Source organism: Sturnus vulgaris, chromosome 6 (assembly GCF_052056855.1).
Source record: "Sturnus vulgaris isolate bStuVul1 chromosome 6, bStuVul1.hap1, whole genome shotgun sequence".
NCBI lineage: Eukaryota > Metazoa > Chordata > Aves > Passeriformes > Sturnidae > Sturnus > Sturnus vulgaris.
Genome location: NC_142248.1, coordinates 23,889,360 through 23,960,367, shown reverse-complemented (window position 1 = coordinate 23,960,367; position 71,008 = coordinate 23,889,360). Strand labels below are relative to the sequence as shown.

Here is a 71,008-nt window from a genome sequence, read left to right as displayed (position 1 = left end):
TCCCTGCAAAGCATCGCTGCTGATGGGCTTGGAGGCGCTGGCCCGTGGGAAGCCTTGAGCAATCCTTGCTCTGATACCACACGGGGACTCACCTGTGGCATCACCTGAAGTTCTGCCTAAAGCACAGCCACAGGCTGTGGAACTGGGCAGAGCCGGACAGGGGCACAGGGAGCCGTCCACATGCCCTGCCCACTTATAAATACTCCTGGGCTGTCTTCAGAGCCCTCCTCCACTGCGGCCTGAAGACATCTAGTGCTCGCCTGTCACACCCTGGAGGACAAGGCAAAAAAAAAAAAAAAAAAAAAAAGGTTAAGACCTAATTAGATTTAAGACCTAATTAATTTAAGACTTAAGAGTGTCTGCTTGCCTCATGGGCACTCTGGGAATGAAGTTTTGAGATAGAAATTTGGTAAGCAGAGGACATGTTGCTCCTGTGGAAAAATATCTGTCTTGTAGTTCCACAAAAGTCCTGAGCATCAGTAATGCAAAATGTTGTAAACATGAAGAATATAAACGAAATAATGAATATAAATAATTCATCTTGACCTCCTCATTCTTGCCAGTCATTCAAGAGATAGATGAACAGAATAACAGCTATATTGTATACAAATGACCTCCAGATAGAAAAGGATTGTCGCCACTTACTTGGAGTTTCCAGAAGTTTGGAAGACCCAGACACCTCCCAAGTGCACATTAAGAGCACAGCCCATGTATGAGGTGTCTGGAGATGCTGAGCAGCTCTGCTGTGCCCTTGCCTTGTGCACATGCACTGGATGTACCTGCAGTGTGCTGAGTGCACGGTGCCCAGGCTGCCCATGGATGCCCCAGCTGCTCTGCTTGGAGCTGCTCCACCCTGCAAGTGCAGGAGCCAGGAGCCCCCAGTGCACAGCACAAGCATCCACAGGGATGCTTTTGAACAGGGATTTCCCCAGAAGGAGAAGATGTCTTCCCTGTGCAGGCATTGGAACTAGCAGATCTTTTTGGGGCCTGCTTTGGTTTAGGGGAACATTTCCAGCTTGTATTTTCTTGAGATCCAAGTTGAACCACGGGTAATTGGTGATACTAGACAATATCCAAAACTAGAGATCTTCAGAAGATAGGATACTGACAAAAATTTTCACCTTTTCCCTGTCCTGGAAAAAAATTAGAAATATTGAGGGTTTTTTTCAATAAAGTTGGGTTTTTTTCCTCTTCAATACTGAAAGTAGATTAGGTATAATTTAGTTAGAATTTAGAAACTCCTGCAAAATAAAATTTTCAAATAAATAAATATTACAAAATGTAAAACATCATGGTACCATGGAAAGACTGCATGTGAAGGCACAACAATTATTTTTATATTGACTTATATCTACATTAAGGAAAATCTTACACTGCAAAATAGAAAATTTAGACTCAGTCTCTAAACCTTGTGAGCTTACAAATATAATATTGCAAAATAGATGCAATATTATTAAATTCTGTAATACTGTTTTGTAGAACAGAATTACAGCAAAATACCATCAATTTAACTTTAAATTTGAAAGATCAAGATCTGTGTGAGAAAAAGTCCTTTCCTTTTTTTTTCTTTTTAATTTTCAATGTTCATTGTATATTGGGTAATTTTAATATTCAGCGTGAAAATGTTGCTGGGCCATATTGTTTGGACTGTGCCTTTGACAAAAAAATGTTGGACTAGATGATGCTTGAGTTCTCCTTCCAACTTGCTATTCTGTGATAATATGAAACTATTCCCTTTCCATGATCAGAGCAAGGTCCTCTTGCTGGCAATCAGGGATTTCTGCCCTTGTGAGAATGTGAAGCTAACATAATATATATGTCATTTAGAATTAATATTTCAAAATTCCTTCTTCAGGGTATTTTTATGTTTTTACTGATCCTCTTCCCGCTCCATTTTTTCTGCTGGATCTTTCGGAATCAATGAGAGAGTTTTACAGCTTTACATTGATTTCATTAAGACATGAGCAGAACCAAGGAACTCAATTATCTTTCTAGTGAGAGTTTAATATTTAGTAGTTCTCTGACCTGTGTGGTACTTTGGCTGCTTTTGGACATAGTAACATTTCAAAGCAATGATTTTTATCCACAACACAAAGATTTCCCTCCTTAATCTCTGTACCTGACTCTTCAGCTGATTCCTCTTTCAAAGATCATCAATTATCTTGCAGAAAACAGAGCAGACCTTTGGCTACATTCACTCCCTTGATCCTGATCTGCTAGGCTGAAAATCTCAGTTACAGAGAATGAGAGGGCTGTTGAGTTGCAGAAACTTACAATATCCCTCTTATATTTGCTTTTGTGATCTTGAAAGGCCAAGAAGACACATTGTAGTCAACAAGAGCAAAAATTCCTAGCCTTACTAAAATTCTTCCTAGGAAGCAAAATAATCACAGCATTTCTGAGTACTCCCTGGTTTACTTTAGAATTGATGCCTTTTGACCATATGCAGTTGTTGGGATGTGAAAAGTGACTTGAGGTAAACAGAAATCAAATAAAGGTGGTCCAATTTATTATAATTACTGCTGGTTCCATAGAACCTATAATTGTAGTTAAGGTTTTAAAGTATTTTACTTTATATAGCTTGTTGGATTGAATCATAATGAAGTTAGAAGAGGGTAGAACAGCTGAGGAAAACCATACACGTTTTTTCACTCCCATGCACTTCTCTGAATGAGCTGCAGTCAACCTCTCAGCTTCACATAATAGATTCTCTTCAGTTACTAGCTGCTTGTTGGAACAATTTAATTTTTCCAGAGAGAAAAGTCTAGAAAAATGCTGGCATATTCATGAGCTGTAAGACAAAGCTGGTGGTCTGCATGATTCGTCTATGTAGCTTAGCTCATTTGAGGACAAAAACCAAATTAAATATCTGCTTTGGTTCTGAAGTAGTTTATGGAATACAGGGATGCCATGAGTTCCTTGCCAACAGCTAATTTCACATGAGTCTATTCCAATGTCTTAGACCCTTCTGGGATAGAAGTCACATCCCTGAATGTGGTTGGGTCTGACTCCTGTGCATACTCTCGAGCTCTGTGCTTATCCTGCTGATTACCAAAACCCTTTGGGTGCCAGGCACGGATGCCACAGCTCAGCCAGTCCCCCAGCCTGGCTCTGTATGCCCCACCTGGGGCTTGGGAGGAGAGGTGACCTGGCAGGCTCACACACTGGCCTCATGGCATGGACAGCAGCAAGGGCAGTGTGACGGGGACACGGCTAAAACAGAGGGGAAAAACATTCCCTTGGTTCTGGGAGGTTCCCTGTGGTTTGGGGATCCTGTGGCCAGCTGGGAAGGGAGAGGAGCAACAAGATCCTCATGTTTAAAACCCAAGAGAAGTGTGGGCAGGCAAGGGAAAATTCAAATTTCCATGTTGTTTAAAATCAAAGGTATATTGACTATGGAGAACAGCTCTTCTACAGAACCCTGTCAATCTACATATCATGCTATAGTCAGTGATAATCAAAAGACTAAATTCTGGGGGAAGTAATCATATTTTTGGTATGAGTAACCAGTGCTTGGACAATAACTATTTTTATTAGGACAGAACAAAATTTGTAATTTCTGTTTCAAATTTTTGTGGAACTTATTTTCCCTTAAAAAGAAATAAATTATTGCTTAAAATCAGAATAAAAATGTCAAAATTGCTCACAACACGAAATACTTTAAAAAGACACCCACAACAAACTTCAATCTTTTTGCATTGATTTCAGTGCTTATGGTTTAGGCTATTTTGTTATTTTGCTAAAGTCAAAATATTACTGCTGTATTGAAGTGCTTTGACCATAGAAAAACAGAGTACTTCAAGCTGATGAAATGAAATATTCTGATATTTTTCCACTGAGCAACTTAGGTAAACTGTTTATCTTAGTGAGTCTTCAGAACCCATAGAACTAGCAGCAGGCTGCAGAAGGATGCAAGAAGGAAGATCACATTGTGGAGCCAGAGAAATAAATGGAGTGGAAGGTTGACAAGAGCTTTTTACTCACCAGTTTTAAAGGACTTTGCGTGGGAAGGAAAGACACTTTGAAAATAAGAATTGCTAGGTTTCCCTTTCTGTGCTGTCTTTATGCTGCCATGAAATATTTCAGGTTATAACAAAGAAGGGAATGCAGGAAGGGGGGAAACAGACTGTTTTCTTCTCATGTTCAGGTCCCAGCAGTTTCCTTGTCCTACTTTCAAGCCTCTATGTGATTTTTACTGTTTATGCTGGTTGGCTACCCTAGAGACAGCAGTGTAACACCTACACACATAAAAACCTGGTACGTTTCCACAAGTTTCAGTTCTCCAAGCCCTTTGCTGACTTCCAGTGTATTAGTCAGTGGCATACAAGCCACTGGCTCCAGCATGCACTGGGCCATTAATACTCCACTTGCTGGGGAAAGAACTGTTTCCATCCACTCATTTTCCTGCAGAACTAAGAGGTGCAATGTTCAGTTTGGGATCACTGTTAGAGCACACACTGATCTCCTTCATCCCACTTGCAATGGGACTGAGTATCAGAAGACTGCCAGTGAGCTTCATTCCCTGCAGGATTTAATGCTGCTGCTGTACAATTAAGCCTGGAGACTTAGCAATAGTTGATATTTTTCTCAACGCATGGTTTAAAGGCCTTAAAAACACCAGCTCAGTTTGTCTTTCTATCCTCCTGAACAGGACCAAATAGCCATGTTGCAGGAAAACCTCTGACAATTTTTTCCTCCCTAAGGTCATATATATCTATTAAAAATCACTGTCTCTCATGGCATTTAGGGCTTAATAAATATTTTTCATTCTCCACTACCTTTTAACTTGATGCCCGAACAATGTTAATTCTTCAAGATTACAGTGTGATACATCATTACTGTAAAAAATAGAAGTGAAGCTTGTTATTTAAACTAAGAGCCTCACTCTGCCAATAAATATCAAAGTATGTTAAAGCAGATACAAACACAATGCAGATGCCCTGGAAAGGCATTTTGTATTGTCAGAGGAATGGGATGGTCTTTGTAGGGCCAATGAGTCTTAGAGATTTATAGTAATTTGATTTTTTCCTTCAAAGCCCCAAGTCCTTACATCATATGAACGTAAAAGAAACAGCCTTCAAAGAAGGTTAATTTCTAGCTTTTGTCTATACCGGATATCATTTTTCAAAAGGATCTTAGAACCAGGTTGCCTATTACAATATGATTATAATTAGCTCATTTTAGGGGCAACATTGCAGCATGTTTTTTTCATATTATATCTGAAAAAACCTCTGTTGAAAATACTTGAAAATATTTACTTGTATAGTGAACTTAAGAAAGATTACAATGGGGGTAATACACTGTTTTTTATGTAAATATAACATTTTGAACTGTATAACTCCTCTAAAATATTGATGCTGAATGTTAATTATAGTGATTCTTTTTTTGGTAGCCTAATGTATGTCTCACATTATATCCCAGGAAAAAAGCTGGAGAGGAAGACAAGTTTAAACCCAGAGATGGAGAAACCATACTGCTTACTTGCTATTTACAGCTTTCCAGCAGAAAAAAAAATGGCAAGCAATTCTGAAAGGTCAAAAAGTAGTTAGGAAAAAAGCAGAAGCCGTGGCATTGTCCTTTCCACTGGCTGAAGGGACACAGGCTGATGCCAATACTCCCTGGAAGTAAAATCCTACCAGAGGTGGCCAGACTGTAGCCTCTAGTATGTTGTTACAAACTATGCCTTTTCCATCTCAAGTATATTCATAGCTGCCTAATAAAAAGTGTGTCTTTAAACAGCTCTGTAGAAATGGACAAAGGAGGTAGATTTTCAATAAAAGTTTATGGACCTGTATTATAGCAGAATACAGAGGCTGTGCCAGCTGTCATTCCATGATATAATTATATATGACACTGTATGGAGGAAGAAAACAAAAAGGAAAAAGAAGAAAAAAGGAAAAAAAATAAAGAAAAAAGAAATAAAGAAAAAGGAAGCGAGGGAGTTTTCTGGACTCTGGATAAAATCTCTATTTAGTGCAATCCTTTCTCGAAAATGCTGTGAAGTCTGGAAGCTGTGCTGCCTGATTCTCTTCTCTTCTCTGTTATTCCTATTTGTATGATGCAATTTTCTGGCCAGACAAGCCTGACTTGGGCATCCAGCTGGGCTGGGAGTGGACAGTCCGTGCTGGAGTGCTGCTGGACGCAAAGGAATAAGCATTAGCTCTTACCTACCCTGCTGTTTCTTGGCATGCAGCCTGTTCCCAAGACATTATCTGAAGCTGGTTGTGGAGATTTATGGTTTATTTTTATAGCAATATTTTCAGGCCATTATCTTCCAACGTGTAGCTGTAGGCCTCTATACTCTCAGTCAAGCAAAGACTCAGTTCTGTAAATCCACTTGTTTAAGATTTCCCTCATGTGTGCACACTAAACACATTGTTAACCTTGACAAGCAGTTAAACACTTAACCAGTGCTGCAAAATTTCAGTTCATTTTCAAGTGTTGTAAGCCTTCATTTCTCCTGTCTGTTCTGAAAGCCTGGAATGGTAAGGCAATAAAGGAAGGAATAAAATAGGCAGAGCTAGCAACTCAACTGGTTTATACCAAGGTAGCTCCACCAAGTCAGTGGGGCAATAGAGATATACAATGAAAATCTGGCTTTATGTAAAAAAACCTCAGTATTCACTGGTGTTCATAAGTCTACCTGCATTTTGTTTCTCTTTTATTGTTTTTCTGAGTGTGTTTATTTAAGGGTATTGAGAGCTTATTAGTCAATATTGATTTGAATGTGCTTGAGCTGGCATAGCTGCCTTGAATAAATGAGAGTATCTTAGACTAAGACTCATGTCAGTGAGTGTTACATCTTCACAATGGACTGAAAATCCAGGCTCTGATTCTGTATTGCACTATTATGTTTTATAGTTAGGGTAATTCAAATTATAGGGTTAGAGATGCAGAAGAATAATCTGATGTTCTGAGCCAGGCCTCCCTTCACTGGGTGTGGTACATAAAATGTAACATGCATTTCACATGCTAGTCATAGGCAGATTCTGTAGCCTAAGTTTTTGGATCTGGAAGAGGAAAAGGGAAAATGTTGCTGTAGTGGTTACTGCACAAGTGAAACACCAAACAGAGCATATGAGGATCAAAAATGAGCAGGAAGAACACAAACACTCTGCGTACAAAGATTAATTACATAAAATAAAAGCTGGAAAAAATAAAAGAACCAAACGAGGCAGTGCAGGAAATTTCTAAAAATGTTGCTGTTGACACTAAAGAAAGACAGAATATTTTGCCTGCAGCTGCAACACAGCTGTCACATCCAAACAAATTAAAACCCTCTGAGGACCAAAAACCACAATAAACTGTAACATTATTTAAGTGAAACAGCATCTTTTATCTGCATCCCAAGCCAAATGCTTATTTAAGGTGCAAAAAGGCATCCTGGAAGCACTCAGTGGCACAAAATACCATTCTAGGTGCAGGAAAGCTTAAGTACTGATTTTGTGGATGTTAAAATACATCTCCTTGCTGTCTTGCTGCCACTGTAAGAATGCCGTGGTTTTCCATCTCCATTCCAAAAGTCCTGATGGCATATTCTGAGGCTGCTGATTTTGGTGGCCTAAGCCATCAGAGGATGCAGATGTACACTTTTAAACGGAGAGCTGCAATACTGCCTAGCAGCCTGGCTTGTTTGCTGCACGGCACTTCAGACAGTACAGTACAAAAAGAGCAGCTGTGCTCTGCATGCTGCGAGAGGTCTGCTCCTAGGAATGCCCCAGCCTCCCAATCCCATCTCAGTTGCACTTGGTTACCGAGAAAGTTTTTGCATTCATTATAAGGTGCTTATCCTGATTTACAAAGCCATTGAAGAACAGAGCCCAAGTTACCTTTCTGAGTTAGTGACTCTTTACTCTGCTGGTCACAGGCTGAGGTCAACTGATACAGGTCTCTGTGCATCCTCAATATGAGCTGCTCCACTTTGGGTGGTCGCCCTTTGAGCCATTGTGCACGTGGCCCCTGCAGCTCCTGGCAGCACCAGCGCTGTCACCTTCCCTGCAGTCAGGCTCTGCACGCAAGGCACCGTTGGCTGGGTGCTAATCGTTGTGATTTCTGAAGAATCATTGCTAACACTGTTTTTTCAATCATTTTCCTTTAGTGTTTTGAGATGTGTCTGCGAGACAGGCACTAAAAAGAATGTTTGCTTTTTTTCCCCTCTGCCATTCCATTTTTATTTTCTGTTTGCAAATGTAATTCCCCCCTGTGGTACAGCAGGAAAGCATGCATAATGTAACTATGTGAGCACAGCTGAACTTCTCCCTACTCTAAAGAAAACATTTATTATGGATCGAAGCACAGAATAGCTTTACAGAGTACTTCTTTGATTAAATACATAAAATAAACCGGCTGCCGCTGTAAAGAAACATAAAATATTTATCAGATTAAATGTGGATGGTGCAATCTTATGTTGACTGTTTAACCTTAAATGCTTACTAAATCAATGCAACAGATCAGAATTCACAGAAGAAGTCATCCTTCTGAGGCCATTATTATTAATCATTACTTTAAGTTCTGTAAATCTGTTTGATGTCAGCCATAATACACATGATTGTGTGAGGTGGAATTTCAGCTGTATTGTTAATCAATAGATGTTTTTGCTGACTGGATAAAAAAAAACAGGGAAAGGAAACACATTAGGGAAGAAAAAGAAAAAAGAAAAAAAAAATTAATATGTCTGCTCCAAAACCAGTAAAAGTAGTTTTTTTTCTCTGATATAAGAAATTCTATAAAGTGTAAACCATTATACAAAGGTTACTCATTATTAAAGGTATGTTACAAAATGTCATGGCAATAGAGTGTTGTCATGGGATAAATATATCTCACTTTGAAATACTCTCCATAAATTCCACAGTCACCACAACTTCCATTTAGCTGCAGAAGGCTGGCAGGAATGTTTTGTTTTAAAATTAATCATCCACTGTTCTTCCTTCCTGTCACTAGGCTTAAGCACTGCAATATGAGGGAGAAAATCTTGGAAATGTTTTTTATATTCACTCAGTGCCCAAGCCTGGAGGCAGAAATGGATAGTCACAAACCTGATTTGGGGAATATCATAATTTTGAGAATTTCTGTGAAAGCTCTCACTTAGCTGCAGTATCCAAAAAGTAAGCTGCTCTAACTCATGCAGGACTGACAATTTGGCTTTTCAAGTGGTTAGTAAGTGACCTGAAAAAAATTGCAAAAATATTATCACGAACAAGGGCCCAAGCATAATTAATTCCACATATTTTAATTTAAGAAGGTTGTCAGCACACAATCAGAGAAGTTATCAGATGATTCAGTTGAGTTTAAAATTGTAGTGTGGAGCTGACTGCACACTCCTAAAGAAAACAGCTGATGTACAACCTTACCCTGGGATCAGCTTGAAAAAGAGGGCAGAGATGGGGAGGGTCAGCAGTCATTTATTCACTATTAGTTATTGTGTGTTCTTTCAGCCCCTTGGCTTTTTGTACCCCTTGTTTCCTGAACCTGTGTGTTCAGGATTTGTCTGATGCCTCAGATGCTTTCTTTCTGACAAACCTGCCAGAGGATTTTGCCGGCTGTTTTTGTAGGGCATGAAGCAGAGTCAGATTCTGCCCTGTTTCTACACCCACAAGGATTAAATTGCTCTGCAGCTCACACTGCCCCTGCCCACAGTAACCTCAAGGGGTGTACATAACTCTGCAACATCATCCAAGTCCACTCAAGGTCAAAAAAACCCAAAAAGCACGTCTGTGAGTATTCATAGAGATTAATTTCTCACAAGGCAGCAGGTTGTGTGCTCAGCAGTTGAGCAGTGCCATGAAGTTGTGCTGGGAGAAGAACATGATGACAAGTGGGGGGTGAAGTGGTGTGAAAGCAAACTGGATTTACCTACATTGTTAATTGCTGCCCATAAGTAAAAATTAGTTTTTCCTTTTTTAACAGTGCTAGTGCCTGGTTGGAAGCTTTATGAGCAATTGCTCCTGGTTTTTTAATGGGAGCTCCAGCAGTCACATTTTGGAAGCTGTTACTTAATATGATGTCACTGGGTTTGCAGGTGAGTAAAACACCCAAATAACTTTTCTTTTGAAATGTTCTTGCAGCAGCTGTTTCAACACATGAATCATAACTTCTCTGCCTTGATAACTGCAACCATTTGAATAGCTTCACTGAACAAAAGCATGACACACAAATCCAGAATGGAACACAAATGCTTCCACGAAATACCTGTTTCCACAAACTCATACGAGTGCTTGTTTAGAATTTTTTAAGGTATTTTATGTAGTTAATGCACTATGTAGATACCCAACAATCACAACACATACAACTACATCAGCTCTTAGAGAAAGCTGATTTAGTAGAATCTGACCCTATTTTAAAGTCAAGGAAATAGATCAGGAAGCACAAAGCCATATGGAATAAAAGTGGCACAACCAAATTACATTTCAGATCTTCCTCCATCCTCATCTAGCACACCTCCTTTAGATCATGTTACTTTATTACTCAAGCTGGACTTTGACAATTGCTATGCAAATAAAGCTTTGAGAAAATAACATGAGGGGATACTATGTGCAAAGTCTCACTACCTGTAAAGTAGCCACATGAACTGATTTTCTTTTTTCAATTAAATGACTACATTTCTGCTTCTGACCCAAACTAGACCTGCCTCATTGAAGCCCTAAATTGCCCTTTGGGGCTACGTTTATATAATATGACAGCAAAATGAGGACCAGATATTTTAAAGCTTGGCTGCTCAGTTTTGATTATTTAGGTTGGAAAAGACCTCTGATGTCATCGAATCCAACAATTACTCCAGCACTGCCAAGTCCACAATTAAACTGTGTCTCTAAGTGCTGTATCTTCATGTCTTTTAAATACCTCCAAGGATGGTGACTCCAATACTTCCCTGGGCATACTGTTCCACTGCTTGACAATCCCTTCATTGAAGTAATTTTTCCTGATATCCAGTCTAAAACTCCTCTAGTGTAACTTGAGGCCATTTCCTCTTGTCCTGTTGCCTGTTACTTGTGAGAAGAGACAGATCTGCAGCTCACTATGACCTCCTTTCTCAGCTAGTTGTAGAGAGTGATAAGATGATGCATTCCCCCAGCTGCTCCACATCAGACTTGTGCTCCGGACCTTTCACCAGCTTTGTTGCTCTTCACTGCCCTCATTCCAGCACCTCAGTGCCCTTCTTGGTTAGTGAAGGATCCAAAACTGAACACACAATTTGAGGTGTGGCCTCAGCAGTGTCAAGTATAGGGAAGCTTCCCTAGTCCTGCTGACCACACTGTTTCTGGTACTAGCCAGGAAAACCGTTAATTGCATTTAAGAAAGTGCAACAGGATAGAGAAACCAGGTTGTCCTGGTTTCTTAATGCAACTTCTGATGGTAGATGATATTCAGAACTTAATCTGAGTGTCAGAAAATGGCTGCAAATAAGCTTTAAAATGTAAACTGAGGACAGGGGGAAAAAAGGAGAAAAAAGAACTAAATTATGGATTGAGAGAAGAAAACCAAGATATCTGTAGAGACAGACACTGAGGAAGAAAAGAAGAATCATCAACTGTGAGATATAAAGACCAATATTACATTAAAGAATGATTTTCCAAAGTGTGTATACATGTACATGCATAAAATATAGAGAATTACATGTGTGGAGTTGTTGCAAGTGAAAATAAACTGTAGCTTCTTGCTGTGCAAACCTGGAACCATCTTTTTTACAAGGTATATTTGCAGGAGAAAAAAAACAACTGAATATCAAGTCATAAAAAAACCTGGAAAAATCATAACCTGGTTTTTAATTACATGGAAATTGAGACATATGCATCTGGGCTTTGACCCATGTACAGTCAAATATAAAAGCTGATTATATTGCTATGCACTGGATGTGACTCCTCTGTAAACTCCTTCATGGTAATTTGTCAGCTAAAACATCTCTGTCACTCACTGTGTGGCATGCCCGAGCCACCCTAACTTCACTCAGCTAACTGCACATGAAGCCAGCAGAGATATTTTACTCTGTATTTTTAAAGGCTGCTGTAGTCAACAGTATGTAAACAACAGGGAAAATTCAGCCTAAGAGGCTGCAATTTTAAACTTTAATTTCTGTACTCATATCTTTTTACCTACAGTACCAGGAATAAATCTTTCTGTTCTGGAAACAGATATGAGATACCTTTTCTTAAACATTTTCTGTTGGGATCTACAAGTGCCTTTTAGCACAATTTCACAGAGTACAAGGCTGTCTTATTTTCCACCTCAAAATCTGAAAAAAAGAAAAAAGATTTTTAAAAAGAAAAAAAAACCACCTCAGCCAAATTTGATAGATGGCCAAAAGTCTCAAACCCCATTATGGTCACAGAAGGTTTATGTGTGTGGCTTGATGAAAATCCCATCTTATTGGCTCACTAATAGGAAACAGGTTCTTGACTTTGCAGCAGCCTGCTCATGTGATGGTCAGTCCATCAGTGTGTACCCAACCTTCTGGTGACTTGGCATGTCCCAGAGGAAGAAAATAAAGCCTTAGGAAAATAATAAAGGGACGTTTCTAGAATTCTTCAATTTTGGGTGCCAATTTTATTCTAATAATTCAGTCGAATTTAAGTAATAGAGGATATTTATCAGAACTTAATGTCTACGCTAAAACGTGATAAAACATAGTGCAGAACAAGGAATTATTACATTGAAATCACGTATCTAATCCTTCTAAACTATCCAAAGCACAAAATGCCTTTTGTCATTATGAAGGTCTGTTGAATGTGATGGTGTTGATCAACAGGACAGCTTTCCCTAAGGAAACTTTTGTCCTCTATTGCAGTTTCTCAACAGCTGCTTAAGGACTTTCCTTCTGTCTTACCACTCAGCCCATTTTCCTAGCACCACCCGCTTCAGTTTTGGAGCCAGATTTTCAAGGGGCTCTAGGCACCTAATTCCCTCTGAAGTAAAGTGGTTAGATGCTAAATGCCAGGTGTATGTGGGTCAGGGTCTCTGCCTCTGCCTGAGAGCAGCCCCTTTCAAGGTCATTGAAGCTGCTGGCTGCCCCTGAGCTCCAGATGAACCATCTCCACCCGGGAGCCTGAGCGTCTGGCACGGGTATGTTACACAGGGAGGAGAGGCCAAATGCTCCAGATATGAACTGAATCAGGGCCCGAGATTATGCCCTGTCTTGGGCATGCTTTACCCTTCAGCTGGAACCTGCTCCTGCCTCTCTGTACATCCCATAAAGGCTGAGAATGCAGGATGAAAACTGAGAAAAGAGACAAATAGTGTTGCAGAGGTGGTAGGTACAGAGTTTGTACTCCAGCCAGCTCTTAACAGAGCAACTGCTGCAGTTTCACAAGCCAAATAACCCCAGCGGGAAGCAAAAGCCTCATCCCCTCAGTCTTTTCTGAGAGCTCAGCTTCTCAGAGCCCAAAGGAAGGAAAGCACAAGCAGCTGGCTAGCCCTGCTCATGTCTACACCAGTTTGGCTAGCCCCAAACCAACTTACAGAGCAAGGGGGATTTGTCCCTTGCTGCATTGCTTCCTATCAACTTGCAAAATAACTTCTCTGGGATGATCACACGGAGCAAATGAAAAACTCAATCTTGAATCCTCCACTGCTGTGGGGCATCCTTGTTTCAAGGAGCTAAGTCTCTTGTTTAAATGCAGAATGGAAAATGGAGGGCTTCCTAGAAAGTGTAAGTCTTCGATTGCATGCTTTGTACAGATCAGATTTAATAATTATTATTTATTTCAAATTAGTGAGCTCTGGGGAAAAAGAAAAAACAAACAAAAACGAAACCAAAGGAAAAAAAAAAACCCAGCAAAATAAAACTGATAGCAAAGGGGTTCGTGATTCCGAGGGATGGGGGTTAGTGCACCAGAGAATAAGCATCTTCAAAATTGGCTACAAAAGAAAGACGTTTATTTTGTTTGTTGAGGTTTTTAATAGGTTAAAGTCAATCTATTTAGGGACTTAAAATAAAGAATAGTCATTAAAAAAAAAAAAAAAAAAAAGAAAAAGAAAAAAAGAAAGAAAGGAGCTCCAGGAGAAGCAGGTTGTTTGGATGTATCAAGAAAAGTGCACAGCGCATTTCATTATTTTGCAAGGCAAGAGAGACAAATACAACATACAGAAATACATAGAATCCAGTTTTCCTGTAGGGTATATTCCCTGTCTTCCACAGTCTTGCTCTAATTAGAAAGTGTAATGAGTATCAGTTGCAAAGCAAAAAGACAAGTAAGTAGTTATATTAATTTTCAAATTCTAAATCTGGTTTGTAGTTGAGAGGGAAAGATAAACGACAGTATTTTCAGATGATGAAGGGAAAGGGTCTGAACTTATGGGAAGGTTCGTTATTGGGAAAAATTAAGTAAAAGATTCTTTGGTTTTTACAGAAAGGTGGACTTTGGCCTGTTTTAAAATAAATTCTAAAATTCACATTAAATTCTGTGAGTCAGGTTTTCATTTCAGTCAATTCCGTGTATTGCATTTAACGCCCCTGCAGATATACTATGGAGATTCCTCCTTAAAACTGAGACTACAGCAATCGGAGCCAGACGGACTCTGTATCGATATTATTTTTTCTTTTTTTTTTTTTCTCTCCTCCTTTATGGAAGTGTAGAGACCATCAACTGGTTTAGGAAAAAACTTGATTTCTGCATCTCACATACATCGTTTTGGTCAATCTGCTTTGCAATCCTCCACTGAACACAGTAAATGAACCCATTCAAGTAGGGGGGAAAAAAAAGAAAGAAAGAAAAAAAAGAATTATAGAAAAAGCCGCCGCTATTTTCTCAGGTGGTCTGAGGTGTTTTTACAGCGGGCTGGTAAGGAGGGTTGCCAGGCAAGGGCGCGGCAAGAGCCCCGACGGGACGGTCCGACCAGGATGTTCTCAGCGGGCCGGGCCGCCTCTCGGGCAGGAAAACCCGCGGTCCCTCCGAGGCTCCGGTTCTCCGGGAGCAGCCCGGTCCACGCTGCAGGGTTATCTCCACCGGGGTGCCTTAAGGGGTGCCACGGCCACCGCGCCCCCGCCTCGTCCGCTCCAGCAGCTGCGGGGACACGGCCGGGATCCCGAGCTCCGCACTCTCCCAGCCCGCTTCACACGAGCTGCAGGCGGCGGGGGTCGTCGGAGAATGAACTGGAAAGCGCGCTGCGTGCAGTGTGAAAACAACCAAAGATTTTTAATTTTTTTTAACCCCCTTGGAAAAGTGAAATTTCATTTAAAGAGGCGAGGGCCTGAGGGGAGCGAAGTGTTTCTGCGGATTTATCTGGAGGGACGAGGTGGTCGGGGACACTCAGCCATCCCCTCCTGGCCCACGGAGGCCACCAAGGTCTCACCCCGTGGGCCCACAGAGACGGGCTCATGCGGGGCGGATCCTGCCATAGGACCCCACCACGCGGAGAACACGCGTGGGCCCTGCCGAATACTTTTAGCATCCCCAGAGAAATGATTGCCCCTTCTCTTCCCCGTGGACACCGTCGAGGAAGACGCGGCTCTCGGTGGGACGCGGAGAACAGCCGCCTAAGCGGCCTGTACAGAGCAGTGAGCGGCAATCCCACCTCTCGGTGCGAGGATGCTCCCCAGGGGAGCGGCGGGTCCAGGGTCCCGTGGGCAGACACGCAGGAGTCTGGCGGGAGAGAGTGAAATCCGAACCGGCAAACCCCGAAATGGGGCCGGGCAGCCAGAGCTGAAAAGCGTCCAAGTCTGTCTCAAGCAAACCAAGAGATGAAACATTTCAGGTTATTACGTTCTGCCTTTGAAGCAAACCGTTTCCCTCAGATAACAATGCGTAGGTATATTTAGACAGCTCGGCTCGTCCAAGGGGAATGTGTCTTGCGCTATTTGAGAAAAAACTCTAAGAGTAAGTGCAAATATTTGACGCTGAAGAGCTCTTAAGGCCTGAAGAGTACCATTTACTTATTTCTACACATCAGTGTGGGCTTAGGATGTTAAATAGATTAAAAGGCTAAGAGAGGTCACTGAAGTAGACTCTCTTTCTCTCATCCTGACTTTTTTCCTTGCAAAGTTTTTGCACTTTCTTTAGAGTGTCCTTGGCAAACTCCTCTTAAGAGCCACCTCGGATACTGTATAAGTTTGTGGCGCTCTGAATCCCGGCCCTCCCCTCCTCTGCTCGACCCCCCCGAAACTCCTCTCCTGCGCAGGCATTCAGCAAATATTTGCCTGTGGGGTCAAGATATTAATAAGCACTTTTCGGTCGCCTTTTATACCCGGGGCGCCCGGGAGCGCGGGGCAGCGGCGCTGGCCGGGCCCGGGCAGGTGAGCGTGGCTGTACCTGGCAGCGGGGGGGCAGTGGCCCCTGTCCCCCCGCCCGGCGTGGGCTGCCCCGGCGGTGACACGGGCAGTCGGGGCGAAGGGGACACAGGGGCGACCGCGGGAGTGGCCGCTCCGCCGAGGACGGACACGTCGTTTCAATTTAATCTCATTTAAAAAGACGTAACTAATAAATTTGTATGGACGGGGCTGCCGGAGACGTAAAGCAGAGTCGATAGTGGTTCAATCCCATTGAACCCTATTGAAAACCATGACAACAAGGAACAAGCTCCGATTTATCCCGGCGAGTTAAAGCACATTGTGGGAAGGCGTCAATCACCTATTATTCCAGATCTGAACAAATGCAAAATCTTGACTGGAACAAATGCTTCCAACAGGTCCGGGACATAGGGCTACATTTCCCTTTTGTTCACGGCCTAGCAGTTGGCATGTATTTGTGCTCCCCTCGCTCCGACCACCCAGGACGACTGGGAGGCTGTGCTCGGAGCTGGGAGATAACTACTGTCACCAGGCACGCTTGATAGGTGGCTGCAGTAATCACGGCCTGGGAATCGTTTATATGGAGCCTGTCCAGTCCCGAAGAAATATGCGGGAAGGTGGCCAAATGAAGCCTTGTGCCCCGTTCATCTCGCCCACAAATCTCGCCGATATAAATCTCACCTCTCCCTTGTCGTTATTGCTCTATTGACATTTTCCCCAAGAATTGAAACTGCTCCCAGAAGCGACATCCAGACCAGGGCGGGGAGGGGCGGTGGCGGCCGGGGGCACGCGGGCAGCAGGTCTAAGGGACGAGAGAGGGACTGGATAGATATAATCTACACACAATAGCTCATAGATGCCTGTTTGGACAGGGAAATTAGAACCAACAAAGCGGCCGGAGAGAAGAGTATCTCCGCGTGTATCTGAGTTTCTCTTTGCAGGCCCGCAGTGCATCGCGACGCTCCCCCGTCGGGGATGAGTTGTGAGAGCCTCGGCCCGCCTTAAAGGAAAGCTGATCTGCTGGGGAGAGGCTGGGTGTCTCCTTCCTTCCTTACAGGCTTTGCTCCATCCAGCCGGACTCGCCTCCCACTTCTTTCCGAGGCGTGTGCCCGTCCCTGCCGCGAAGCCCCCTTGTCGGGGAGCTGTGGGGAAGGCACACAGGGAGCTGCTGCGGGCGGCTGGGAGCGTGTCCCGCCTCCGCCCTCTGCGCTCCCACGGCTTGACCCACGCTCCGCGACCCGCGTGAAACATCGCCCCCATCGGCCACTTGTACCGCTGCCCTGCAGCTGGGGACCGAGCCCTGCCGGCCACCGCGGGCTTGCATTTGAACGGCACGCCGGACTGCTTGTTTCTGTATCGTATTTTCTTATAAGTCCTCGGCGGCCACCGAGGCTGGGCAAAACCCGACCACAGCTTGGCGGGGGGACGGGGCTGCCCACTGAAAGGATGAGGGGAGGTGGAACTGAGAGAAGGTGCTTGTCCCGCGGAGCTGCCGCCGGGCGTCCCCAAACCGTGCCCAGAAAGTGTCAGCACCCTCTCCCGCGGGGCGCCGGTCCTCGGCTTCGTTTGCTGCCTCTTTCGGCAGATGAAGCGGAGGTCTGCAAGGACGGCGTGGATAAATAGACGCGCCGTGTTTGATCTTTTCTCCCTCTCCCCAGCTGGAGTCGTTTCAGTCACTCACACACCCCGCCCAAGGGGATATTCCCTGGGTTAGTACAACGCAAACTGGTGATTAAAAAAAAAAAAAAAAAAACAACAAAAAACACCCCTACCCCTCTTCCGACTCTTCCTTATGGACCGAGTATGCCAAGCTCCCGCCATTATCTTTCTCGAGAAAAAGATGCACCTTCCATCTACCATGCCCAGGAGACGCAAAAAACCCCATTCCAGAGATCCCATTCCTTAATGCACACACCCGCCAGCCTTTCTCGCCGACAGCTCAGCCGAGGTGTGAAAAGTGCCCTGTTGAGGGTAGGAAACCTGCCAACAACAAAAAGAGAATTTGAGGTAGCACTGCAAACAGCCCGGCAAATAAAAAAAATAATGACTTAAATTCCTTCCAGATTTAAAGAAAGAGGCAAGAGAGGGGGGAAATAAAGAAGGAGAAGTAGGGAGGGGGCTCTCGGCATGCTCTGCGGATGTCCTGGGAGGATTCACTTTGTCTGCGGATAGAAGGGACGCTGGTGGCTTCGGTGGCGGATGGAGGGGGGTGGTTGTTGGTCATCCACATGCCACCCAAGATGTTATTCACTGCTAACAATTACCATTATCTGTCCCCACTTTTGGCTAATCAGACAGAATATGTAATGATGACGCCTGTTTCCTGCTGTCTTTGGGAGGTAACGGGTTATTCTCTCATGGGGGTGGCGGGAGGGGGGGTTACACCTACTCCCATTAGGGCTTTAGCACTTGACTAATTCAGGTACTTAGCATCCTATAGACAGGGACGGTTTGAAAGCAGGCAGTGTTTGCAGTGGGGAGGACTGTTTATATAAACAGGACACCTCTGTAAACGACACTAATATTTGGGGTTAGGTGGCGATGGAAAGGAAGGTCCTCTTGAACCGAGAGATTCCCCAGTAACTGGACACAATCCTTTCCTCGCAGCTTTTAAGGAAGGGGGTTCGGTTTGGGGTGAGATTTTTTGGGGGGTGTACACAACCTACCATGGCCACATCTGGCAGGATCAGTTTTACAGTGAGGAGCATTTTGGATTTACCAGAGCAGGATGCTAATAGCGTAAAGCAAGCCTCTGAACATCACCACTCTGCGGAGAACTACACCGGCTCGCCGTATCGAGGGTGGATAGAAACAGACAGAAATCACTATCCCTGTGAGTATAAAACAGACAGGAATTCTCCATCATGGCAAAATTATCTTTTATTTATTTCCCCCTTCCTTTGAGGAAGATGCGAAGCAGCGAATTGACAGTGTACATAGCCTACAGGATCGGGGGAATACGGGCTGGGAATTTAAAAAAATATTACTGAATCGCAACAACGGAACAGCAGAAATGCCCCTGCCACTATCTTAAGATAGAAAAGAGGGTTTGGTTTTGTTGTAGGTTATTTTGGGAGGTTTTGGGAGGGTTTTTTTGGTAAGTCTGTGCATGTTCCCAGCTACGTCAGAAACCAAAGCCTCAGGCTGTGTCCACCTCTCTCTGGGCGTTTATCGTTTAAGCCCAGTTTCTGGATTATTTTTTTACCCCCGTTTCACTGTTGCAAGAAATCCTGTCTTTTTGTGCTGAAGGGTTTGAGGCCGCTCCACGCTCCGCAGAGGAAAGCTGAGCACTCCCGTGCCTCGCCTCCCCGATCTGCCGCGGAGCGCCCTGCGCGCCACCGCCCAGATCCACGCACCTGCCGCTGCCGGGCAGGCTGCAGTTCGCAAGCCCAGCTGTGCAGCACATTGGTCGCACCTCGCACACATAAATTGTGCCGCAGATAACGCGGCGTTTATCGTATACCTGTGTGTGCGCAGGGAGAGATCGTCCTTTGAATGGGTGCGGGAACACCACCGGGATAAGTTAAATAGTAAGGTAATAGAGCTGCTAGTGAAGAGCAGTTATGAGAGGACCAGGCAGTCCTATATTCTCTTTCAGTAGCCGGGGAACACGAGGGCTGGCAGCCCGCAATCCCCGGGCTATGCGCGGTGGAGCGGCCGTGCCTCTGAGGGGATTGCCGGCAAAAGCGGGTCACCCACGGGAGGACAGTCCTTTCCATCCCGTGGGCTAGGTTTAATGTATTCCTGGGGTTAGCTCACATCTCTCGTTGACTGTTGGGATTAATCCGGCACGGTAGACAGCCGGGGATCTCCCTGCGAGAGGTGTTTCAGCTCTCAGCGGCCTCCTCGATGCCTGCCTCGCTCCCCGGCCCCGGCTGCTCCCTCTCTCTAACCCACTCGCTGTCCCCAGCTTCCGACGAGAGCGGCCCGGAGATGAGCTTGCCCGACTCCACCCAAAGGTCGCTCCCCGCCCGCGGCTCGGAGGCCGAGGAGAAGAAGAAGAAGCGGCGGGTGCTCTTCTCCAAGGCGCAGACGCTGGAGCTGGAGCGGCGGTTCCGGCAGCAGCGATACCTTTCGGCGCCGGAGCGGGAGCAGCTAGCCCGGCTGCTCAGCCTCACCCCCACACAGGTGAAGATCTGGTTCCAGAACCACCGCTACAAGATGAAGAGGGCGCGAAGCGAGGGCCCCGGCAGCCCCCAGCCGCGCCCGCCCGCCCTGCTGCGCCGGGTGGTGGTGCCGGTCCTGGTGCGGGACGGGGAGCCCTGCCGCGGCTGCCCCGCCAGTCCACCGGCGCCCACGGCACGCCCCAAGCTGGGCTGCGCCCTGGCGGGATGCAGCGCCCAGGCCGCCCTCGCCCTACAGGGCTACCGAGCCTGCCCGCCCTCCGCCGCCCTCGGCGTCTTCCCCGCGTACCAGCACTTAGCGCATCCCGCCGTCGTCTCCTGGGGATGGTGACAGCGGCACTTAGCCCTCTGGGGCCGGACTCATCCCACGGGCGCGGGGCGGCCCGCCCCAGCCCCGGGCTGTAGCGCGGGGAAGCTGCGGGGCACCGCGCGGTCGGGCCCGGGCGGGCCGGGCGGCGGAGCGCGGCTCCGGGGCGGCGGCAGCCCGGGACGAAGCTGGCCGGGGCCACGCTCCCCTACGCCGGCCTCACCCGAGGGCGAGGATGCCGCGTGAGGAGCGAATTTTGTAAAACTCTGCTCCTCCTCCTCCCGTTCGAAAGATTCCTTGTTAAAAATTAATGATCAGCTTAGCGACCTAGTGTACTTTAAAATAGCTGACTCTCCCAGTGACTAATAAAATGATTTTCGGCAAATAAGTTTTTCCCGGCGGAGAAGTGTAGTTGTGACGATTCGAAACGATTATTGTTTCGTAGGATTGCCTCCTGTGCTATAAAATCTTAAATACTTGTCTCGATAGCTCCAGTCGAATTTGACTTTCAAGTTCGTTTATTTTATTCATATGAGCCGGTAAACGGCAAATAAATTTTGCTGCAAGCATCTCACTGTAAACGCGGTGATAATTCCTGCGGGAAGCGTGAGCCGGGAGTCTCCCGCTCTGGAGACCTCTGCTCCCCACGGCTTTGCGTTTCAAGCGGCGATGTCTTCCACAGAGACATTAAGGCAGGATCCAGAATTAAGGCAATCTTTCCGATAGCCCGAAACCGTTCCAAATTTCGACTGGGAAAGGATAGCCAAGAAAATTATGTTTTAAAATTATTTGATATACTGCCGATTTTATTACTTCGGGGTTAAAATAATAACATATATTTTTTGCCAACCACCAATGGGGGAAAAGCCCTAAAATCCCCTCCAGAGCTAAACCTAGGTCCCTGAAATATGGACTAGACTGGCTGCTTCCAACCCTCCGACAGTACCTGCGGACCACGAACGGAGGGAATATTTGGGGCAAAGACCCCACGGGGACTGATGCAGACAACGCCGAGGAAAAGGTCGACGGAAAGGGACCTGCAAAAGATATTTCAGTGGGGATTTTATTATACTATTTTTTTATTTATTCCCTGGAAGGGGATAATTTTGGATGAAGTGTGCTCCTGGGATGTGGTACGCTGCCTTCACATGCTGGGGAGCCCAGGAGAGCGAAGCTGGGAGGTGCTGCTGATGCCGTGGCGGATGAGGAGGCAACCAAAAGCACACACCGGTTTCCGTGGGTGATTTTGGCCGCCTCCCCTGCCAGAATGGCCCCACTCTCCTCCCAGCCCTACCATATACAGGGATTCGCACCCTCCACCTGGGCGGCTCGGTGTCGCCTCTGTCCTCGGTGTGGGAGGATCAGACCCAGCTACAGCGCAGGACAGGCTGGGGAGAAGGAAGGGACGCCAGTTCTCCCACCTACATTCCCTTCCCTGCTTGGACAGGGAGCCGTGTGCCAAGACGGGGGCGCAGAGCGGATCAGGCCTCTGGGCTGTGCAGGAAGGACCTGGGGAAACATAGCTTCTGTGTCACCTGGGTTTGGTTTTATTGTTTGGTTGGTTGTTGGGTTTTGATTTTTTGTTGTTGTTGTCTTTCCCCCGCCCCTTTCCCTTTATTTTTCCTCCTGCCATCCGAAATCTCTTTTTTTTTCGTCTCAGCTGCTGGCCACCTTGTCTCCCATATGGATGGGGTTATCTTAGAAGAATCTCCCAGAGAATCGCTCCTTAAACCTCCTTTTGTCTTGGAGGTTGAAAAGAGCATTGTTGTGCATGAAAAGGACCTAGACAAAATCCGCACTGTTTCAATTCAGGACTGTTTAATCAGTCCCTAGTGACAATTTTATGGGTTTTAGGCGGTACAATAGCATCTTTTAAAACCTTGTGGCCTTCATGAAAACAAAGGGCTTGAATTTTATGGGCTTACAACTCCAATTAGAACAGTGCCAATGTGTATGGGAGATTATCAAATTTGTATCATAAAACCCCTCTATAATAAATGATTACTGGAAGCTGGGGAGGGGCGGAGGGGAGAAAGGACCCAGACTTCAAGCAATGGACTTTGTCGTACATAGTTTTAAAAGTACAGATGCTGCCCTCTATTTTAACCCTTTGCGACCCAGCTACGCAGCAGGATAATCTGTGGAACTAGTGTGATAACGTCATTAGAAAAGGAAACAAAGACAACGGGACCAGACTGCTCCTCCTCAGCACAAATCTACCCTCTGTCAGCTTGCCGAGTGTTTGCAGCATCTCACCTGGAAGGGTCCTTCTCCAGCTCCTCGCTCATCTGAACTGCTGTCCTGTCCAGGAACCCACACACAGCTATTAGGAAGGTTCTGTAAAATAGGAGGGCCTCCTTAAATTCCTGCTTTTGTGAGCTACTGTACATCCAGGCAAAGACAGGGGATGTCCCTTCCCAATCTCAGGTTGCTGGGATTTTCTCTGATCACCGGCTGCAATGTTACTTGATGTGGGTTTCTTCACAAAAATGTGCGATTTGTGTGTTGTCTTTTACCAAATCTAGGGAATGGGAAAGGTGCAATTCCCAGGCACTGGCAAAGTGCTCTTGCAGGATGAGTGAAGTCATCTCAGCGTGGGTGCAGGGAAGATGGCAGAGTCATCAAGCATGGAGAAAAGCACCCCCTTATTTTAATGCATCCAAGTAGAAAGAAGAATGTATTAAATAATGAGACAATTCAATAGTCTATGGAGATTTACAGTAAAGAAAAAGTCTTGTGAAGAGGATAGGGTGGGACTGAAAATATTTTTTTCTGACAGAAACAAATTAATCTGTTTAAATTTTAAGTGCATTTATCAAGGAAAATAGTTAACTTTACCAATGGTTAAGCTGTGTCTAGGAGATATTTAACAAATGCCATATCAGCTTTAGGGCAAGAGAAACGTAGAACCTTTCAGTGTATTTTCTGTTACTTTGACTTGTTTTTTGATAAAGCACGAAATCTTCTCAGTTGCTGGTTTGGATTTTTTTGCCTCCTCTTCAAAGGGGTGAATGCACAGTTTCTGCCTTTTCTATTTCTTTTTCCCCACCAGGTCTCATTGTTACTTTCACCGTGCAAACAGGCCTGTGAATTTCACTGAGACTAATGAATAAGCTTACCATGATCAAGACCTAATGCCATCTTCAGCTAATGAAAAACATTGCTAACATCTACAAACATATTCCAGGGCTCTTTATTCTTAGTCAGTAAATAAACTATTGACTTTGCAAAGGCCCAGCCCTGTTTCAGTGGGAGCCCCTGTTAGCTTAGTTCTAAGACATTAAAACAAGTCACCAGATTGCTTCTATTTTTTGGACAATTGTTCTGAAAGAGCATATGATCAAGCCTCTTTGTGATACTTCATGAACAAGTTGAGTGTGCCCCTGCCGATGTACATCCATCATTAGTCTTTGTATATATACACACCATGCATTTTAAAAATTACTACAGATTAAAAACATCACCTCTGAAGCAGAACTCTGCCATGCTCCAAATGTTCTTTTCACTGACTTAGGAAAGGCTCCTTGCAGTATGTATGTCTTGGTTAATGACCCATCTGGACTGTGTTGTTAACTACGTGCAGGTCAGGTCTGTCGAAACTTTTGGAATTTCGTCCCCTTGTACCTCATAGCATTTGATAGGAATAGGCCTTCCACCCTTGCTGAGAGCCCAGCTGATTCTCTAGGATCACAGTGAGCTCACTTTGCTTTCAGAAGCAGGTAGTGTCCAACTATATTTGGACAAGAGAAGACTAATTCTGGCTCCCCCAGTACTCAGTGACCTTCACAAGTTGCAGTTCATTGTTTAAGATGCTGTCTTACTGGACTTGAGTCCCTGATAGCTGCTGCTTCTTGAGAAATGGGAACAGCTAAGATACAAGGAATAGCAGTTTCTGAGCCTTAGTAGCGTTACTCAGCCTTTTCTTCAAAAACCTAGATAGTGCCACTTCCTTTTCTTCAGACGGTGCTTCCAACCCCTTAGCATTGGACCTGTCGCACACATATTGGCCATCAGGTAGTGAACTCTTTCCAGAATTCCTGCCATGAACAAAGAATTGCAAAACAAAGACTACACTCCACTTACTACTACACTCCACTTACTAGACATAAAAAAAAAAAAAAGACAAAAATTCAAGTGCTACCAGTAACAGCAATGGCAGAAGGACCCCAGTCACCTCATGTAACTTTCAGGAGGCTTCTGACTCACTGTGCTGGTTTTGTCTGGAATAAAGTTAATTTCCTTACAGTAGCTAGTACGCGATTGCTTTGAATTTGTTCTGAAAATGGTGTTGATAATACCGATTTCTTTTTGTTATTGCAGAGCAGTGCTTGTACTGCATCATGGCCTTTTCTGGTTTTCATACTTCCTCACTAGCTGTGGGTGTACAAGAATGTGGGAGGAGACACAGCTGGGCCAGGTGAACCCCACCGATCAAAGGGACATGCCATGTCATATGGCATCATGCTCAGCGTATAAAGCTGGAGGAAGAAGGAGGAAGAGGGGTTGTTCAGAGCTCTGGAATTTGTCTCCCCTAGTATGTAATGTGTGTGCTGTATGTGATGGAGCTCTGATGAACACTTGCCTGCCCATGAGAAGAAGTGAATTGTTTTGCTTTGTTTGTGTGAGTGACTTTTGTTTTTCCTCTTAAACTGCTTTATCTCAACCCATTAATTTCCCCACGTTTTCCTTTCAATTCTCTCCCCCATCCCCTCAGTGGCAGAAGGAGCTGCTGGCTGTGTGGTGCTTAATTTCTGGCTGGAGTTAAACCATAGCACTCAGTTTAAAGTGAACCTCCTGTGGGAAAGGAGGCAATGGATGGAATTACCCATAGTAGAAAAGTTGCTTTATGCTCCTCAATCATAGAGCTCAAGTAACACTCAGGAGCAGAGGAGCTCGGATCAACAGTAACACTATTAAAATGATTTTTAAAATCCCACATCTACTGGACATAACAAGTCTAAAGAGATCTCTGTCTGCCACTAAGCACAGATTACTGAGCTATGAGATCAGGTTGCACTTTATCATATTCAGGCTCACAATTGTCTTCTAAATGATGAAGGAAATCAACTGTCTAGACCAAGGATGTTGACAGTTGTGCCAGTTTTCATCCTATTTTCTCCAGTGCTTTTCTATTTAAAAGATGTCATAGAGTGTTCTGGAAACAGCAAAAATGTCTCCAGAGCACAGCTATAACTTTTTTAACATTCAGGACCAACATGGAAAAAAGTCCATTACTGACATCCACTGGTTTCAGGCTGCCTTCCTGAATAAAAGGAGAACTAATAATTTACTTCTTCACAGGCCTTTGCTCAATCTAATTTTTAAACTTCAGAGCTAGAGATCCTCTTCAAAATCTGACAGAATTTGATTCTAGATGAGTAATACTTTAAAAGAGAAAAGAAACAGAGAGATGCAGCAGAAAGACATAGGAAAACCAGTAGCAACAGCAAAAAAAAATCTCCTCGCCACTTTTGGTGCACAGGATGTATTTTCATGGGACTGTCCATGCTGCTTTTGAACAGTCAGGGGCATCTCCCATGTAGGACAGCCCTGCTCATTAGTTCATAGTGGGGACAAAAATGATTTCTTGACATTCCCACAGTGTTTGATTTTGCAATATTTGTTGACAGGAAACATCTGACTTTTTACACTGGGAATGCAGTTTTCCTCTTAAGTCCTTATTTTCTACCTGAGTTGGTGGGGGGATTGGGAGGTAATGGTTTTATGATATTCAACACTAATCACGATTTTATTAAATCGTAAATATAACCACTTAAAAGTATAATAGAATATTGATCTGGAGAGAAAAGGAAACTTCTGTTGTTTGTGTGCCTTCATGTAGAGCTCCTAATTGGACACATCTGTTTTCTGCAAAATGCAGTATCATCCATGATGATTGCTTTGCCATCACACTTCAGAAAACTCCTCTGCTGCTACTTGCTGGGCACCATTTGGGAGGTCCTCATGATCTCTTCCATTTCTCTGTTGCTTTCAGGGAGTTTCATGTTATCAGACATCCTTCTGTGCTATTTTTATGCACAGTTAAAAGGTGGATGTGACTGTTTTTACTCAAGTTTTCCCTTTACTTCTCCTACACTGGCCTCAGGATGCTACTGTTGAGATCTTCAATGTTGAAGTTCTGTCTTCATCACAAGTATTTCCTTTGTGCATGGTTTACCTGCCTTCTACTGGCGGCTGAGATGGTGTTAATATTCTTCCTTCCCTCATATTTTCTTTTTAAACCAGTAATTTAGCACTTTATTTTCTTCAATCATGTCTAATATGGTGATCTTGGGGAAATAATGTTACTATTGTGTAACCTTCAGACTCAATGTGTATGTGTATGAATACTGCCACATTTTTGTATTAAGATTTGAAAAATAACTTTGTCTATGCTTCAAAGAAACCTAGACTTTATTATTGTTTTTGGCTTTGAGTACTATAGTTCAAATATTGCTTGGGCAACAGAGTTGAGTTTTGAGTGCACTGAAATTTCAAGACACTACAGAAGTATTGTTCTGGTGTTTACATTTTAAAAATATGTTGAAGCACTCAAGAGTCATTGAGGAAGAGCTGCAGGAAAGATGAAGGCTTGGCCATCATCCTGTGGAGTGAAGGCTGTGGTAGGTGTCCTGTCTATTCTAGCTTACCAAAGAGTCTGGTGAAGCAACTGAAGTAAAAGCTCTCAGCAAACATAATCTTGGGATAAAATGTTCAGCTGGCAAAGTTTAATGAAGTCCAATAGTTTGACAAAACCTACTCTGAAATTTGTCACCACTCTTAACTAGTAGAATAATAAGGCTTTTTTTACCAGGGTTTGGTGACAAAATCCCTGACTCTGAAAAAAATTCATGGAATATTTGAGCAAAATTGTTCTCATTTAGTCATGGATGTTGGCTTTGTGCTGAGAACGAATTCCAGGGATCCCCATGGCTCACAGTGTATTAGAGATGACAGTGCTTGGTCAGAACTGACGCTTCTTTAAGTATGAACATCTATATTTGCTACCTGGTGTGCTTCAGGTACCAAAATGCAAATTATCACCATTCTTGGGCTACTTTCCTTTCAGATAATCATGAAAGAACCCAATCGATCAGTATCAAAATAGGGTTTTGAACCAGGCATAGCTAGAAAGCTCTTCAATGCTACAGCTGCGTATGCCAGCCACCAGGTAAATGGCTTGCCTAGAAGAGCTGCTGAATTTGGGGTAGATGCAGCTGCAAGGGTAGTGGTGAGGCTGTGCAGCAGTACAGGCTCTAGTTTGCTGTATGGCGTGGCCCCACCGCCCACACTGCTGGTGGCAGGTGCTGGCTCTCCTGGGCTGCTTGAAAAATCTGCACCCAGCTGCACAGAACACTCCATGTGTCTATTTCTAGCAGCACCCACCTACCAGGGTGCAGATATCCTAAGGCAGTGATGGTGGAAGAAGGGCAGATCCTCACCCTTCTCCCCAGCACCTTTTCCCCTGTGCTGCATGAAAATCACCCACACTGTCTTAGGTCTCCTTTTCGTCACTGTCCTTTCTCCCTCTAGCACTGACTTCACAGAAAATGAGGGCTTCTTCAGACATCTTTGGACTAGGTTTCCAAGGGCACCTTGTAACAGCTGGGAAAAGAGTTGAAAATCAGGAGGCTGAGGAAATGTATGTGTGACTGTCTTGCTTTTTCTTTCCTCTTTTCTTGCTCTCTCTCTCCACCATCAGGCTATGCCTACTACGGAATCAGGCCAGTAGCTGCTCCTAACAGCCTCACTTTGCATTTTTCACTATTGTCACTCTATCAGCCAATCATGTAAAAAAAATGACATATTGACTTGGCAGGTGCTTCTGTTTTGAACATGATTAAATAACTTTTTATTGTCATCTTCAAAGCATTTTTACGGTCATTTACTGAGTGAAAGGGGCTCTGATTTTGTGAGTATCTGCCAGAATATGTTTGATCCTGTCATCATTTCTTCAGAAAATCACGCGCCTGTAGCTAAAGTGCAAGATATGGTAAGTGCATGAATTGTCCATTGCACTCTGCACTTACAACACTGCCTTCATTGTCAATGATAACAACAGCAGGGGAGAGATCTTGGGAGTTAAACTCCCTGCTGTTTTCTCCTTGATGTTTGAGCTCTTGGATGCTGCATCAATCTCAGAGATGCAAGGAGTCACTTCCTTGTTGATGCCCTATTTTATGGGTTGTTTAAACATGGTATGCTGTTGTAATTAGAGCTGACGTGAAAGGAGAATTTCTATTTCACAGGAGATGCTGGGTGTTTTATTCTGCATCAGCACGGCAGAATTACAACACTGATGGAGACCTGGGCCATGCTTTGCTGCTGCTCTTGGAGCTGCTCAGTGGATTTCCCTTGGACACCCAATTTTGAGCTCCCATCAAGCTCCCACATATTGAACAGTATTCACATGTACCCCTCAAATTTCCCAATTCCACTGAATCAGCACTTTGCTGCAAAAAAAACCCGGTTAGAGCACTCCCTGTCAGCATGATCTATCTATGCAACAGCCTTCATTGACCTTCATCTGGGCTTACAGTTTCTGTGCACATCAAAATAGAAGTACTTCTTGCTAGATGAGTTAGGCTAGTAATATTGTGTGCATGAAGCAAAGAGAGTTACAAGTAGCACATCTTTGTTTAAATTTAGCAATAACCAGCTGGCCACATTCTGTAGGAAGCAGGAAGGGAGGAATCACAGGGAGGAAGGGATCTGATGAAAAATCAAGCAGAGGCTATAAAAACATTTCTCTAAAATGGCAGCATAATGAAAAAGGGATGCCAAGCAAAGAGCTTACTGATCATCTGTGTATCACTCATAACATACCCCAGCTAGCTCAGCCCTTGGTTTGGAGGGGACATGCAGGTGTTGGGAAGGATCGCTTCCCACGCATGGTGTATTCTGCAGGATTCTTTTCCACAGACAAAACTTATTTGCACTTCATTAACATCCTTTGAGACAGGCTGTTAAAGTGCAAGGTGAAAAAGGCAGAAAGTTGAAGAAAATTAGTGTCAGCATTCCTGACAATAACCAAAATGAGGCTGAAAACAGAGGTTTGACTCTCAAAAAAAAACCCCTATGGACAAAGTGGCTCCATCTTGCCCTCATTTTCATGCTCCTTAGCCCCCCAGGACTGCTGCTCCTTAACTATTGCTCTGCCATCTGTGTTTCTTTCAATGCTGGCTGTGCCAGAGTCTCCCTTTGACCACCATTACTTTTCCTCTCATACAATTATTAACAGAGAAATGAAGCTCACATAAAGTAATGGAACAATTTGAAAGACAAAAGAGGCAGTTAATAATAACAATGACATTTGACATTGTAACAAAGCAGCTCCTCACATCAGGAGGGCAAAACCATTTGCTTTCAGGACTTCTTTCGTTTGGTTGGAAATGTAAAAGGAAGGAGACTGTTAGAGATATCTAAGACTCACATGAATATCTCTAACTGTCCTGGGTCTGGCTGAGCTGCAGTTCCCCACAGCAGTCCTCACAGAGCTGTGCTTTGCACTGGTATCTAGAAAGGTGTGGATAACACACCAGTGCTGGGACTACTGTTGGGCAGGGCTGGCACAGCATCAGTGATGTCTCTCAACTTTCCCCCCCACCAAGGGACAGGGAGTGGGTGAGATCCTGGGAGGGGCCACAACCAGGCCAGCTGACCCAAGCAGACCAAAGGGATATTCCACACCATGTGACACCAGCTCAGAGATGAAAATGAAGGAAAGAAGGAGGAATGGGGAGGTATTTGCTATGTACAGTGTTTGCCTTCTGCAGAAAGCACTACAGTTGCTGAAGCTCTGTTTCTCAGGAAGCAGCTGAACATCACTTATTGATGAGAAATAGAGAATAAACTTTTTTTTCTCTTTGCGTAAGAGCATGCAACCTTTTGCTTTAGTAAACTGCCTTATCTCCACCTATGAGTTTTCTTCTGCCCTTTTTTCTCTTCCCTGTTCAGCTGGGATGGGGAGTGGTAGAGTAGCTTGGTGGGCACCAAGTGTCCAGCCAAGGTCAACCCATGCCACTAAGGACGGAATCTTTCTGGCTATATTACTGCTTCTATGTGCCTATGCCACATGTTCAAGATGATGCTACACAAGTATTAAAAATCAATGAGTCAGATCTCAAAAATCAAGAGGCCAGTGTAAATAATAATGATATTTAAAGAAAAAGGGATAACCTTTTTGCCTCCTGGTTTCTGTTTGAAAAAAAATTGTTACATTTTAAATGTTGTTTGATCTATTTTGCCTTTTCAGAAGAGATCTTTGCATGTGTTGCAACTTCATAATTTGACCTCAAGGACTGAGACCCTGAAAATATTACAATGACAGACCTGTGAAAATCATGAGTTGATGAATTCTACATTTTCAAAGGCCTGCTATAAAATAACGTGCCCCTCCTATGTTTAGCTGTGATGGAACTCCCTACCTTTAAAAGCATCATGAGCCAGCTGTTCATCGTAGCAGCAGGAACATCATCCTTCCATCCATCCTTCCATCCATCCATCCATCCATCCATCCATCCATCCATCCATCCATCCATCCCAGCTGAGGGTTTGACCTGATTAATTTAATCACCTGACGTTGATATATTTGCCATATACGTTTTTCCCCCTTCAAATGTACACAGCTCTAGTCCCTAGCCTTTGACTAATGTGCTGTCTTTATTTCTCAGAACAGCTCTTTGTCAGTGTCTGCATTCCAAATTAGCAACTGATCCTTTGAAACAGTGACTCCTTATCCACATATTTCCCTTCAAAACCCAGTTTAAGGGTATTGACCCTCTGGACTGATTGGAACAGCATCCATGAAGTTGCAGGAGCAGACACGCCATGAATGTGGAAGGGTTGACAGGGCTTTCACTGTGCACCTTGCACAGGCCAAAACCACGTGGCATTCCCAAAGCCCTGTAATACCTAGTCCCCAGGACACTTGTACATTACAACAAGTGTTAGACTTACATTAACAGCTAATGCCCTACTGTAAAAAAAAGAAGGAAATCAAGCTTAAAGAGAAAATGAATGAAAAACAGAAAGAACATGCACACAGAAAGAGAGAAAGCAGAAGTGCCTTGTCATGGGCTAGCCATGTACAGCCCTTGGGAGATCTGGAGTCTCAGCTGTGGCCACTGTGGGGACAGACAATGTGCAGGTGAAACAGCTGGAGAAGCATGGGGAATGTGTCCATTGAGAGTGTGATTATTGTGCACTCTGTAACTGTGAGGCAGTGCCATGGTACTGGCATTTTTCAAACACATTCTGTCAAGCTGCTCCTCTGCTGCACTGCAGAGAGAGGCAGTCTGGACAGCACATCCACAGCTGACTAAGCAGGGCTGGTTGGGAAGCCAGTCTGTACCTCGTGAAAGCTGTGGGTGATGGAGATATTCATGCTGGCCTGTCGGGGTGTGGTGCCTTCCATACTTGCTAGATCACAGCACTACCCAAAACAGGTTTCCTCCTACTTTTCTGGTCACCCTTCTGGGTGCCTTGCTATTTGATCTGACTTTGTGAAGACAGAGCAGCATATATAGGGTAGGTCATGAGGAAGAAGAGTCTGACTTATATTTGCTGAAACGTCTTTCTTAACTGTTAAATATTGTGCAGAGTAAAAGCAAAGGGTTTTTTCCACCTTACTAATCAGGAAAGAGGTAGATCTTAGCAAGGAGACAATTATGGAAATCAGGAAGCAATTTAATTGTCTGAAAACAGCTTAATTAGGAAGAATATAATTTTCTTAAATGATAGTAATCATTTTCCTGGGGATTAAAGAATGGCAGATCTTAACTTCAATGAAAATAACTTTTGCTATCAGAAACAAAAGTAATTGAAAAAATAACGCAAAAAATAAGTTAATCTTAACATTTTTGTTGTTTGTCTGTGGTTTGGTGGGATTTTTGTTTTGTTTGCTTGTTTGTTTGTTTTGTTTATTGTGTAGATATGGAGCCAGCATTTATCTATAGCAGAACAGCTTCTAAGCCTGTCAGCAGGGGAATGGCTCCACACTGCAGTAGGATATTTCTAAATGTATGGCAATAAGCCTCCCTCACTGGCCAAAAGAGAGGAAAAACAGCACAGTAAGCAAGTAAATGAATTGAGGACGCAGCGTTGCTGGACACTACACACTTCAGAAAACCAGCACTCAGCACTGTTAGAGGTGTACTAAGCCTAAGTCTAAAAGCATTGCATTGACCTGTACTTTTAGAGTGATAGGTAAGGCCTGTCTTGTTCAGGGAAACCCTTAATCATTTGCTTGACTTCAATGAAAGCCTCATGATCTGCCTCATGCTTATCTAGAGGCTATTTCCTAAGAGAAATAAGTAACAATTGTCCCATAAACAAATATATCTAAGTGTCTCTTCATTTGCAAGTTCACCCTTCAAACACCAGGACATTCCAGAATTTAGGCCGCCCCCTTGGGCTTATTTACACTGATATAAACTATAGGCAACTGATAATACTGAATTTTTCCTATGAAATCTCTGCCTCAGTGCACAACATGGCTGGAACTCCATAGAAGGCAAATTAAAACATACACATATGGAAGAAAATATTTTCTCTCTCCTGTCAATAACATGGTGAGATACTGGAACAAATTGCCCAGAGAAGTTGTGGATGCCTCAACCCTGGAAATGTTCAAGACTAGGTTGGATGGGGCCCTGATCAATCCAGTCTAGTGGAAGATGCTCCTGCCCACATCAGGGGTTGGAACTGGAGGATCTTTAAGGCCCTTTCCAACTCAAACCATTCTATGATTCAACGATTCAATGGCAAGGTGGCTGAGCTAATCTATCAGTTTGTTGACGCTAGAAGGGTCATCCAACTCCCTTCTCATCTCTGGCACCCAAAATATATGGGAGAAGGTAAGTAAAAAGGGCAATCATAAAGTGCAGTCCATATTCCATTGAAAAATGAGTCTTTAAAAATGCATTTCCATACTGCCACAGGAAAGCAGTACATCAAGGACTGAAAAATACTGGTCCTACAGAAGAAATAGGGAAAAGACAGCTGGGAAGCAGAGCCTGAAAGAGACTTAGTAAATCAGTTCAGTGGAAACTGACATACAAATACAGGGTAAAAAAAGCTAGTGTAATCCTTGGATTATGAAGAGCAAGTTGGAAAGCCAGAGAAAGGAAGTGATTTAGCTCCACCTCTGTTTCTGATGAGATCAGTCCTAGATCACCATGTCTATTTGGCTGTATCCATATCTTCAAAACACATTGCAAGAAGAACATGCAAATAAGAGCCACAAACTAATCCAAGAAAGATCAAAATAAAAAGCTAAAATACTTGAAAAATTATCTCTGCTTAGCTTAACAAAAACAAGACTGAAGCATCATTTCATTGTATCATAAAGATCTCTTCTCAGAGACATATAGGGTTGTTATGCTAATAATTATGTGAAGAGACATATGAGATTTTATTCTTGAACTCTGTGCATTAATAGGGCTGATCCACAGGATCAGCTGTGCTCTAGTCTTCCTAGAGGACACCCCACTTCAATCTAGGCAGAAAGAACAAAAATGGAGGCTGAAAGCCAGACAAACCCAATCTTGGAGCAGCTCATGTCATTGGAAATGTGCAAGTAACTAGCTCATGTAAGGACTCTTTTAAAGAAGACTGGAGCCCCGTGTGCAATGCACATTTAAGGCTCAAGGCACAGTGACCTGGAATGACTGGTGACATACAGGAGGCCAAGCAATTAATTGCTTTCTGATTAATTGATTAATTGCTTTCTGATTTTATTCTTCTCAGTGTAAATCAGTGCACAAGCAATACTACTGATAGGTCTGAGCTGAACACTGTGGCTCGGAGTCCAGTTTTGCAGACTAGATCTTCAGAGCAGGCAAGCATGATGGCTTTGAGGAGAACTGCAGAAAAGAGGATCTAACCCCACTTTCCAAGGTAAATTCTAACTCAAGCATTGCATCTTAAATCTTAACCTTCCCACTCAACCATTGTGATTGGAGAAGCTGTTGTTTTGGCTTGTATTTCTTCTTGTAAAGCAGGTTTTTTTTTCAGGCTGAGTAGCACCTTTCACCAGCAGTGCTCAGGCTGAGACTAAAAATCCTCCTTGTAGACTAAGTCACTACTTAATGCAAGAATGGCTGTGGCAGAATCTGGCTGCAGTGCTGCTCTTGTGTTGAGAAGCACTTTAGTCACCATCAGCCCTTGTTTATTTTCAAGAAGTTCTTGAAAGAGTCAAGAAGTTCTTCATGCAGGAATGTAAGATATAAGAAAATATATTATGTAAAATGTGTCTTAAATTATGTTTAAAGGAGATTTTTTAAGCCATACAGGTTCTTAACTGGTTTTGTAAATGCTGAAGTTTGGTTTTTATCCTCCATGCCTTCTTCCTGCCTGGGGTAAGCAGACTGTGCTCAGCAGCACAGAATATGAAAAGCTCCTCTGACACCTGCTCAGCTTCACTGAAATATTTTTAAGATGTCAGTGCAAAAGCAATTACTTTTTGGTTTCAAACTGCAGTTGTGGGATTCCTATTGTTTTCTTTCTTTTTTACTTTTTCTCCCCAGGACATTTCTACTTGTTTAGCTCTCTTTCTGAAGTAGTGCAGAGATTTTATTGTTGTTTTGGATTTCCTTACAGAATATGGATCCCCAAGCCCAATCTCTCCCTACAAAGAGGCTGCCTATGTGGAAACCAAGGGACAGGTGTATGAGGGAAAAGTAGTCTAAGTCTGGTTGCCCATTTCTGGAACACTAGCTGAGAATGTACAATTTCAGAAAACAAAGCTCTCCCCAGGGAGCCAGTGCAGCTGCATTCTTACTTCACACAGGCTGAAAACCAAAGTGAGAACAGATCTGCTTGTGGGGATCCATAGGGATGAAAAGGCATGATTAGTTGACAGAAAAACAGACAACCTGAGAGTGTCTCTAGAGATGTTAAGTTTCAACAAATAACTGCAGGACCAAACCCTGGCCCTTTCCACCATGCAGGGACTGGCACAATCAAGGATGGAGGACACATATTTCCTGTGAGAACACTTGTGTTGGCACTTCCAGACCTGCAAGGTCCCATAACCTTGGGAAAAGACAGCCATTTTTTCAGGAGTTGTGCAGTCAGACAATGCAATTCCCACCAAATCATGGCATTTTTTCAGTCAATAATCCCAGTGAGAATAGCAAATTGCTGGTAATCTGCAGTGAGGTGAGTATGAGTTTTCCATGAGTATGGAAACTGTACACTGAGATAAGTGTGAGGGTGAAAGCAATGGCTATAGCTACAGGAAATAATAGAAACGAATAGAAAGATTAGAAAGGGAAATTTGGTGGATGACAAGTTGACCATCAGCCAAGAGTGTGTCCTTGTGGCCAGGAGGAGCAATGATATGCTGGGGTGCATGATGCAGATTGGGGCCTGCAGGTTGTTGGAGGTGATCCTCCCTGTTTATTCCACCCTTATTGGGAGGAAAAGGTTGACATCAGAAGGTTTGGCAAAGAAGAGGGAGTAGTTTTATGCAAAGTGACCTTGCCACTGGGAATGCTAAAAATGTTGGTGTAGGAAAACTCAATTTATTATGCCTAGTGTGTTCATCCTCTGTTTGATTTGAGTAGAATTCCTGTGTGGAGGAACTCTCACAGACAGATTTGGGCCTCCTGCTGGGACAGAGAGAGATTATAAAAGCACAGCCTTGTGATAAACTGCACACAGTAAAGCTCTTTGATATATCTCCCCTGCCACTGCCCACTAGGAAGAACTAAGCTTAATAGAGCCTGTGTCCCCACACATCTCTTTTCTCTAGGATGAACTAAGCCTATCAGAGCCTGTGTCCCTGTGTGTGTTTGCTGCCCAGCATACCTAGGGAGGAAATGAAATAGATTTACTCTTTGCATTTCAGCCGTAGTTTGGTGGTTGCCCTGGTTACCTGGATGTCTCCATTCTCACATCCCAAGCAAGGCCACGTCTGGGGTATTGCATTCAACACTGATCTTCACAGCTCGAGAAAGACGAGGACCTACTGGAAAGAGTCCAGCAGAGGCTCTGGGGTGAAAATGAGATGAAAAGGGGTCTGTAGCTTCTCTCTTATGAGGAGACTACAGGAGATGAGCCTGTTAAGTCTGGAGAGAAGACTGAGGGGGGATCTTATCAATGCATATAAATATCTCAAAGGCAGGTGCCAAGAGACTGGTGGCAGACTCTTTGCTTGTGCAAAGATGCTTATGCATTTTCAACAGGATGAAGAGTAATGGCCATGAAATAAATCACAAGAAGTTCCTCCTCAATATAAGGAGCATCTTCTTTGCATTGAGGGTGGTAGAGCACTGGAATGTCATTGAGTCTCCCTCTCTGGAGACGTTCAAAACCCATCTGGACACATTCCTATGTAATCTGCAATAGGTGACCCTGCTTTGGTAGAGAGGTTGGACTAACTGATCTGCAGAGGTCTCTTCTAACCCTAACTATTGTGTGATTATGTGAAATCTCTTTGTGTGGGCATGAATAATATGTGAGGACACTTCTGTTTGCCTTGCTGGAGTTGGGTCAGGCAGACAGAGTTTATCCTACCCCTGCTAGAACAGGTAAATGGAGCATCTACACAAACCCGGAACAAAACAGAGACTCAACAGAACACTGAAATTTATTTCCAGCCTAGCATATGATAGAGGTATTGCTCAAACCACCCAGACCAAACATTTCTCTAGGTTGTGACCCTAAGACAAGGCTCTGGCACATCAGCAGGTAGACAAGTCAACAAGCCACTGCACCACCTCAGGGCAGGTGCTGTCAGTTACTATCAGTAGTTACTAGTTTTTGTAAGAAGACCAAGAAACATAAGCTAATAAAGATATCCCTGCTCCTAAATGGAAAATTGAATACGAGGCTATACACATTTCTGAGATTTTGATATGATGAGGTGAGAATCAGTAGAGTCTCAGAAAATCTAGTTATTGTGGAGCCACTGAGCATAGCACAACACAGCTAGGCCACTAGAAGTGAGAAAAGAAACCATCAGCATGTCATGGACTACAATACTGGTTAAACAAATTAGAGGGCTGTCCTGATAAAATAAAAAAATACATCATAGATGAATCCACACTCCCATGGCCATGCAAGGAAGCATGAAAGAGAGATTTTGCCTAGGAAGTCACAGCAGTTTCTCCTTTCAGGTGTAAGAAGAAATTTTATAAAATGTATACAGACTTATTTGAAGTCTGTGGAGGCAGAGGATGGGTAGATGAATCTCTCATGAACCATTTGCATGGAATAGGATTAAGTATGCTAAGATTGAAATGAGAAGCCAAATAATTTGAAGCTGACAGCTTTAAAACCTCACAAAACCCCAGTGTGATGCTGGGAAGAGGCTAGGACAAACTGATTCTTTTTGTAATTTTGGGTGGTCACAGCAGATGGTAGACTCACTTCACAATAAAAATAAAATTAATTGGAATCAAGTGAGAATTGCCCACAAAATATCTGCCTTTAAATACTGGTGGATAGGATAAAGGCAGTGACAGCCAAACCTCCTACAGTCAAGCAAAAAAAACCTAAATGAAGGACTCATTCTCAAAACATCACAGATCAGTCCTGCTGGACCAAGATCCTCATTCAAAAACCCCCAAAACTCTGCTGCTACATGACCTGGCCTCTTCAAAACAAAAATCCAAGCAGCGAAGTAGAGATGGTACCAGTTATCAAAGGAAAACATGAAATGATGACCTGATGGGGCCACCCCAGTTCTGAGCCCTATTGCTTAACTCAGTCTGGCCAGCCAAGATTATGCTGCTATTTTAGAATTAAAATGGAATGAAGTCAGCAGCAGGAATCAGCAAGGAGGAATATCAGCAAGGAACAATGAAAGGGGCAAGATTTTGCATATGGAGATGATTAGGCACCCATATGCTGGTCTTTTAGCCTTTTGCAGAAGGCTACTCTCCTTGCTTAGCAAGTGTTGACATCACTGAAAAAGCCTGTGGGTTTCTTAACCCACCTAACTGGCAACTGAGTTAATAATTTTCTTTCTCTTTTCCAAAACTTTGATTTCCTTCTTTTTGCTTTTATTTTCCACCTAAAAGCAGTCACAGCTATTGATATGGTGACTTTGGTACCGTGTGATCTGTTCTAAATAGGTACAGCTTTTTTATTTCTAAAAACATTGAATGAGAGTTTATGTTTGATGTACAAATACATATGTTCAGGACATTTAAGTAAGTAAGTTTCTCATAATTTGCATGTGATACCACCTGAAATCAAGGGGAAAGTTTCCCTGATTTAGCTGTAGTTCCTCATGTAAAAAGTTAAATATCCTGTTAATGGAAGGACACCACAACCAGAAAGCAGAGATTCAGTGTTAATTTTAAAGATACTTCCAAGAAAAGGAATGAAAAATACACCCAAAATGCTAAATTAAGAACTCTAGGCATGGATTATTATGTTCTACTGCAGTTCAAAGGAAGAGGGTTTTTTTCCCCTGTGGATTAAAGTAAGGTTTGTATTATGCAAAACTCACTCGCTATCTGCCTAATCCCCTAGAGGGCAGTATGACCTAAAAATAAATTAAACTGAGCTAGGCAATTAGGATTTTCCAAAGGCTAGTTATGTTAAATAGGATTACATTTCCTCCTTCCTCTGGCAAATTTCCACAAAGGTTCAAGAAATACGGAGATACTTAGGGTTTCCAAATTATATGAGAAAACCAATATGATAAGATTGGCAATATAATCCTATATTAATTTCTTTAGCTCGTATAATACATATATTTAATTTTGCAAATTGTCAAAGCCAAGTGTGCTGTACTTAAGCATCCTCTCAGGTGGTTTCCTAAGAAGGGTTTTACTTCTTTGATTTTGGATCGTCTCTTTCCCCTGTGCTAACCGTAAAATTTTGCCTTGATCCAAAGGCTTGATCCAGAGGTATCCAAGCACAAGGGAGGCAGGGAGCAGTGGCTAATTAATCAGGCATTTCCGGGATTTGGTGCTCTAAGGTAGCCCAAACCTTCATCACATTACTACAATCGCCCAGTCCTCCAGGCTCCTTTTGTTGTCTGAATGAGGGAGGGATGTGTGTCTTTATCAAAATGAGGAAATCCATATCCCATAAGCATTTCTTTGTATAATTTAGTGTATGAGAATCACAAAACACTTATGTTTTCCAAGTATAAGCATCGTGTTTGGCATTAATGGAAATAATGAAGAACAAGTTTAATCACCTAGTGACTGTCTAATATAAATACAGCTCCCATTCATTTCATTCACTTCCCATCCACAGCTCCACTTTCCAGTTAACCAAGGTTCTATTTCCTTAATTTTCTGAGCAGGGAGAATACACACACACCCCGACAGAGCATATTTGGTGCACACAACTTTGGTACACACAACTCAGCTATAATTCAATTTAACAATCGTAGAATCATGGAATAAGCTGAGTTGGAAGGAACACATCAGGATCATTGAGTCTAATCCCTGTCCCTACAAAAGACCCTCCAAGAATCACAGCATGTGACAGACAGTGTTGTCCAAAAGCTTCTTGAACTCGGGTAGGCTTGGTGCTAAGACCACTTTCCTGGGGAGCCTATTCCAGTGCCCAACCACTCTATGGGTAAAAAACCTTTTCCTGATACCTAACCTAAACCTCCCATGGCTCAGTTTCATGCCCTCATGAGAACTTTGATGATTGCAATGGGGTCTCCTTTCAGTCTCTTCTTCTCCAGGCTGAGCAGACCAAGTGACCTCAGACACTCCTCATACGGTTTCCCCTCCAGACCCTTCAACATCTTTGTGGCCCTTCTTCAGATGCTCTCTGACAGCTTAAATGTCTTTTTTATATTGTGGCATCCCAAACTGCTGCCAGCACTCTAGGTGAGGCTGCCCCAGCTCAGAGCAGAGCAGGACAATCCCCTCCCTTGCCTGGCTGGTGATGCTGTGCCTGATGTCCCCAGGACAGGGTTGGCCCTCCTGGCTGCCAACTGGCTCTGCTCTGCTGGCTCAGATTCAACTTGCCATCAACCAGGACCACCAGGCTCCTTTCTGCAGTGCTGCTCTCCAGCCTCTCATTTCCCAGTCTATCACAAAAATCAGGGTTGCCCCATCCCAAGTGCAGAAATCAACACTTGCCTTTGCTAAACTTCATTCTGTCAATGATTGCCCAGCCCCCTAATTCGTTGAGTCTTTCTGCAAGGTCTCTCAGTCCTTGAGGAAGTCAACAGCTCCTCCCAATTTAGTGTTGCAGGCAAATGTGTAGTATTCCTTCCAGTCCTGCATCCAAGTAATTTATGAAGATGTTGAAGAGCACAGGGCAGAGGTTGGAGCTGTGGAACCCCACTAGTGACAGGTCTGCAGTCTGATGCCACCCCACTCACTGTCACCCTTTGTGCCTGACCTGTGAGACAGTTGCTCACCCATCCCATGATGTGTTTATCCAGCTTTGTGTTGGACATTTTGTCCAGAAGGATCCTATGAGAGACAGTATGGAAAGCTTTACTGAAATCCAAAAATATTACATCTACTGACTTTCCTAGATCAACTAGGTGGGTTATCCTTTCACAGAAGGAAATCGAGTGAGATAAGCAGGACAATGGAGGGGAAAAAATCCAAAAGGACACAAGTGTTGTAAGCACCCTTTAAAAACACCATCATCCTGCCAGAACTTACAACCTCTCCATTCACATGGACTCCATGTCTTTTTTGTCAGTGTTTTGGCTAACATTGGGTTTTCATGGTCTGAAGGCTATCTTCTGGAGATGACATCTCTGTTTGGCTGTTTCAAAAAATTGCAGAAAGTGTAGCCAGAGGGCTAGTAACAGTCATGACTTTTAAAGCAACAGATCCCATTCAGTTAACAGCTCCACAGGAGCTTTTCCAGGCAGCTGAAAAACAAGCTGGAGAAGGAAGGATAATGGTCCAGGATTATTTGATTTGAAGTTAAATTGATGGAAAAGAAGGTAAAGAAGCCTTCTAACAAAAAGGTGCTATCTAGGTATGCATATTTTTATGCTGGTATCATTGCATAAAGTATTTTTTATTTACACTGGTCCCAGACATGCTTGAAGACAAATACAGAGATTCTTTACATGACGAAGAACAAAATATATATGTGTGGGCAAATGAATAAAATCCTCCAGGGTTTGGTTGTAATTACCAAGGACAAGATTGATTATCTCAGTTTATTTGGAACTACTTCACTTGGTCCTCTAATTCCAACAGCAAAATATGGTTTCAGTCGTTTTAAACTGCATACAGAAACACTCTGATATAATAGCTACAAGGTTTCTGGAATACCCTTTGCATGCAAAAAAGCATTTCTGAAGAAGTAGCTGACATAAAAAATTACTTACATTGCTAAATGTGACTGTTGGATTTGATGACACGTTTTAGGTTAACTAGTTTACATTTCTTTTGAAGTGAATTTCCTAGCGACAATGTTTGCACTATTCACCTGCCTCATCAAGGCCTGTTTAGAATACAGTGCTTAATACAGTTTTTAACCCATTATAAAGCCATGCACAGATAATTTAAAATGATCATAACAACTAACAAACACGTAATCAAGGAGCTCTTAAAATGTATTAAAATTCAGGTCTCTCGCTATTAGCAAAACCGCTTCATTAACATATTAAGACAATGTTCATTTGATAATTAGCTTCTGTTTCCTTTGCGTCCTGGCAGTTAAATCCTTCCTATGAAGCCAGAGGGGAAAAGTTTATGCTTCTACAAGGTGTCTTTGATGAAGTTGAGGTTGCATTCTCACAATTTTTAATCAGCTTCCACATTTCCTTCTCGTGCTCAGTTTTGGAAATGCTGCAGATTAAATCCCTTAATTCACTTCATGGTGAATATGGGACTTCAGAACAAGGAAAATGGTGGGCTCACTTTCTCCTTTGGACTTATGCTGCTCTAGTAACACAGGGATCGAGGGGATTTGGGTAAGAGCATTCCTTGTGCTCTCCCTCTGTGGAGCACTTGTGCCCCATGTAGAGCTCAGAACCTGGTCAAGGAGAAAAACTAATGTGTCAAAGCCCACAGGCTGAGAGTAGTGCCACTGCTTTCCCTCCTTCTCCTAATCACCAGTTGCTCATTCCAGACAGTATTTTTCAAGAGGAAAAAGAAAAAAGAACTAATATTCAAGCTAAATAATGAGGCATTTGATTCCAGATTTTTTCTGACTTCAAATGTCAGCCACATCTGCTGAGACACCTCTTAGCTGCACATGCAATGTTGCACATGTTGCCACTGCATCAACAGCCAAAAGAAGTAGCTTATTTATAGTGAAGGAAGAGAGTGCTTTATTTACATGAGAGTGCTCCAGCTCATGCCCTGGATGCATCCCTCACCCACCATCACGTCACCAGCCGTTTCCAGGGAAAGGTTCTCTTCTCATCCTCTCTCACAGATTTGCAATATACATATATCCTGGCATTACTGAATATACAAACTGAATATACAAACTAGATCTGGCAGCTATAACTCTCTCATGTATTTAATTTGAATATGTTCTTAAGCCTAAATATTAATTAAATACATGTTCTACTCTTTAAAATAATTGTTACTGGATGCTTCAGGTATAAGCAGTAAGTTACTAAACAGAACTACTGAACAGGATCTTGCAAGGTGGAGTGGCTGGGTTCTAAATCAAAATAGAATAAGTGTAGATGAACATTAAATGATGCACAATAAACAATCCTATCATAACTTCACATATAATATTATGGGTTCAGAGATGACTACTCAGGAATGAAAGTTTAAAACAGATGCTTATAAAAGGAAAATGCCCTTTCAGTGCTTAGTAATGGAAACAATGTTAAAAATGCCGAGGAAAGGAAAAAAGAACAAACAGGAAAGTGTATAAAATCATCTCTATCCTGAACAGTATGTACAGTTCTGGTTGTCTTTCTCGGAAAGGACATAGAGAAGGTCAGCATAGGTATGATTTTTTTAAACCCTACTCAGTCTGAAAAGAAATAACGGAGGGGCAATATACTGGAGGTGTATAAAGTCCTGAGCTGCAAGGAGAGGACAAGTAGAAAGAGATGATTATCCCTTTCCCAGTACGAGAGCAAGGGAACGTCCCATGACTTTGGCAGTTATGAGATTATAAACAAAAAAAAAAAGGAGGTGGTTCTCCACAGAATGTCATTAAACAAAAGAACTTTTTATAAAAAATGTGCACTAAAACTGTGCATGAATTCAGGAAAAGAATAGAAAAGTTCAAGCATCAGAAACTCAAAAAATATTAAATACTCTAGCTCAGAAGATTTCTGATCCACAAGTTCCTGGCGACTGGAATGTTATTTTGGGGAGGCATCCCTACATGGTTTTTTTCCTACCTCCTCTTTCTTCTTCATATATCTTCTCTTGACCATTATAGGATATTGGCTAGATGGACCTTTGATCTGACTCGACACTGAAGTCCCTACATACTCACAATCTTATATAAGAATCTGCTCCTGGAAAGCCATTGCAGTAAGAATTTTGTCAGACATGCCCTCAGACAAATGATTATATCTGTCCAGCTTAACAGAAATTAAATGGGGCCACCAGAGAGAGTAAACTGCACTGACAGCCATTCAATCATTTTCATTTTTCTTCATTCAGACCACTTTTTGTTACTGTTTCAGATACTGGCTGTAATGATGAAGAGATAGGATAGTGTTACTGATGTGTTCTCACTATAAGTGATTTTTTATTATTTTTGTTTCTTTTTTTTTTAATAAAATTGCATGCACCGAATTTCAGAAAAAAACACAAAATTACTTTCACTTCCACTAGCATAGATACAGACTGAAATGTTGTATCTTTTCATATATATGGACACAGAAACTAGATGTCAAGCAGAGGTGTTAGATATTCAGTCTTTGCATCTTTTGTATCTTTTACCTTAGAAAGTACTCATCTCTGCCTTGATATCAAGTGCAGCTGGAAAAGAATATCCTTTTCAACCATCTATTTGTTTCTGAGATATGTGGGAACAGCACTCACAGAAGACAACAACCAAGAAAACAGCACAAAAAATAAATTTAAAAAGGGAAAACAAAATATTTAAGTTTATGACATGTTCCCTTCCTTTCTTCTGTCACATCACTAGAAGTTTAAGTGAAGATTTTTCTTTCCTCTTCCACAAGGTTTTCCCAATGGCTTGCTCTGGGACTGCCACAATTCTTGGGGCATGGAAACAACTTTTCCTGGTCTGCTGTGGGCTCCCTTGTAAAGCCCAGCAGGGACCAGCCTGGTCACTCACTCTGGCCCAGGCAAGGCTGTCAGAGGAGGACTCAAATCATCACAGAAAACACTCTTGCCACAGAGAGCCCACTCTCTTCTTTCTCCACATCTCGAGCACCTATAGCACAATTGTTTCTGTTTCCAAAGGAATGTGAGCCTTGGGCAAGAGGAATTGGATCAGATGGCTCCTGGGTGTAGTGGAGGTGAATCTCTACATGGGGGAAGCACTTTGGGGAAGTGTTTTTTGAGGAAGCAGCAAAAATCCCAGCAAGTCTTTTCCTCCCATAGAATGGGAGTGGCATTTGGGGATGGCATTGGCAGTGGCATTTGGGAAACCTTGTTCATACCTTTTTATTTAACCAGCCAGGTCCTGGCTGCCTTCATGAATGTGAGATCATGACATGGAGGTCTGGAACCACTGCTATTGCCTTTGGAGACCAATTCAACTGCATTAGGTAGCAGCCATTGGCCCTGAAGCACTCACAGTGTGTAACTGATACAGCAAGTTTCAGGTAACTTTCAATAATTACAACTGGCATTGAGAATGCAGTAGGAGAACAAAGACTTTCCTTCATCTAAAAATGCAACATACTTGACCTTGACACAAACAGCTTTGCCAGATGCTGTGATATATTTAACCTTCGGTTTCAGTGTTTCAAAAAACTAAGTCTTGAGGTGTTGAAAGGCCTGAATGTTTTTTAATGGAAAGTGAGAGAAAACAGCAAATCAGCCACAGAGAAGGCTCTGCCGAAAATTGCAGCTGCATCACTGTGACTGGGTAAGAAAAAAAAATGTTTTTAAAACAGAAACTGCTGATATGGCTTTTGGTGAAGCCTCTGCAGCAGCTGTGATGGCTTTTAACTTTGAGTTTTCAGTGAGGAAAACATGATATTTCTTGCATTGTCATTATTATGAATGACACAGGCGGGTTTCAAAATGTGAGGCCAGGTTGAGGAGCAGATGTAAAGCTGGCTATGCTTTGAACTGGACTAAATAGCAGGGGCTGAGCAGTTTGCTGGACGTGATAAGTACAGGGAACACAGAGGTTGTCAGTCTGCAGCTCAGTTTAACTTCAACACAACGTCATGTTGGTGTTGGCTGGCAGGGACACTCAGGCAACTCTCTGAGCAACTGCCTCCAAAGATGCCAAGGTGCCACAAGGTGAGAACAAAGCACAGAAGTACAAACCAAATGTGAGAAGATGCCTGGTATCTCAGGGCATGCCCGTCCCTTCCTCACATGTGAGAGCATGTGCCCGGTGCCTCATGTGCTCTCCCTCACACGGCAGAATTGCTCAGCCTCTCGACACTCCACACGGGAAACAGTGACTTGAGGGCAAAGCATCTCATGAAGTCTCTGAAAAGATGGAGATTACCTCTTCCAAACTGGACTCTTTTTTGTGCAAAAAAAAAAAGGAGACAATTAAGTTGGTTTCAAGCACCATGTCTCTTTAAAAATATCTGCACTTGGGAGAACAGAGGGCTGAGAAATGTTTTTGCCAAAAGCTGGCTGAAGACAAAATATCTTTATGAAAAGTGCTAATTTTGAGGAATGAACATTTTCAAAATTAAGGAAAAAAAATATGATTTTCAGACTAGTTTTTATTGAATTTCTCCAAAAGAGAAGGAAAGGATATTGAAACTCATAGATCATTCATACTGATCTCTCAAGAAGACCCTAAATTTTCACCCTGAGAGCACAAACACTCCCAAGAGTGGACACTTCTATGCTTGAATACCTATTCTCTGTCTAAGAGAGCTGGCAGTAGTCGTTTCTTTCTTTGAATATGTAAGTTAGCAAGAATTGCAATATGGGTATACTAATGGAAAATATAACTCCATTTTTCAGAGATGGTAACCTTGAACCCATTCTGATTCCCTGCTAAGACTTATTATATAAATATGATTTGGGATTCATTCATGCATGAGCCAGGGATCATTCTCTAAGTAACATTTTGTATTTCTTCCATCTCTTTCAAATTCCCTGTGTTACTCCCCATGCAAGATTCCTAGACCTGGATGCAGATGGTGGGTGGAAGAAAGGGTGTGGCCATGTCAACAGTGCTTCATGCTAATAGTAAAGGGAAAGATTTGTCAAAGATTGACAAATGCCAAGGACACAGATCACCTCTGGAAAAGTTGCAAAGGCAGCAAGTCTTCTTTGTCAGTTGTTCTGGGAATAGATGTTAATGCTTCCACTGCAGGTCTGCTCTTTATTGGCAGCTTATTGAAATAAGAGAATAGGTCTGTTGGAGCTGAAGTTCCTGATTGGAGGAAAACAAGGAAAGGGAACTAGGTTTCTTTCCTCTTTGGTCGGCTCTGGAGGCAATTCTTTTCATTTCTGTATTTTTTGTCTGAAGGAATGGGAAAAGTGATGTGCCACTGAAGATCCATGGATATGATACGAGACCACCAACTGACCAAGCCAAGACCCTGTCCCTGACTCAGTGCTGAATCTTTGACACAAAATTAAGCATTATTCTGCATAAGATGCTTGCATTTATTGTCTTTAGTCAGTACCTTTGTTTAGACCTATTTTTTGGGAGTCATTCAAGTGATCTCACCAGTGTCGTGGATTAACCTGTAGGCAGCTAGACACCAATATAAGCTACCAAATACTGCACAGAATATCTAGCCTAATGCTTTACTTTGGACTTTTAAAAACTGAATTCCTTGGAAACACAGGTGAAGAAAAAGAGAAAATATTAAGAGAAAAATTGTCTCCTTTTTTATCCTTCCTCACTGAACAGGATAGCAATTGAGCTATAAGGTTTTGGAAGCCTTTGTTTTCAGTGCCCCGTGCTACATTTTGAACATAGACCTGAATAAAATTCCACTCATGACTGCTTTTCCCAGCACACTTGGGAACAATATGAGGCCAGGATAATGTCATTCACCACAGCTTCGTGAGCACTGCAACCCCATGAATGTGTTGTGATTCTCTCCCCTACAAAGGGCTTTAGTTCAGGCATAATGCAGCCCAAAAAGGAGGAAAATATGGAAAAAATCCTCTAAAACTCATAATCTTATTTAATGATTTCACATAAAGCTGACGATAATGTGGTAGAACAAAAAAAATACCAATATATAAGACAATGTATTTCTCATATGAATTATCTTAGCTTGACTATGAAATTCTGAACTTAGTAAAAGACAAAGAAATTAGACGTATATATGCACATTAATGTTCATTACCAGACTTTGAGTTATACAATCCAAACTAGAGATGACGATGCATACACACACACTCAGAATAACAAAAAATGGCAACGGTAACCCCAAATAGCCATTTTTACAGAAAGATCCTTAAGTGAGGTCAGGATTTATTTACTGAAATGTAAGGATTGTATAATTAAACACAAAAAACAGTGCTTCAGATTTTTCTCTGACAAGAAAGCAACGACCTCTGGATACTGATGTGCATCAAGAAATAGTATTTAACACTGTAGGAACATTCGTGTGTTTTCTTTTATTGCAAAGACTATTTGAACCACTTTGTAAAGCTGATATCATGAACTAAACATACAGAGAAATAAAGATTACTTTTTTGAGGAAAATAAAATTTCTCTTCATATTAATACAAAAGATTTGAAAAACAACATGTTCTGGCCTTAAGCATCAGACTTATATTTTGTCTTTTGTTATCACTTACAATAGCACTGCTGCTTGAATACCCAGCCATATCAAATGTAAGTTATTTGTATATCTCTATCCTCTCAGGAAATCTTGACCTTGAAATAGAATAAATATGTAACATGGGCATTGAGTTTGTGTGTTCATAGCTAACACCACCTGTGCTAAAAACCATAGACATTGAACAAAAACGTGCAGAAGATGAGATTGTACAGTGCTGTTTGACTCATTGTTGCAAAAAGAGAAATTATGGTTTAAATGTTTTGCTGTCTTTGAATGACCCTTCATTTGTAATTGATTCAGCTCAACAGACTGCAATTCTCAAACCATCAAGATACAGAACTTACTTGTCCCATGTTTAAAGTATGCTTCAGTTACTCTACCAAAGTCAAACTGTACAGGATAGGACCTTTTCTGTGTGAGTGCTTTGATAATACGACACATTAACTTAGGGTCTGAGATGACTGGTTATTTAGACCGAGATTTTTAGAAGCAGATCATATTTAGCATTTGTTGACCAGCTCTACTAAAGGATGTGGATTACACATAATTCAAAACCTATAAAGAAGTCCACAGTGGGTGAATCAATGGAAAATCTTTGAATGACTACTTGAGGCAATTTTGAAAATTCCTTGTGAGTAGTCATACTTACAGACCAATAAGAAAGCATTCCTTGAGATACATGCATTGACAACAAGGACATTATCAGCTGCAGTCAAACTGGTAAACCTTTGAGGAATGGGATTTTTACATGAAGACTTCAATGCCTGTGCTTCAGTAAGGCTACAGCACAGACCTCTGCTGGCAGGACTGGGGTAGAAAAACTATGGTACATGACATGGGTTCTCCCTTTTGCCAACAGCTCAGTGTGAAGCTGGGCCTGAGCCTTAGAGATACCCAAAACAACAGATACCAACTTTAGACCTATGAAAGGTGAAATAAGCAAGATTTGGAATCAAGGAATCATATCACACTAAGTTGGACTCCTAAAAGGTATAAAAAGTCTATTAAACTTACTGCCTGTTGTCACCCATAAAGAGGAAGAAAATGTATAGGAAGGACTCAAGAGCTTTTTCCCTCTTCCCGGTCACACACATTTGATCCTGGGGGCATATGCACTGTGTTTCTTGTAAGTATGTAAGTGTGAGAACATGAGCAAGTGAAGTCTGCAGGAGAAGGAGCATGAGGGACAGAGTCAGTTTTCTTTAAAGTAAATAATCACCCTTGCTTTCAAAAGGTCTAGAATTTTGCTTTGTGCATTAATCTTCTTCAAGAGCACTAATACATGAGTTATAAATTAGCTGTAGGACTGAAATGATAAACACTAGTGTGACAAGCTGGAAAAGGTATCTAGAGACTGAAGATAGGTCTGATTTTATTTAATGTAATTATTTAATATTTAATAGTAGTGTGATTAGAGAAAAAATATTGGAAACACACTGGAGGAATTTGCAGAGGATTCTTCCCCGGGAAATGTTTACATCCTTTGTTGGGGACTCATGTTATACAAATGTATAATATGAAAGGATTAAAGAAGCTGTGGGAGATAAAAACAAAACTATAAGACTGATCTACAAAAAAATGAAAAGTGGAAGGAAGGGAGGAAAGCCCAGAACAAGGCTACTCAAGATTCTTCAATTGCCCTCTATTGCTAATGTATGTTGATGATACAATAACAATACTCACTGAAACTTGTTGTCCAGAAAATACTTCTTATGCTATGACTGATGAAATACTATGTCTTCTTACTGATTCTATGAACAGCAGGAGATCCATTTAAACTAGAACAAAAACATGCTAATTAGGTACAAACTCGGGGAGAGAATCTTATTTGTTAGTTTTGTGACTTTATTTCAAAGAATAGGCAAGAAAAGGGCAGGGAGAAGAGATATTAATTTTTCACAGCTAAATACTGTGCTCATGAATGTAATTTCAAAAGCTACATTTCTACTAGGTGTGAAAAAAAAAGAAAACTTTCAATAAAAACATATGAAAAGAGGGGTTGAGATTTATTCTTGAGGAAAGAGGTAGTGATGAGCAAGAAGAAAGGAGCAAGGGGCTAGCACTTAACTCGCTGGGCAGTTGCACTGTGAGAATGTCAAGATACCACTGTGCCCCTTGGCAGTCACTGTGTAAGGATGCTGGTGTTGGCCAAAAGAGCTAGATTGAACATACCTAATTGACAATATCAGTGTGAGGATTTTTACTCAGAGACAACTACATCAACTGCATTTCACAGTCTATACAGGGAAGCAAGTCTTTCTACAGCGAGCAGCTCCTCACAGTGTGGGTGTGTACAACAGGACAAACAATGGCATCTGTAGCCCAAATGTGAGAGATAGACTACACACGGCTAAAAGTGATGGAATAACAAAATACGTGAATAAAAGCAGGATCTTGCAATAGGAAGGAAAAAAGTGAAATTAGAGGAGAGAGAAAAACCTTCAGGGAAAGCAATGAAAAAATCCATCCAACACAAGATAAACCATAAGAGAAAGAATAATTAATCCTCCAACTTTGAAGCTGTGCTACTGGGTGTGAACCACACAACAAAGCCAGGCTTTTGGGCAACCATGCTTGTTCTGTCCAATGGAGGGTCTGCTGTGCTGGTCTCTGACTGCCCCTGCTCCAGCCTGCATTTCATCTTCTGTAGAGCAACAGTCTGAAAAGTGGCCAAGGAGGAAGTGAGCTGCTGTTTAACAGGCACAGTGGGGTGAAGGCATTAGCCTTTGGGACTAGTAACCTCATTTAGATTACCACAGGTATCTTAGTCCTCTATTTTAACTTAAAAGAAGACTACCCAGTTATGTTGCCCACCTAGTTCTGCTATTTTGTGCAATTTACACAGAGATAATATAATGAAAACTGATATTGTATTTTCCAGCAAATTTCTTGCTCATTAAAATTACGTATTTGGGCAAGTGCAAAATTTGGGCAAGTTCAGGTTTGTTTTTTCTTATTCATGATTAATCTGTAAGTGCACAGATAAATTAGGTAGTCACAGGAGACCATCAGAGCTATCAGAAGCAGTTGTTCAGGAGAGTTTCCTAGCCTGGACTAGTGAAGAAAAGAGTTGCAAAACTAGATGCTGAGAAGGGGAAATCCCACAAAACAGCAAAGTTCTCAGCTAGCAGGAGGTTGCAAACAATAAACCCTTACTCTCTAAAAATTAACATTGCCTGACAGATCATTTATTGTGTCAGAAAGCTCTAAACAATCATAACAATTGGCTTTGATTTGTTAGAAATAGCTTGTCCCTGACTTTTTACTGTTTTCTCAAGCATTCCTGGAGTAACTACTGCAGTCAATACAGTTATATTCCAGGGACCTACCCTTTAGAAACTAACCTTGAAAGAAATGTGAATATAAGTTATTTAAACGCAAGAATCTTCCATCTTCCTCTCCCATGCAATCACTTTGACAGGGATTTTGTCATGTAGGTGGATATTGGAGGTGGTTTGGTTTTGTTTTTTTTTTTAATTCAAACACTCAGGGAAAGCTTCAGCCACACTGAGTCTTCTCAGACAATGGAAAAGGCACATTTTCCCCCAGTGCCCCATGAAAATCTTGCCTTGACAAACAGCAGCCAAAAGGAGAATTGTCCCCTAAGTCTCTGTGGAAGCCTCTGTTTGCTACAAGTTGTATTTCATCAGACTGCTGGCTGAGAGTCAGCCATACCATCCCCTCACCTCTCAGGTGCCTCCTGGCTGGTGTGACCGGGACAATGGGCTGGTCATGACCAGATTTCCAGGCTATCCGAGGAGAACTGAGTTGGAGTTTAGGTGAATGGACATAAATAGCAGCTACCTCACCTGGAGTCAATCCAAAAGCTGTACACCAGATGCATACATTGGGAACACATGGGGAATACCCTGTGGAAGAGTGGATGCCAGAGAAACATGTTGCAATGCTCCATTGTCTCAGCACAGAGACTTCCTAGGATGCTCCTTCCCCTGCACAAATGGCTGAAGTGAAACCTCCATGCTTTCTATTTCCAGACCATTTAGAGACCCTGTGAGCAACTCATGCAGTCATTGAGCAGCCAAAACAAATCTGTGCCTCTAAAACGACTTTTAATTATATACGCCATTTTGTCCTTGGTTCCTTTTCTCCCTGGTTTATCAGTTCTTCAGGTTTCTTACAACAAGTAGGCATGCAATTGGATTTGGAATGGAAATACACTTGGCAACTATGTGTCCTTCATGGTCAGAAGATTGTCTTCTCCTGGACTATTACTTGGTCTCCTCAGCTCTCTGGAAAAAAAAAAGAGAGAGAGAGAGGGAGAACATCCATCCATGCAGATGATAAAGGAAGGATGAGGCTTAGGAACAGAAAGTAATGGATGAAGGAAGAGACAATCAGAGACAGAAGAAATTTGATTCACTGGGTTGCATTTAAAAGAATTATTATGTCACTGGTCACTACCAGGTCAGCACCTGGTCACTTCCAAATCTCTACTCTTTCTCAAACCTGTAAGATCAGTAGAAGTTATGCATGCATATAAAGATTGGAAGGTTTGATAGTCCTTGTTAGTTATCCATTCAGATAACTAATCCAAAGAGAGACATTATAGTATACAAAGAATAATGCTCACCATAAAAGTTGATAGAAAACATTTCCTGTGGAAAAAAGAAAACAAGAGAAGATGTTTATTTGTGTATCTCTGGAGCTGTTGACTCGAAAACAAGAAACAGTTTAATTTTATGCTGTAACAGTAAATTTAAGCTTGCAGACATTATATGATGGTTTATATTGTGTCTATGCATTGTCTTATCCACAGTACTTTACAATTCTCTGTTTAAAACTGATTGTACAGAATGGTCTGGTTCACCAAATAAAAGGGTAACGTGCATCTCATGCGGAGAGAGTGGATTTTGGTTTTTCTATAAGAGACTAAAAAGCTAAAGGTAATCTGATCCCATGTTGAGGACCAAGCATTTTGGAAGAGCATCTTTTAAAGTAAAAGTCAACAATACTGTCAAAACCACTGAAGGAAACAAATATGCATGGAGGGACCAATGGCTAAAAAGAAAAAAAAAAAAAGAAAAACATTTATTCAATTATTTTTAACCAGCAGAGAGAGAATGATGTGTTTTAAAAGCCCCAAGATCCACATCATGTGTCTGCTAGATTTTCTGTGCTTAGCTCTGGGATGCCATGGCAGTTTCTGGTGCTGTATCTGAGGCGGCTTCACAGGAACATCCCTTTGGGAAACAAAGGGCTGCTACCCAGATGAATTCCTGCCTGTGGCAATGCCTCAGTCTTGCCTCGGTAGTGATGAATATGTACTCAGCTCAGTGTAATGATTATCTGAAGCCTTTCAATGGCACAATATGGCTCGATCAGTCTCTCTACTGCTCAAAAGAGTTCTGCAGTTCTTCTGTATTATAAGGAACGGGGACGGGTAGAATGTTGTATCTATAGCTGCTGCCTAAAATTTGGTTCAAGCTGTTTCCCAGCTACATTGATTTCTTCCTCTCTGTCTTCTAAGGTAAGAATCTAAGCCATATTGGACTTTGGATACAAACCTCCCTAATAGCTAAGAATGAAACCTTTCTCTGACAGGTAACAAATGTGGACATTGATTGGCTTTCAGTGCCTGGAAAGCAGTCATAACATTCCTGATGGTAAATAAGACCCAGTATGTCCTGCTGTGGAGACAACACAACTGATTTCCCTTTCTCACCCTAAAAAACTATGTACATGAGCATTAGTTATTCATACAAGAGGAGAGCATTTGTGTCAGATGTGCGATGGAGCAGAGTTCTGTCAAATATTTCATGTTCAGGTGTACAGTTTGACAATTTTTTTCTGCAACTTTCTCCTCCCCAGAAGGAAGCAGGCTATTAGATTTTCACATAGGCTTTTACCTACTCAAAATTATTTTAAGAATTCCGATCAATTGTTTGGTTTTTTGTTTTTTTAATCTGAGATTATTGCAAACTGAAATTTCTCTCCCACAGAAGAATTTTATACTCCTCCCGAATTCAGGCCGTTTATCTAAACAACATAGTTCTGGTGACATTTCTGCCTCTAAAAAAAACTTAACATCTGAGACTTTCTTCACTTCTATATTGAAGCAAAGAAGATTTTTGGGAGAGAAAATTCAATTTTTTATAACATCAGTTTTAGTCAACAATACAACTAGGCAATGATATCCACCTAAGGCACTGGAGGGCAGACAAGAATGTGGCTATCAACACCTCTAAGGAGTTTGAATTAGATTTGCTCAAAAGAAAAAGATGACAATTCAGAAAAAAAAAAAACTTACTGAAAAATTATATTAAATCCAGCTTTAAACTTTCCCTCTTTAATTATAGTGTAATATTTATTGATGAGTCATTATTTAGTTATATGTAGATAACTTTTATTGGGTTTGCAATAAAATGTTTGGTAGCAGAGTGTGGGGGGAGACTACAGAGGAGCTCCTGTGACAAGTTGCCAAAAACTCCAGCTGTGTTCAACAGAGCCAGAGCCAGCCAGCTCCAAGGGAGACCCACCACTGGCCAAGGTCAAGCCTGTCAGTGACAGTGGTCACACCTTGGGAATATCATGGTTAAGAAGGAAGGAAAAAAGTTAAGAAAAGGCAGAAGCAAATTGCAACCAGAGAACAGAGAACATGTGAAAGCAACAACCCTGCAGACACCAAGGTCAGTGAAGAAGGAGGGGCAGGAGGTGCTCCAGGCACCAGAGCAGAGATTCCCTGCAGCCTCCAGTGCAGACCATGGTGAGACAGGATGCGCCCCTGCAGCCCAAGGGCGTTCACAGTGGAACTGATATTCCCCTGCAGCCCCTGAGCAGCTCCACGACAGAGTCTCCAAAGGAGGCTGTGGCCCCATGGGAAGTCCACATTGCAGCAGGATCCTGGCAGGACCTGTGGAGAGAGGAGCCCATGATGGAGCAGGTTTGCTGGAAGGACTTGTGACCCACGCTGGAGCAGTTTGTGAACTGCAGCCTGTGGGAAGGACTTGTTTTGGAGAAGTTCATGAAGGACTGTCTCCTGTGGGATTAACCCCGTTCTGGAGCAGGGGATGGGTGTGAAGAGTCCTGCCCCTGAGAGGGAAGCAGCAGCAGTAGTGACTGTAACCCCCATTCCCATCCCTCTATGCTTCTGGAGGGGAGAAGATGGAGAAGCTTGGGAATAAAGTTAAGCCTGTAAAGGAGGGAGGGGTAGGGATAAGGTGGGTGTTTTAAGATTTGAGTTTGCTTCTCATTATCCTATTCTAATTTGCTTGGTAATAAATTCAGTTAATTTCCCAAATGTGAGTCTGTTTTGCTCATGAAAATAATTGGTGAGTGATCCCTTCCTGTCCTTATCTCGACCCAAGAGCCTTTTGTGGTATTTTTTCTCACCCCTGGCTAGATGAAGAGGGGTGTGATGGAGCAGCTTTGGTGGGTACTAGACATCCAGCCAGGATCAGCCCATCACATAATGTAGGAAATAAAATTTGCAAGGAAAACAGAAAGATCAACAAAATTAGGAGAAAGAAATCCAACCAGTGATTGAAATTCACTCCGGATATGATACTTATTTGTAGGTTTGACTATGTGGGCAATAATTCCGATTTTTCAGTAAGAGTCACTGCATGTCCAAACCTTCTCCTCCATATTTCTGGGCCATGGATTCCCCTGAGGTGCTTGCCCTGATTTGTCTCCAAACCTACTTCTGCAGCACTTTATTCAAGGTCCATCATGGTGAAATACAGAGCCATTTGTCTCCAAGTTCTCTCTCAAAGCCCTACTGTGGGCCTCAAGTGGTGTGAAGTGTAAACAAGGCTACCAAGTAATACTAACTTTAGGGAAATAGCCATCCTTGCAAGGTAAAGTGCAACAAGGCATTACACATGTTAAAATTTCATGAAGAGAAAAACATGGCCATTTCAGAATATAAACTTTCAAGTGACCCTTTATTGAGAGAAGAATGGAAAACTACTATGTTTGGCTTGTCATCCCCTTTCTTCCCCCAAAGCACATTGGATGCTGGATTATGTTTGATGCAGCAAAATTTACACCTACTGAACAGATTTCATCATTTATTATGGAGTTTACACATTTATTCATCTACAGAAGACACTTTGTGCTCCACAGAAAGAGGTATTTTTTGCTTTCTCAATGCATTTCATGTAGATGGGTTTGAGAGCATTTTCTGTGATCTTCTTAATATGTGTGTATAGATGTGCATGTTATGTTCTGCCATGTGATTTCTTCCTCCTTTTATAGCCATTTTATATAAATAGTATTGAATGCTGATTAAAAAACATCATGCACAAAAACGTATGTACTTCTTGTTTTAAAATCAGAGATAAAAGACACTGCCTTATTAGAAAAGCAATAAATACAGAAAATTAATCATGTCCATTTAGAAGAGGGATCAGAACTGAATCTTATTTTCTAAGTAGCCAAGAAAACAAATCGTATAAGAATTAAGACCTCTGACCACCTCTGAAGGGGAAAGCTAATGGAAACAGCATCTCAGTGGGGACATTACTGCATATCATCACCTAACAGTGACCCTGGGGGAAATGAAACTGAAGAGAAATGGAGCTGGATGTGTAGGAGGTGGAACTGTTCTCATTTCTGAATGCAGCAGAATAGTCTAATTGGATATACAGCACAGGAAAATGAATAAATACCAGAGGAAAAATATTTTCAAGCTTTGTAAAGGAATGACATGCAGATTGAGAGAAAGGCAAAGTCCTGTATTTCTAGCCATTTTTTATAAATGCAGGATACATAATGACTTAGTCAGAAAAGGAAAATTTAGAGAAGCCCAGCCATTGAAGGGGCTGCACATTCAGCAAAGCATTATGCCTTGCAAGGAACAGGCCATGGAGAGCTGAGCATCCAAAATACATTGAAAAGTTTCTACAGAAACCAAAACTTTGCGGATGTACAAACATTTCAGACACCTTTTTTTCTTTTTCCTGAAGTGGTTGGTTGCTTTAATCCATAATTTTCCTGGGCATGAAGATTCTGCAGCCTGTGCAATACTGCTGGTACTCACACTGCTGTGTTATGCAAGAAAGGTGCTCAGCTGTGAGGCTGGTACCTGCCTGCAAGCTGTCACAGAGCCTCTGCCACCAAAGCCAGCTCCTCTACCCTGCAGTGCTGGTCAGCTGTGAAAGGAGCATAGGAGGAAGAGGAAGAAATGCAGCGTGGCTGGGGGAAGATTTGGAAGCTGATAATTGTCATCCCGGTGCTGGGAGAGTATTGATGAGAGGCTGAGGAGCAGGAGGTGGAATGAGACAGGTCTGGTACAAAGTCAGTGTTGGCAGCCACCAATTGCTGTCAGGAGTCCTGGCCACAGTTAATGCCAAGAGCTTCAGCTGCCATCCCTGCCACCAGCAAGGGCTGCTGCAGCAAGCATACCAAAGGAAGATCTGTTTGGAAGCCCTTGCTCCCTGTAATATGTATTTCCATTTGATGTTTCCAGGCTGCATTCAGGACCAAGTATTTTCACTGCAAAAGCACCAAAATTGTATCATGAAAAGCAAGTACTCTTTGATAGGTTTTGCAGTGCAAGCTTTAAATGCTGTAAGTACCAGAGACTCTTCCCATGGAATTTAAATGCATCCTTATTTCTCACTCCAGCAGAGTCTCAGGCCACAGGTGGCCAAATGGCAGGGTGGACCCCTGCCTGCAGATGATGGCAGTGTACACGGTCCTGAGACACATGGACAGCCCTGCTTGCAGTCACACAAGGAAGGACTGTGGAACTGCTGGGCTACCATGGTGGTTATCCTCTCAAAATGTTTTCAGTTGCTTTGTAGCCAGTGCAGGCACAGGGACCACCGAGGGCTTCATTTGTCTGCAGCACTGAGCTCCTCTGACCGTGCATGTACTTTTAACCCGAAGTTCTGCCTCTCAGTCTCAACAGTCTCAACTATGCTAAGTTGTGCTAACAGTGAGGTCAGTGTGGCCACATAGGCAATGTGTGTTTTGCATCGCTTCCTTCGTCAGAAAAGGTTTCTAGAAGATTATTTGGACCCATCTATTGCCCATATGACTATGGGCTACATCTTTGCCTCTTATAGCACATCATAATAGGCTCTCACCCTAAAACTTCTGTTATTCACAGTGTTTTGAGCTCATACAGACAAGATGGGATGGAAGTGTCACTTTCGTTCCACTTTGAAACTTGTCTCACAACTGGACAGATCTGTGATGCTGTCTCTGCTGTCTGGTCCCTTCCCAGGGTGTATACAACCTGAAGCTGGCACCTCTGTAGAGTGGCAGAGCTAGCACACTTGTTGTGTATGTAGGTGGTAAAATGGCTTCCTCCTTAGTCCTGTGCTAAGTGCTTGCTGAATGAGTTTGACTCCACAGACTCAAGGACAGGCAGCTCAGGTTGTTTCCTCCAACACTAATACGTAAACAAGTTACTCACTCGGTTTTTTTCAGTTAATGTTATTCAGAGAGAGTAAAATGCTGTAGAGCATTCATTCTGGTTCCAGTTGTGGAAATAGAGCATGTATAATTACCAATGTGGGTAGCAGTCCATCTCGTAGCCTTACTTATGCCAGTGAAGGATATTATCTCATTATACCAGCTTAGCAGTCTTCTTTCCCTGGAATTCAAAATAAGCAAGGCTCATAAAGGAATGATAAAACAACTAATTATAAGGGACATTATTTTAAAAACTGAATAGTAGTCAAAATCCATTAATGGACTATTTTACATGATTAAACTACTTTCAAGAAAATATCTAGGCTTTTTCAGCATAAACATTTCTACATTGAAAATGTAACTTGAACCTAATTCTATGGTCAGCTATTTTTTGAATAAGTATAATATGTGCTTTCATTTATAACAGGGCAAAGATAAGTGAAATTTTTAACTTCATTATGTCTATCATTCAAAGTAATTTAGAAGATAGTCCTGCTACAGGGAGACTCTTCTATACTACAATGCTAATAATGACTAATGTCTGGGAAAACAGAAAATAGAGCTGCTAGCAAGGACTTGTTTTAGCATATGTTTTAGGATTTCTATTTGAATAGAAACTGCTGCTCTAATTCAAAGACAAAATACTTCTGGGTCTTCAGAATTTTGTTTGGTGCATTTTTAAGGTTACAATACAAAAAACCCTTTGGTTTTGCTTCCCAGCTCTTGCTCCTTCAACACAACTGAACCTCAAGGTGAACTACTTTCTTTCCTTCTTGCTGATCAAGTCCAGATGAAATTCCTGGCATAGGTATCATGGCTCAAGAGCCTTTCCTGACATGTATGCCATGCATATATCCATCCACTGTACAATAAACTTTTGAGACCCTATTTACAGCAGGGAACGCTTGAAAGACTGGTATTTGAAACTGAACTAGCTGAAACCGATAAATGAACTGAAACTTTTCCTGGCAAGAGGAATGCACCTGTTAAATCAGCACCCTGGGCCATATACATACATCAGTAACTGGTTAACACAACTGTGGTCACTGTGCTGAAAAGAGGGAGAAAGGACAGCAACACACAGCAACACTCTTTAGGGAAAAAAAGTCAGCTTTATTGTACGGACAACCTGTATTTAAAGTGTGCTACGTGGAGCTAGGACAGGACAGTAGCTCCTTGGACAATTGGGAAAAACATCCTTGGGACAGTACCTCAGGATGAATCCCACGGGAAAGACACCAGGTGTTAATCTTTATTATGAATTTCACTCTTTTTTTTTTACCATACTATCACTTTGGGGGACTTCCTCCCTAACTGAAGCCATAGTCAGCTTATCAGCCTGAGAATGGAGCTGAGAGTCAGGAGAAATTCAGGCCTGAAAAAGAAGCTGTAATTCCCTAGCCCTCTACATGTGTGTGTCCACACAACCCAGCCTCGTTAATGGGTTTGGTAGAAGGACCAATAAAGTTCATTGTCGAGTTTAGCTACAAATGGCTGCCTTTGTGCTGCAGCTTTTTACGTCAACTTTTAACTAGAGCTACCAGTTGTACTAGCCAGACTGAGGGCATGATCTTCCCAGAGACGCTGGTTGCCATTAAATCGAAAATGGACTTCTGAAACATCCCCAGGTTTGCCCTTGGGCTTCTGAAATTGACCTCTTTGCTTAGGAGATTTCTGTGTCCTCTCTTCCAAGAAAGGAAGAGAAGAAAATCAAGGTAGTGTGAACATTGATTGAGGGTTGGTTGGTTGGTTGGTTGGTTGGTTGGCTGGGTTTTTTGAGACTTGGGAAACGTTGATTTTTAAGGCTCACATGACAAATACATAAACCACCTACCACTCTGAGTGGGCAATTGGGTTACTCCAGCCCTATCAGGCCAGCTCAATGGTTCCTGTCAGCTCTGCCTCCCAGGGTTTCAGCCCTAGATGGCACTTGCCTCTTCACATCCCACACTCACAGAAGAGCATGCAGCAATTGGGCTGCTCCTGCTGAGCAGAGACTGAGAACAGCCCTCATGCGATGGATTCGTGGGCTACAAGTTCAAAAGGTAGGAAGCATCTGGGGAAAAGGCAGAATCAATCTCAGAAGGTGGTTTTTGAGTGAGAATCTTTTGAATATGACCATCAACTAGCAAGAGCACAATTTGAAACTGTTTGTGTTTCTGGATCAAGCTCTTGGATCAAGCACAAATTATTAAAACGTTCCTCTTGATCCAGGAGCAGGCGAATTTCACTTTCCCCAGCAAGGGGGAAGAATCTCCCTCAGAGGCAGAGCTACTTCTATGGGAAGGTGTTGAGGAGGAGCTGCAGCAACAGTCAAAGAAGCTAAGCCTTCCCCCTAGATTTGGAGAAATGTGCAGTGGAAAACGGATGAATATCCATTAATTATCTCCCAAGGGCAACTGAGCAAATTCTCGTTCTGTTTCCTCATTTATATGATTTTGCCTTAGCTAGGGTGAAATTTCAACAGCAACAGCAGCAAGTCTGTAGGCCCGGATGAGCGGCAGCCGTCGCGGCCCGGGCCCGGCGCTGCGCTTTCCCCGGCGGCCAGCGGAGGGAGGCGGCTGCGGGTCCCTGCGCCCGGCGGAGCGCGGGTCCGGCCCCTCTGCACGGCTGCCAACGCCGGCAGCGCCCACCTCGCCCTGGTGGCCCCTGCCCAGATTAAAAAGCCGGGGGCACAATGGGACAGGTGGCAGCTTCCTCCCGAATTAAAGCCACTGGGAGAGGTCAGGTCAAGCTGCAAACTGGGGAGCAGAGGAGAGGCAGAAAATAATTCGGGAGCAATAACCAGAGCACTGGGTCACTCCGAAATCAGTTACAGCAGGACATCCGCGGACAGGTCCGCCTGAAGCCGCGCCGTTTGCGCGGGTTCCCGGGCGTCGTGATCATATACCGGGTGCCAGCCCCCGACTGGTTGGCCTTCCTGGGCACCGAGGGGCAACGATGAAGGGCCGGGGCTACTATCAGCCCTCCTGCAACTTGCCCTCGAGTTTTGCTGTGAAAACAAAGGCAAAACAAACAATTCCATTCTCCCCGGCACGAACATTAAGCTCGGGCACACAAGAGCTGGTCGAAAGGACTCCATTGTCGTTTTTAAATGAGAGATTTTTGCAACCGTTAGCCCTTCCCCGAGCCAGCGGGGAGTCGCCCGTATCCCTGGAAGCGAGAGGTAGCAGGGAACAAAAGGCAAACTCCGAAGTGACGTTGAAAATAAAAGGGAGCTTTGGTTACCCCCAGGGTAAGGTCGAGGGGTAAAAGTCGCCTGTCCACCAGCGCGGATACTCCCAGCGGGCTCGGCCCTGTGCGCCGTCCGCGCAGCCCCGAGGGCGCGGCAGGGCCGGAGCCCCGCAGGCAGCACGCCCAGGGCAGGCTGCTGCCGCTCCCAGGCCCTCGGCGGGGCGGTCCGGAGGCACGGCGAGGGCTTCGAGACCAAACCAGGGGGGGCAGTGAGCAACGCTCCTCCGCGCCTCCCGGCCCCGCCAGCAGCGCTGGAACAGAAAAGGCCTGCGGTAAATCAAACTGGCGGGGGTGACCCCAGCCCGCCCCTCCACTCTGCACCCACAGGCACGTCCATGTCCGTCGCCTCCGCGTCCAACCCCACCCGGGAGCCGAGAGCCCCTTTTCCCGGCGCCGGCGCGGCCGCAGGCCTGGGCGAGGGAAGGGGAAGGGAGGGCGGCGAGGTGACCCACTTAAAAGCTGAGTTCCTTTTTGAAACACTTAAGAGACGACAGGGTTGAGGACTTTGAATGTATGCGTAAATATATACTCATGCATACCCACTGCCGGAGGTATGCACCCCCACGCTTGTATGTGTGTGTAGGCATGTCTGGGAACACACACAACATAACTCCTAAAACAGATAACCTAATGCACTAATAGCTATACCTAAAAGCAGATAAATAGATAGATGCCGGCGAGATTCTGCTTCTAGGTATATACCGATTATTTTATATCTAAATAAAACTTACTTATATTTAACTATCTCTACAGGCTAACTTTTTGCAAATTGTCCCAACAACTTTCAAGCAATCCTCCGCATAATCACCTCTGTCTCGGGTGTATCAAAAACGCTTCGGGGCAACAGTAAGTCTTGCATGCGTGTACTGACACTGTTGCGGCAGTGACAGTCTACTGACACTAAGAAAGTCAGATGTGGAGGACCTGTATTAACTGCTGATAATATCGGACGAGGCGGTCAGACAGTAGTTCGCACATCTGGGCGAGTGCTGCTGCTATCCACTCGAGACTACCGAGGCACTCACGCCTACAAAGAGCCCTTTCCCGCGGGTCCCCATGCCGGGCAGCCGCGGAGGGGCGCGGTGTGGCTGGGGGCCGAGGGGGGCCCCGCCGCCCCCGCCCTGGCACGGCGGCCCTCCGCCCGCCGCCGCGGCTCCGGGAGCCCTGCCCTGGCACCCCGTACCTGGCCCCACCCTGGCCCTCTTGGCCGGGATCGGCCCGGCGAAGGAAAGGACGGGGAGGGTGTCGAGGACTAGGGCAGGAGGGCTCAGCCGTCCTCCGACAGCCCGGGAAGAAGTGAAAAGAGCTGAGCGGCGGCACCGCTGCCCTCGCTCGCACAGAGCTTTGCGAGTGGGGCCGCCAGGGACCGGTGGCGAAGGGGCCCCGAGAACGCCCAGCCGCGAGATGCTCCACGCCCTGGGCAGCTGGAGGAGCAACTGTGCGTGCTCTGCGGAGGGGTGAGGATTTTCGTTTTAGCCTTTGGTGGTCTCGCTGGTTCCTTAGGTTCCCACGCCAGGGGCAGAGGTTTCGACCGGTGTATTGAGGGGTTTCTCCCACCCTAACGAGATAACCAGGGCAGGGGGGCTTTCCCACTGCGAAGAATTGTCCCGATGAGCCACAACAGGCGTTTCCCCACACACACATCCAGGGCGCTCCATGCCTAGGTAGTAGCGCTCGCAGGGTGCGTCTTTGGGAGGACTCCTGCCTTTTTACACGCCCAAGCATGTGCTTTCCAGATGGGGAGCGGCTCCCAGCCCCCTGCCCGCGGCCGCCAGAGACACAAGTCCGCCCTACACGATCATTACGGAAACCTCCGCTCCCGGCGTAGGTGTGCTGGGCACATTTTCCGTGCTGGGGAGCATAGGGGAAACAGGGTGTATTACACCGACAAGCACAAGGAATGAGATGAAGTTTCTACGAACTCGCTCAGGGTGGGTCGAGAGGGGAGAGTTGCGGCAAGCTGCCTCTGTGGTGCCATTTTTCCAGGTGGTCATTTACATCTCTCTATGGATGTGTTAGGCTCATACTAATGACCAGGAGCAAAGAAAGAGCTCTGTCACAGATCTGCTCTTGCCACCTCTAATTCAGACGTCTCTAGGAGCGGCCGGCCCCGCCGCAGAGCGCTGCTCCCCCGGCAGGGCGGGCTGTACGGCTGCGGGCAGGGCAGCGGGCAGGGCTGGGCAGGGGGGGCGGCCAGACGTGCACCAGTGAGCTGACCCAGAGGGAACACGGAGCGCCTCATGGCTTTGGATCAAAAAGTTACACCTAGAAAGCGTCTTTCTTGTTGAGAAAGAATTTGCGTGCGGTTTGCGTGGGACCCTTACCCTCTGCCCTCCGAGCCCTCCGAGCTCTGCCTGGTCGAACATATTTGATTCTCCTTGGGGAGGCACAGCAGCTCGTATAAAAAAGACATTGTTGTCTTTGGAGAGCCCTGTGCGCACTTTCAAAAGCTGATCCTTGAGTTCCCAGCCCCCGCAATCCAGTTGATGAGGAAACGCTCTGCGGTCTTGGTGGCACCGTTTCCATTGGGATTGGCACCATTTGATTGACAAAGTCTCCCATTCTTCCACCTCTCGAGTGTTATCAAAAGGATTGTGTGGGGTCAGAAGCTATTGAAGGGACGTCCGTGTAGCCGCATTTCTGCAAACACGGGGTGAAAATCGTGCTTTTCTCATGAAAATGCTTCCACCAGGCAGAACGCATCTCATCTTCCTTGCTCTCCTCTTTAGCATTTCTTTTTAACTCGAGTGTTTTACTAAGCAGCATCGCCAGGTAAACGAACATATCGCTAAAGGCAGCCTAGGCAGGATTCTGTCGGGATGGCCACCCTCCCCGGAAGCTGAGAGCAGCCATCTCTGGCAGACGAAACTCCAGTGGAGGGTTTGGAAGAAAAGGAAGAGTGAAGGGACACGGCACCAGCGAAGACGTTTTCTCGCCCCTTGTCCATGGTGTGACTCGCCCCGTTATAGCTCATTTGGGGCAGGAAAGCAGGTGCAGAGGCTGACCCGTTTCCTTTACACCACGTCGATCGCTAAATGTAGCCTGTAGACGCGCCGGTGTACTCCTAACTAACTCAGCGGTCAGACGTGCATAAGAGAGTTTCACCCGCTTCCCGGCACAGGTGAACGAAGCGATCTCGCATTAGCTTCCCTCTGCCAGACCGCTCGCAGAGCTAAGGCCAGACTTGCTCGGGATAACCTACTGAGCAATGTTTCAGAGGCGTTTTAACCTGCGCTCATTCTAGTGAGAGGATAAATAAGGTCTGGCAGGCGCAGCCGGCGGCCAAAGGGTAGTTCGGGCTGCGCTCCGGGGCCGGAGCAGGGCGGCGGAGAGTTCCTCCCGCCCGCGTGTTCCGAGCCCCGCTCCGCGCTCCCCTCTCCCCGCTCTCCTCTCCGCGCTTCCCGCTCCGTGCTCCGTGCTCCCCGCTCCCCACTCCTGGGTCCCTGCTCCCCACTTCCCGCTCCCCGCTCCCGCGGCCGGAGCTGCTGCTGGGGCCTATCCAGCTGCCCCACCTCGCACTCTGTGCATGGGAACGAGTCGCTGCTCCTGCCCCACAAATTGCGCGGTCACTCGCCGCCTTTCGTCTCTGATTAAAGCCGACCAAGCCGTCGTTTTGGTGGATCCTGCAGGATTTTATTTTTTTCCTTCCATCCACCCCCTTCTTTTAAAAGCTCATAAAAGATGCATGGGGATAAATTCGGGGTGAAAAAAACCAATCACAAACCCCAAACAATCAAACCACTAAGGCAAGGTCGAGTCTCTCTCTGTGTAGGAACAAAACCAAAGACCATACTCAAAAATACGTGCAGAAAGGGGCGGGAGGGGGAGTGCGAGTAGGGGGTAAAGAAATGTTGCAGAGATCTGGAAAGACAAGATTGAAAGGTTTTAAAATAAAAGAGGGAAAAGAAGAGGTAAAAACCAAACGCATTTCTAGCCCAAAGTCGCCCTTCTCTGCCTTCGGTGACCCAGCAGACTCACAACCAGCCCACTTCGGGATATTCAGCCTTGAGGGAGCTAATGCCGAAAGAAGCAGCTGAGATGATGTAAGAGAGCTGGAGGCCTGATTGAAGGAAAGTTCCCCCGATTATATTTGTGTGGAAAAGCTCACCTCTTGCAGAGCTCTAAAGTGTAATCAAGACTGAGGCTTACACTTGAAGGATGTTAACTCTCATACGGGAACCTACTTTCTCCTAAACGGTTTCTTGCCTAGTGAATGAGAGCCTCCCAATTGAAGCAAAATGATCCTTATGTACTAATATCAAGCACAGCCACAAAGCGACCGGCTATTTATGCTGCCACTTTAGACAAAGATATTTAGTTATTCCCGGGTAGCAAGTGCACTTTTGCATTTTTAAGCACGAACCAGCCCAGCACAAACATATTTACAAGTGCAATTACTAAATAGTTACTTGACACTTCAAAGTCCCAGGGTTAACTGTACCTTCGCTGTAATTTTCTTAATATTCAGGTAATCGCTGTATTAAATTGTGGTTGCCAGGGCTGTAGGCCGGGTGTGAAACACTCAGGGGAGGTTTCTCTCCTCCGCCCCGATCACCCCGAAATATAAGCTTTGGAGACACTAGGCGTTGGAAGATTTCTTCAAAGACACGAGTGACATTAGGTACTGACTGCCTGTACGTGTGCGTGTGGCTGTGAATGGATAGCTTTTGTTTTCACACCAGATCCGAGAACAGATCCGAAAGTGCCAGAAATCGCAGTTTATTGGAAACTACAGGGAATTCATTGGCAAGGTCGTGTAGCAGATGACCGGAGAGGTCTTCTCCATCCAGCTCCCGTGCTGTATAAATAACCTTAGAAAGCAGCTTCAGCTTCAGAGGGACCACGAGAGACTGTGAGAGTCTTTGCCTTTGAGAATATAACAAGCGACATTTTGCGCTAACCTATTTTTCCTCGGTCTCTCGCCCCAGGCAATTAAATTGCTGCTTGATTTTGCAAACTTGTGTCTTCCACCCCTCTCTAAGACCTTTAAAAAAAAAAATCCCCTGGCTGAAAGGAATTTATGGGTTTAGGGAGAGAAATCATCCTTGCACTGTCTTAGGAGACATAGAGAGTGTTCCGGAGATGCGAAACCCCAAGTGCTTGTTCAGCCCCAGCCGGCTGGGGCATCCGACAAGGCGGTGCGGGGAGTGCGGGGCATGGGGAGCTGTGGCCCGGAGAGAAAGATCTGCCCTCAGGAGAGTTGTCCTCCCGGCGGCGGGGTTCCTTCCGGACCAAACTTAGTGGGGGAAGAGGGAGATTCTGTCCTTTGGCTTACTGGCATTCCACCCCGTTTCCCCAGCTCTCACAAAGGCTGGGCTGACAGCCTTGCCACCTGGGAGCTGTTTTTAAATCCTTTCACCCAGTCAAATGGTGATCTTTTTGCTTTGCCTTCCATTTCCCGTCCACGATATTGCCACCCCCGAGGAAAAAAAAAAGAAAAAAAAAAGAGTTGTGCTCACGGGGTCTTTCTTTCTTTTTTCCCTCTCTTTCCCGTCCTCTCTGTCTCTCTGTCTTTTTTTTTTTTCCTAAAGACATAAAAAAAATTCTGACAAGTAAAACTTAAAGGTGTTTACCTTGTCATCAGCATGTAAGCTAATTATCTTGGGCAAGATGTAGGCTTCTATTGTCTTGTTGCTTTAGTGCCTATGCCCCGCCTCTGGTGGCAGCCTAAAACCTGGCGTCTGGCTAAAACAAACGAAAGGCAGCCCTGAGCCTCCACTCAATCCAATTAAGGCGGACTTCGTCCACTCGGTTACGTGTACATCCAACAAGATCGGCGTTAAGGCAACACCAGAATATCTGGCAAAAAAAAAAAAAAAAAAAAAAAAAAAAAAAAAAAAAAAAAAAAAGATTTGCCTCCCCTTCCTTTTTTTTTTTTTTTCCCCAGCCGCCGAATCATGTCGATGAGCCCAAAGCATACGACTCCTTTCTCAGTGTCTGACATCTTGAGTCCTTTGGAGGAAAGCTACAAGAAAGTGGGCATGGAGGCCAGTAACTTGGGGGCTCCCCTGTCAGCCTACAGACAGTCTCAGGTTTCTCAGCCGGCCATGCAGCAGCACCCCATGGGCCACAACGGAACAGTGACTGCCGCCTACCATATGACAGCGGCAGGGGTCCCCCAGCTCTCCCATGCTACGATGGGGGGCTATTGCAATGGGAACCTGGGCAACATGAGCGAGCTGCCGCCTTACCAGGACACCATGAGGAACAGCGCTTCGGCGACAGGATGGTACGGCACCAACCCGGATCCCCGCTTTTCCTCAAGTAAGTGAGCCCGGGGCTGGGTGGCCGAAGGGGGCTTGCAGCGCAACTGTCCCGACACACGGCGGGCAGAAGGCACGGGGGGTCCGCGACAGGGCAAAAGTCGATCTCAAACCCAGACGCGCCCCCCAAACCTCAAATTCCTCCTCCTGCCCGAGGATCGTGCTGGGTCCTTCCACCCCGGCTGGTTGCATGTCAGCCTGCCGCGGCTGCTTTTGCGGGGCAAGGGGGTTGGAAGCCCCGCTGTGGCGGGGAGCGGGAGCCTGGCTCTCGCCGTCCAGCGGGGCTGGAGAGTCGCGGCCCGGGGGCCCAAAGGGAGCCGGCAGTGCCCGTCCGCCTGCGCGCAGCCCGGCACCGGGCGGGCGAGGGGGGAAGCCGGAGGCGCCGTGGCCGCGTCCCGGGAAGCGGCGGGGGAGCGGGAGAGTCCTCTTCTGCCGGCGCCGGCGGAGCCGCTGTCCGCGGCCGCTGCCGCCGCGGCTGTCACATTGGGTACTTTCTTGGCTGTCCCCCCGGGCAGGACGAGGGGCGAGCGGTCGCCCTTATTCACAGGGGCTGGGCCGGCAGAGAAGGGGGCCACCTCTCGCCCCAGGGACGTGAGTCGTTGTTTACACGCGCGGGTGCCCCGAGGCCGGGGCTGGGCTGCCCGGGGGCTGCGGAGCTCCGCTGGGGGCAGGCGGCGGCGGGGGCTGCCGGAGCGCGGGGCCCCTCTCGGGCCGGGCCGGGCCAAGCCGAGCCGCCTAAAACGTGCCGCCTTCTCCCTTGCAGTCTCCCGCTTCATGGCGCCGTCCTCGGGCATGAACATGGGAGGCATGGGCAGCCTCGGCTCCCTGGGAGACGTGAGCAAGAGCATGGCCCCGCTCCAGAGCACGCCGCGGAGGAAACGGAGGGTCCTTTTTTCGCAGGCCCAGGTTTACGAGCTGGAGAGACGTTTCAAGCAACAAAAATACCTCTCCGCCCCGGAGAGGGAGCATTTAGCCAGCATGATACATCTCACCCCGACTCAGGTCAAAATCTGGTTCCAGAATCACCGCTACAAGATGAAACGCCAGGCCAAAGACAAGGCTGCGCAGCAGCAGATGCAACAGGAGAACGGCTCCTGCCAGCAGCAGCAGTCTCCCAGAAGGGTGGCAGTGCCAGTGCTTGTGAAGGATGGCAAGCCCTGCCAAGCAGGCTCCAACACACCCACAGCAGCTATCCAGAGCCATCAGCAGCAGGCAGCTACAACGATCACAGTGGCTACCAATGGCAACAGCCTCGGACAGCATCAGAGCCACCAGACAAACAGTGCGGGGCAGTCTCCAGACATGGGACAGCACTCGGCCAGCCCTTCCTCTCTGCAGAGCCAAGTCTCCAGTTTGTCTCACCTAAACTCTTCTACTTCTGACTATGGCACTGCCATGTCTTGCTCCACCTTGCTATACGGTAGGACCTGGTAAAGGATTAAACAAAGAAAAAGAAAAGAAAAGGCAAAAAGAAAAAAGAAAAAAAAACCCAACAGAGTTTCCCAGTTACACAAATCTCTTCCTCTCCAAACTACTGTGTACTTTTTTTCTTCTTCGGTTTTTTAAATTTTTTTTTCTTTCTTTTTTTAATTTTTTTTTTTTTTCATTTTAATGCTCCTCTCCCTTTCCCCCGTTTTACTGAGTGGTCTCCGCGTACCTCTAAGAGAGAGAGACACTTTTTTGTTCCATTTTATTGTTACTGTTGATGGTTTGGGGTCTTTATGTTTTTTCTCCCCCAAAGTTGTCCTATGGGGTGTATAAAAATATTCAGACTAATAACCATGGAGCAGTCTGCAGAAAGAGGACCATCTTTAGGCATGGTCTGAAGACTTGGATATCAGATGTACACTTTGCCAGCATATAGGACTTGCATGTAAATACAGAGATTTTGGGGGATGGGGTGGTTTTCCCCCCAAAAAACGCATTCGCGTCACTCAGACACAAGAAGCAGCTTCCCCCTCTCCGGTCTCTCCCAGCCCGTCGCCAGGGCCAGCGGATGGAGACGTGGAGTCATCAAAGGCTTGGCTTTTATTTTCCTCCTTACGTTTGATGTGAACCTGTAGCTGTATAATGCTGTCAAAAGTTGGACTAAACCCATAGTTTTTAGTAGCCTGTATATTTTGTTGTAAAAAGAAAAGGAAAAAAATACAATCAGCCAAACCAACCCCCACCTTTTTTTATGGACACTGATCAGCCCGTCGTAAATCCTCTGGCAGTTTGTTATTTGCGCACGCCGCCTTTTCCTGTTGTAACTTATGTAGATATTTGGCTTAAATATAGTTCTTAAGAAGCTTCTAATAAATTATACACATTACGAATATTCTTTTTTATTTCCCCCTTTGGTTTCCCCTCCTGACGCTCCTTTCCTTGCATCTCTCTCCTTTTTTTCCCTTTCCCTTCACCCTCCGCCCCGCTTTTTTTTTTCTTTTTTTTTTTTCCTTTTTTTTTTTTTTTCTTCTTGGTGGAAAAACAACCCGGGATGTTGCCAGACCCCGGAAGGCCCCTGCCCCTCCCAGGGCCCAGACCCTGTTCCCAAAAGAGAGCTGCACCAGAGGGTTAACGGGATACAGGATCAGTCCTCAGCGTGCAAACAGGACAAGAAAACGCGTGAGATTCACGAACTCGAGAGCGAAGGAATCGAGTTCCAAATTCATTAGCCCGATTATTTTGGGGGGG

At 44.2% G+C, this 71,008-nt stretch overlaps 3 protein-coding genes across 5 annotated transcripts; 2 read left to right on the top strand and 1 right to left on the bottom strand.

The window, feature by feature from the left end:
* The first annotated feature begins 18,593 nt into the window (after positions 1-18,593).
* On the top strand, positions 18,594-20,674 carry NKX2-8 (NK2 homeobox 8). The gene is made up of 2 exons (XM_014889775.2): positions 18,594-19,052; positions 20,130-20,674. Exons 1-2 carry the CDS (start codon positions 18,887-18,889, stop codon positions 20,672-20,674), a joined length of 711 nt encoding a protein of 236 aa, XP_014745261.1. The 5' UTR covers positions 18,594-18,886.
* A 616-nt stretch (positions 20,675-21,290) lies between these two features.
* On the bottom strand, positions 21,291-67,880 carry LOC148223365 (uncharacterized). Of its 3 annotated transcripts, XM_088167302.1 has the most exons (5): positions 67,643-67,880; positions 58,931-59,016; positions 55,085-55,323; positions 53,044-53,068; positions 47,920-52,702 (listed from the first exon to the last, which is right to left on the bottom strand). In XM_088167302.1, the coding sequence occupies exons 1-5, from the start codon at positions 67,654-67,656 to the stop codon at positions 52,695-52,697; spliced, it is 372 nt and encodes a 123-aa protein (XP_088023428.1). In that variant the 5' UTR covers positions 67,657-67,880; the 3' UTR covers positions 47,920-52,694. The 3 variants fall into 3 exon arrangements, 2 of the variants coding, with proteins under 2 accessions (XP_088023429.1, XP_088023428.1); XM_088167303.1 differs by lacking the exons at positions 47,920-52,702; positions 53,044-53,068; positions 55,085-55,323; positions 58,931-59,016 and adding exons at positions 21,291-21,399; positions 21,597-21,687; positions 22,907-22,987; XR_015804609.1 differs by lacking the exon at positions 55,085-55,323.
* On the top strand, positions 65,918-70,652 carry NKX2-1 (NK2 homeobox 1). Its single transcript, XM_088167304.1, has 3 exons — positions 65,918-66,921; positions 67,957-68,333; positions 69,096-70,652. The coding sequence occupies exons 1-3, from the start codon at positions 66,833-66,835 to the stop codon at positions 69,764-69,766; spliced, it is 1,137 nt and encodes a 378-aa protein (XP_088023430.1). The 5' UTR covers positions 65,918-66,832; the 3' UTR covers positions 69,767-70,652.
* The last annotated feature ends 356 nt before the right edge of the window (positions 70,653-71,008 follow it).

Bases quoted from the DNA above. Each gene is read 5' to 3' on its own strand.
- NKX2-8 (XM_014889775.2), top strand. From the start codon at position 18,887: ATGGCCACATCTGGCAGGATCAGTTTTACAGTGAGGAGCATTTTGGAT. The intron at 19,053-20,129 runs GTGAGTATAAAA...CGCTGTCCCCAG, and splicing joins AGACAGAAATCACTATCCCT to CTTCCGACGAGAGCGGCCCG.
- NKX2-1 (XM_088167304.1), top strand. From the start codon at position 66,833: ATGACCGGAGAGGTCTTCTCCATCCAGCTCCCGTGCTGTATAAATAAC. The intron at 66,922-67,956 runs GTGAGAGTCTTT...TTTTTTCCCCAG, and splicing joins CAGAGGGACCACGAGAGACT to CCGCCGAATCATGTCGATGA. The intron at 68,334-69,095 runs GTAAGTGAGCCC...TCTCCCTTGCAG, and splicing joins GGATCCCCGCTTTTCCTCAA to TCTCCCGCTTCATGGCGCCG.
- LOC148223365 (XM_088167302.1), bottom strand. The intron at 55,324-58,930 runs GTAATTATACAT...CTCTCTCCACAG, and splicing joins ATGGACTGCTACCCACATTG to GTCCTGCCAGGATCCTGCTG. The intron at 53,069-55,084 runs GTTGTTGCTTTC...TTTTTTCCACAG, and splicing joins CTGACCTTGGTGTCTGCAGG to GAAATGTTTTCTATCAACTT.